This window comes from Lycium barbarum, chromosome 4 (genome assembly GCF_019175385.1).
Source record: "Lycium barbarum isolate Lr01 chromosome 4, ASM1917538v2, whole genome shotgun sequence".
NCBI lineage: Eukaryota > Viridiplantae > Streptophyta > Magnoliopsida > Solanales > Solanaceae > Lycium > Lycium barbarum.
Window position 1 is genome coordinate 2,733,700 of NC_083340.1, and position 71,857 is coordinate 2,805,556.

General features: G+C 35.9%; 5 protein-coding genes and 1 non-coding gene across 9 annotated transcripts; 4 read left to right on the plus strand and 2 right to left on the minus strand.

The window, feature by feature from the left end:
* The first annotated feature begins 6,817 nt into the window (after positions 1–6,817).
* LOC132634835 (uncharacterized) lies at positions 6,818–13,270 on the plus strand. Of its 3 annotated transcripts, none has more exons than XM_060350939.1 (3): positions 6,818–6,984; positions 8,688–8,823; positions 10,716–13,270. In XM_060350939.1, the coding sequence occupies exon 3, from the start codon at positions 10,988–10,990 to the stop codon at positions 13,004–13,006; it is 2,019 nt and encodes a 672-aa protein (XP_060206922.1). In that variant the 5' UTR covers positions 6,818–6,984; positions 8,688–8,823; positions 10,716–10,987; the 3' UTR covers positions 13,007–13,270. The 3 variants fall into 3 exon arrangements, with proteins under 3 accessions (XP_060206922.1, XP_060206923.1, XP_060206921.1); XM_060350940.1 differs by having other exon boundaries at positions 8,731–8,823; positions 10,711–13,270; XM_060350938.1 differs by having other exon boundaries at positions 8,731–8,823.
* Positions 13,271–21,933: 8,663 nt separating this feature from the next.
* Positions 21,934–30,717, plus strand: LOC132634836 (uncharacterized). The gene is made up of 4 exons (XM_060350942.1): positions 21,934–22,489; positions 26,719–26,871; positions 29,125–29,196; positions 29,991–30,717. Exons 1-4 carry the CDS (start codon positions 22,256–22,258, stop codon positions 30,657–30,659), a joined length of 1,128 nt encoding a protein of 375 aa, XP_060206925.1. The 5' UTR covers positions 21,934–22,255; the 3' UTR covers positions 30,660–30,717.
* A 1,686-nt stretch (positions 30,718–32,403) lies between these two features.
* TRNAL-CAA (transfer RNA leucine (anticodon CAA)) lies at positions 32,404–32,487 on the minus strand. The gene has a single exon. It is a non-coding gene; the product is annotated as a tRNA-Leu (tRNA).
* A 2,986-nt stretch (positions 32,488–35,473) lies between these two features.
* On the plus strand, positions 35,474–43,810 carry LOC132634837 (uncharacterized). Of its 2 annotated transcripts, XM_060350944.1 has the most exons (17): positions 35,474–35,712; positions 36,130–36,388; positions 37,916–38,037; positions 38,127–38,215; positions 38,290–38,325; positions 38,481–38,565; positions 39,103–39,145; positions 39,248–39,342; positions 39,883–39,947; positions 40,097–40,593; positions 40,678–40,765; positions 40,897–41,037; positions 41,448–42,016; positions 42,265–42,403; positions 42,480–42,548; positions 42,656–42,784; positions 43,235–43,810. In XM_060350944.1, exons 2-17 carry the CDS (start codon positions 36,174–36,176, stop codon positions 43,346–43,348), a joined length of 2,496 nt encoding a protein of 831 aa, XP_060206927.1. In that variant the 5' UTR covers positions 35,474–35,712; positions 36,130–36,173; the 3' UTR covers positions 43,349–43,810. The 2 variants fall into 2 exon arrangements, with proteins under 2 accessions (XP_060206927.1, XP_060206926.1); XM_060350943.1 differs by having other exon boundaries at positions 35,474–36,388.
* Positions 43,811–44,889: 1,079 nt separating this feature from the next.
* Positions 44,890–47,547, minus strand: LOC132634838 (reticulon-like protein B4). Its single transcript, XM_060350945.1, has 5 exons — positions 47,147–47,547; positions 46,017–46,197; positions 45,552–45,693; positions 45,339–45,408; positions 44,890–45,247 (listed from the first exon to the last, which is right to left on the minus strand). Exons 1-5 carry the CDS (start codon positions 47,445–47,447, stop codon positions 45,078–45,080), a joined length of 864 nt encoding a protein of 287 aa, XP_060206928.1. The 5' UTR covers positions 47,448–47,547; the 3' UTR covers positions 44,890–45,077.
* Positions 47,548–63,476: 15,929 nt separating this feature from the next.
* LOC132638063 (glycosyl hydrolase 5 family protein-like) lies at positions 63,477–66,534 on the plus strand. The gene is made up of 3 exons (XM_060355050.1): positions 63,477–64,077; positions 64,687–65,284; positions 65,991–66,534. Exons 1-3 carry the CDS (start codon positions 63,511–63,513, stop codon positions 66,404–66,406), a joined length of 1,581 nt encoding a protein of 526 aa, XP_060211033.1. The 5' UTR covers positions 63,477–63,510; the 3' UTR covers positions 66,407–66,534.
* Positions 66,535–71,857: the final 5,323 nt, after the last annotated feature.

The following is a 71,857-nucleotide window of genomic DNA, read 5'->3' on the forward strand; positions in this document are numbered from 1 at the left end:
TATACATATAACTTAAACATATATATATATAAGTTATATAACCTAAGTATATTGATATATATAAGTATATTCTTACTATATTTTAGGTATATGTAGTATAACTTAAGCATATAACTTAATATATATATATATATATATATATGTTGTATTGCTGCCTTGCTGTTAACCTGTTAGTCAGTAAATATATAAACTTTACTTATAAACTTATATAACATATGTAAATATACTTACAATATACTAATAAATACTATAATATATATACTATACAAAAAACAAAAAAAAAGGTTTGGACGTGTTTGAACCGGACCGGTTCCGATTTCGGGTTTTTAACCGGTAAATCGGAACCGATGGCCGGTTCCGATTTTTTTAATCGGAAATCGGCCAGTTTGTTAATTGGCTACCGATCCGGTCCGGTTCAAACCGGTTAACACGTTTAGTTTCGGACTATTAGCAAACAATGTTTGTTTTAGTATAGCCACATGGTAGCTATGTCTTCAAACGCTATAAATGTCAGCAATGATGTGTGAATTGGGCCCAAAAAGTACATTAGCTAATAGGCTATAAAATGCCATTAATTTTTGCAGTGAATTACAATAATGTCCTTGGTCGACGATCCTACGTCTAAACTCACCTTTCTATATAGTAAAGTACAAAAAATTCTCGATTGACAGAACATTTCGCTACCGATATTAAAAAAAAAAAAACCTTTCACGATGGAGATTTTTCAAATGATAATAAAGTTTATCATTTTATTTATTTCCAGAATCGAGCTTTGATTTGTCCTTACCTCAGATTAATAGTGGAAGAATCATACACATTATGCCCCAACTTTCGACAGTAATTATTCTTTGTTCAATTTAATTTAAATAATTTCTAAATGCTTACTTACTATCTAGAAGAATTAGTCCCTAACAGAAGCGACCCCATACCCGGCAGGACTCGAGCCATAGACCTCTAGTTAAGGGTCCCACATCATAGGCGAAGCCAGCATTTGAAGCTTACAACAATAACACATAGTAGGTCTTGGGAAGGTAGAGAGTATTATGGGTTCAAATTTCTACTCCTTTTAAGTTACTGGTTTGAACATGTTCAATGAATTCCTTAAGACATATACAAGTTTGAACCAAAGTTACTGGTTTTGGCGAACCCTTAACCTATATGAAAAAGATTAATTCCGTGATTATTCTCATTGATTGAGTTGGTAAATATACCATAGTTTCAATGTCCTATTAGGATACAAACTATACTAACCTAAAATAGAAGATTTACAAAATATTCTTTTACTACATATTTACACTATTTATCACACCCCCGCAGTCGAAACGGGAGGTTTACGAATGCTGAGACTGTCCCGAAAATCTTCAAATAAGACCTGTGGCAGTCCTTTAGTGAAAATATCGGCGAGCTGATATCGGGACGGAACATGAAGGACACGGACATGGCCGCGCGCCACCTTTTCACGAACAAAATGTATATCCATCTCAATGTGCTTGGTGCGCTGATGTTGGACTGGATTTCCTGACAGGTAAATGGCACTGACATTATCACAATAAACTAAAGTAGCCTTAGGGATTGGACAATGTAGTTCCAAGAGGAGGTTACGTATCCAGCATGATTCAGAGACAACATTAGCAACCCCCCTATATTCTGCTTCCGCACTAGAGCGGGAAAGAGTAGGTTGGCGCTTAGATGACCAGGATATCAAATTATCTCCCAAAAACACTCAATAACCCGACGTCGAGCGTCTGGTGTCTGGACATCCCCCCCAATCAGCATCAGTGTATGAAACCAAATCAGTAACTGAAGATGAGTAGAGATGCAAACCATGATCAAGAGTACCCTGAATATACCGAATAATCCGCTTAAGAGCAAGCATATGCGTATCTCGTGGAGCATGCATATGAAGACAAATCTGTTGTACGACATAAGAAATATCCGGTCTGGTGAAGGTAAGATACTGAAGAGCACCTGCAAGGCTCCGGAAATGAGTGGGATCGTCACACAGATCGCCAGAAGAGGCACTGACCTTCGGTTTAGTGTCAACCAGAGTGGAAGAAGGCTTACACGAGGACATTCCTGCACGTTCAATAATGTCCGTAGCATAACTTCGTTGTGATAGAAACATACCACCTTTGTGACGGGTCACCGCAATGCCAAGAAAATAATTCAAAGAACCTAAGTCCTTCATAGCAAATTCTGAGTCAAGAAGGCCCATAATAGAACAACGGAGAGCATCTGAAGAAGAAGTAAGAATAATATCATCCACATATAGTAAAATGTAAGCCAAGTGGTGCCCTTTGCGATAGATGAACAAGGAGTGGTCAGACCTGCTATTAGCAAAACCAATGGAAGAAACAAAGTCAGCAAATCTTTTATACCAAGCTCTCGGTGCCTGTTTAAGCCCATATATGGACTTGCGCAACAAACACACATAATCGGGACGAGATGGGTCTCTAAAACCCATAGGCTGATGCATATAAACCGTCTCCTTGAGCTCGCCATGAAGAAATGCATTTTTGACATCCAACTGATGAATGGGCCAATGTTTAGATAGAGCTAGACTTAAGACAGTGCGGATCGTTGCTGGCTACACGACCGGACTGAAAGTCTCACCACAATCAATGCCAACCTGCTGTGTTTTGCCATCACCTACAAGACGGGCTTTATGCCTCTCAAAATCACCAATAGACTTTTCTTTATGAGTAAAAATCCACATAGACCGAATAACATTCACATTAGGTGGACGGGGTACCAAATCCCATGTCTTATTTTTAATAAGAGCATCATATTCATCATCCATAGCCAATTTCCAATTCGGGTCACGTAGCGCATCTAACGGTTTACGAGGTATGGGGGACTTGGTAACCGCCGCATGTAGATTAAATGGGTGCTTGGGTTTGAAAATCCCACGCTGACTACGAGTGACCATGCGTGTGTGGGTATTGGGCTGGACAGGTAGAGAAATGGTCGAGTTTTGCGGGGTGGTGGGAAGCTGGTGGGGGAGAGGGGCGGACTGGTCCTGTGTAGAGGACGATGGAGGCTGCTGCCCAGGTGGGGAGGGGTCGGCGTGGTCCTGAGTCACGGGCAGCGACGGAGTGGGACAGGGCAGCGGTGGAGTGCTGGCGGCTATATGATGGATCAAGTAAGGAGAGAGGCCATCATCAAGGAAGTCATAAGAGGTGGGAGCCGGAGTATGGATTTTGGAAAACAGAAATTGAGTCTCATCAAATAAAACGTGACGACAAATAATGATTTTATTTGAGGATAAATCAAAACATTTGTAGCCACGATGGTTTGGTGGATATCCCAAAAAGACACATGGAGTTGACCGAGGGTGCAACTTGTGAATAGTAGTAGACGGAAAAAGGGGATAACATAAACACCCAAAGACTCGGAGATGAGAATAAGATGGTTTCCGTTGGTAAAGGACCTCTAAAGGTGATTTGTGACCCAATAGCTTACTTGGTAAAATATTAATGAGATACGTCGCCATTTGCAATGCATGATGCCAAAAAAACGGAGGAATGGAGGCATGAGCAAGAAGAGTCCGGATGACATTATTTAGTGAACGAATTTTTCTTCCTGCTTTCCCATTTTGAGAGGATGTATGAGGACACGAAAGACGGAAAGACATCCTATTGGATGCACAAAATTTTTCGAATTGACTATTAGTATATTCCCTCCCATTATCACATTGGACATTCTTGATAGGACGTTCAAATTGAGTAAGAATATGGGTCTTAAAATCCATGAATTTTGAGTAAACATCAGATTTTCTAGCCAAAGGGAAAGTCCACAAATAGTTGGTAAAATCATCCAAAAACATAACATAATAACGATGGCCCATAGAACTCAAAATTGGAGAAGTCCACAAATCACTATGAATAATGTCAAATGGAAACAAAGTTTCGGAAATAGAACTAGCAAATGACAACTTAACATGTTTACCAAGAACGCAAGAATGACAAATACTAGATGAACTAGAACTATTACATTCAATGCTTTTATTACGCCTAAGAAAATCCAAAATAGAAGCTCCCGGGTGGCCCAAACGATCATGCCAACGGGTAGAAGACAAGGCAACAAAAGTCGACGGTGAATTGGTGGAAAATTTGAAGGTGGACAATGGATAGAGAGCACCCCTACTATTACATCTCATGAGAGTCATCCCCGTCCGGAAATCCTTCACAGAAAACCCATAAGGATCAAATTCAACACTCACATAGTTATCAGTAGTAAATTTACGAACCGATATCAAATTCTTTATGAGTTTTGGCGCATGAAGGACATTGTTTAACAACAAAGGAGGGTTCGGGGGAGGCAATTTAGCATGACCACAACCTCGAATTGGAATTGAATTACCATTACCAACAACAATGCCAGTATTACGATTGCTCAAATTAAAATAAGACGAGAGAGTACCTTTTGTGGATGTCATATGGGACGTGGCGCCGGTATCCATATACCAATTCGAATCAGGTTGGTTCAACGTCATCGTGTGCATAGCCGATTCAATATCCATCGGAGTCCATTGCGTCGGGGGGCCCGCGGCTGCATATGCCTGCTGCTGTGGTCGCGAGCCCAAAATGCCAGGCTGGGCCAGCGACCTCGGGCCAGACGAAGAAGATGGCGGCTGCCACTGCTGCTGTGGCCGAGCCCACTGCGTGGTAGGATACGGGCAAGGGGGAGCCCACTGAGGCATCCAACCCCACTGCCACGGTGAGGAGGGTTGTTGCCACTGCTGCTGGTCACCTGAGGGGCGTCCTCCACGGCGTCGGCTGCCACTGCCGCCGCCCGAACCACGACCACCGCCGTTATTATTCCCGCCGCTAGAGCCGCTGTTTTTGTTGTTATTTTTGCCCCGATGATGGTGAGAACGACCAGAATTTTCCAGATGAGAAGAGTCATCAAAATCACGTTTGGAATTAGCCACCATAGCCGCGGGCGAGTCATCGTGCATTTCAGCCAACGCCTTTTCCTCAAAGCACAAACTTGACCGAGCTTCAGAGAATGGTGGAAGAGGCTTACTTTGGCGGATGTAGGTACCCAAATTCTTGTATGCCTCTGGGAGTCCAGCCACCAGTTGGAGAACGAGGCGGTTGTCGGTCACCGGAGCCCCCACACTCTTAAGTTGATCGGCCAAGGTCTTGAGACGTTGGCAATACGCCGAAGCGTTTGGAAAATCCCGCATCTTGACATGAGAGAAATCATGTTCCAAAGCAACGGCACGAGAGTTTTTGTTGTCTTGAAAAAGATTACGGAGGCGATCCCAGGCCTCCTTTGCCGATAGGTCTTCTTCGATGATTGTATGCAATAAGTCCGTGGAGATGGTTGCATATACCCATTGAAGTACCGTGGCATCCAAAGTGGACCACAACTCCTTTTCGTCGTCGGTGGCAGGAGCCTTCTCCTTTCCGGTTGGCAGAATGTGGGAAAGGACACGGTGAGACCGGGCATGAAGTTTGAATAATTCGGCCCAAGCCGAATAATGATCCGTTTCCATCTCAAAAATGATTGGGATGTGATTCTTGATGTTGGAGACAGCCAAAGCAGGATGGAACTTGGTGTCTGCCATTGATGGAAGGCAAGAAAAATGGACAGAAATCGAAGAAGAAGAAGAAGAAGAAGAAGAAGAAGAAGAAGACGTCGGAAAAGTGGGTAGAGGACGTCGGAGAATTAGGGCAGCGGAAGAGAAGGAAAAGAAACCCTAGTATCTGATACCATGAAAGAGATTAATTCCGTGATTATTCTCATTGATTGAGTTGGTAAATATACCATAGTTCCAATGTCCTATTAGGATACAAACTATACTAACCTAAAATAGAAGATTTACAAAATACTCTTTTACTACATATTTACACTATTTATCACTATATCAGTCCTATATTTGAAAGTAAAACACTCATAATAAAGACGTTTTCATATCCAATAAGGCTGGAACGCGAAACTTCTAACTAAGAATAAATAAGTACTTACCGATCTACAAAAATTCTTATCGGCAAATATTACTCTCTCCGTTCTAATTTATGTGGCACCTTTCGAATTACGAGATTCAAACAAGTGTTTCTTTTAGCATAATTTTTTTTATAATCTTTGAAATATTTTGAAATGTCAATTATTATGACTTTCAGTACTTTTTATCTAGTCTTCAAGTATGTAATTTTTATTTCAAGAAACTTAAAGATTCATGATCGAATTCACGATCAAAATCAAACTGGTTGACTCTTGAAATTCGAACTGTGCCGCATTGGAAACATTTATGATTAACCAAGCTTATATCCTGTTTAGCCAAGCTTCTAAAAACAACTTATTTTAAAAAAAAAATACTTTTTTCAAAAGTTTTGGCTAAAAGTAGTTTGTGTTTGGCCAATTAATTTAAAAAGTATTTTTGAGTAGCAATTAGTGTTTGACCAAACTTTTAAAAAGTGTTTCTATGTGTATTTTTCTCAAAAGTGCTTTTGGGCAAAAACTATTTTTTTAGCTTCTGAAAAACTGCTTCTGCTACTCCCCAAAAATACTTATTTTCTCCCAAAAGCTTGACCAAACACCTCATTTTTTTAAAAAATAAACACTTATTGAAAAAATAAGTATTTTTGAGGGAAAAATAAACTTAACCAAACAGGCTAAACCATGAATGGTTGTCAATTGTTTTTAATTTTCATTTCCTACAAGCAGTTTCCTTTCCCCGCAAAAAAACACACACACAAACACCAACACCAACACACCAACACACGTACGTGTACAGAGTTAGCAGCCACGTACATAATCACTACTATGTCCCTACACACATATATAATATTCACACATGTTCCCATTTCTCTCTCTTTTTCCTCACAACAATAATCTCCTCATTTCTCTTGCTTACTCTCTCCCTACCCTTCATTGTTGGCGGCACACAATCAAGAAAATAAAAAGCCCTAGAAAAAAAAACCCCTTTCTCTCTGCAAAAAAAGATTTTAAGCACAAAATCCAATCTTTTTAAAGGTATTTTCTTGGATCTATCACCTCTTTTTCAATTTGGGTCTCTCTGATTTTATCTTCTTGCAGCTTTTTTTGTGTCAAGATTCATTTTTTTTTTATGTGGGTGTTCTTGATTTCTTATATCTTTTCTCAATTGAGTGTCTCTTTTTACAAACTGGGTGTCTCTGATTTTATTGCTTTGCAGCTTTTTTTTTTGTGTCAAGTTTTTTTTTTTTTGGTGGGTGTTCTTGATTTTTTATATGTTTTCTGAATTGAGGCTTTGTAATTACTAGTTTTACGAAAATTCTGTGTTGGGGTGTTTTTTTTTAAATGTTTTTTGTTGTTGTTATGTTGTCTCCTGTGATTGCTTTACTTAATTCAATGGTTTGTTGATTGAGGGCTTATAATCACCAATCCTTTTTAGAGAGAAAAAAAGATTGTTTGGCCCTAATTTACTTTTTTATCTCTCTAGAATTGTTCTGTATTTTAAACAAAATTGAATCTTGTAAGGTAATTTTCAGATCTATCTTTTCTGTTTCTAACTGGGTCTATTAATAAAGATTTGTTTTTTTTATTAATAGACTGCTTTACTTAATAGAAAGTGTTTTATTAATTGAGCCCTGTTATTCACCATCTGTTGTAAAAGAAATTAAGAGTTCAGCCCTACTTCCCTTTCTCTCACTCTCTCTAAAAATAGATTTTAAGTTTTGCTCAAAATCCAATATTGGAAGGTGTTTTATTGATGTTTAAGGTTTTGCAAAACTTTTTCCTGTAAGATTTGGTATTTCTGTATGCTCATGATTTGCTTGACTTAATACTTTACTTTTGTTAATTGAGCTCTGCAAGCACCAGTTGTTGTAAAAGAAGAAGACGGAAATTGTAGCTGAAACTGAATAACTGGATTGAATTCTTGATGATGCAGTTTAAGAGCCAGTTTGGATTAGCTGAAAAAAGTGGCTTTTAAGCACAACTGCTTAAATTACTTTTTAAATAGTAAAAGTTATTTTATAAATAAGCCGTTACGTGTCTGGATAAAAGTGCTTAAAGGGTTTTTAGAAGTAAGGGTAGTATTGAAATTAACAGAAAATATAAGGGATAAAAGGGTAAAGTTGTTGGTCAAACCAAAATGGCTTTTAAGCCAAAAAAAAAATAAGTTGGGTTGAGGAACTTCTTGGTTTTGGCTTGTTTTAAGCACTTTTTAACTTGATTTAAGCCGTTTTCTATTTTTGCCAAAACACTCAAATAAATTAAAAATGGCTTATAAGCTGGTTTGACCAACTTATAAGCCAATCCAAACGAGCTCTAAAGCTGGTTTCTATGTGAAGATTTACTCCTGATTTTTCTGTTTTTAGTTGGATGTGGTCATCTTTCGGACTTTCACAATTTGGGTCTTGAAAGATTTTATTATGTCGTAAATCAATACCATGATCTCTCGGAACACCCTGTGATCACCAGCTTTATTTCTGAACAATAGAGGTCGATATTGTGGTTGAATCTGTAATCATCGAATTGAGTTCTTGATGTATAGTTAAAAGCTGGTATAAGTGTGAGATTTACTACTAGATTTTTTATTTTTTTTAATAGCTGGATTAGATATGTTCTTAAAGTTGGATATTGCGAAGTTGATGTTTTTATGCTGCAAATTTTTCCTTCTGATATTTGTTATAGTTACATCTGATCTGTATATCAGTTATATGATTTATTGCTCCTTTTTTGCCTCCTCATAGGCCTTTATCAAGTATCTTTATGCTGTCTTGTTTAATGGGATAGGAACGGAGCACGAAAAGGAATTGGGCATCAAGTATTCTGGTCAGGTCTATGAACTCGGAGAAAACGGGATTCACATAATGGATTAACAAAAAGGTACATTTAGCTACATTATTCAGCTGTATTTAGAGGATGATTGATCTGATGAAAAACTATCAATCTTTATATGCTCTGAACATTTATATGATTAAAGATGACATTTGGACGTTTTTAATTATAATATATAATAAGGATAAAAGATACAAGTGATTTCAATGGAAATTAGTGAATGGTGAAGAGTTAAAAAAAATATCTGCAGTCTCTCCAAGAAGAAAACTCAGCTACATTTGGAACAATCTAAAAAGAAAAGTGAGACAATTTCTTGGACTAAATATCTGTTAGAACTCATTTGTTTTCTATTTAAAAAAGAATATTTGTGAGGACTAACCCCCTGTTTGGATGGTTGTTTCCCGTGGTTCATTAATGTATGGTTTTCTATGAAACCATGTTTATTTCCATTGTTCTCAAAATTATGTGGTATGGTGTTGTAAACCCGTGGTTCATTCCATGATCATATAAACATGAAAAGTCTTAACTTTTGTAACCACGAATTTGGTGGTTTTTTCGTGATTACGTATTTTATTTCCCCATTATTCCCCCACCCTCCACCACCCCACCCTACCCTACCACTCACCCCCACCCTACCCCCACCTTTCAACCCTCTACCACCCACCCCAGCCTACCACCCACCACCCACTACCCCCACCTAATCCCATCCCACAACCACTCACCCCCACCCTACCACCCACTACCCCCACCCTCATTCCACAAACACGCACCTCACACCCACCATCCCCACCCACTACCCACCCTCATCCCATAAGCACCCACCTCACACCACTCACCCCTCCATCACCCTATCCACTACCCCACCCTCAACCCACTACCACCCACCTCACATCACTTACCTCTCCACCACCTCCACCCACTACCCCACCTTCGTCCCACAACCACCCACCTCACACCACTCACCCCTCCACCACTCCCACCACCCACCCAATGACCACTCCCACCCACCACCTACTTATTCTTTAAAGTTTCTATTTTATCCTTTACCTGAGTTTTATCGATAAATATAAACTAATTTTATAATTAAGAGTTAATGGTATTTTAGTAAATTTACAAGTTATTATACAATACAATACAGTCAAACCAAACAATACAAATGTTATTAAACCATAACAAACAATACAGTGATCATTAATATAGTACAATACAATACCATACTGTACCATACCATACTGTATATTAATGAGCCGTGTGAAACAACCATCCAAACAGGGGTTAAAGAAATTATTCAGCCTTAATATAAGAGACCCCTTCTAATGAAACGAATCATTGTTGAGTAACCTACCTCCTCTCTCTCTCTCTCTCTCTGTTAATTTTTTTTCCTTTGACATCTGACTTAGTACAGGATACCATACTTCAAGCAAGAATTTCCATGGCTATGTGTGGCTCAAAGAAGCAAAGAACTAGCTAAAAAAAGAATATTACATTTATACCAACTTCATTTTATCATTTGATTTTTGCCTTGCTTCCTCGTTGAATTATGGACTTGTATATTATAAGTTCTAATTAAACATAGGTTCTAAAGTGCAGCTGCTTAGTCGCAAAGAAGAAAAAGGTTTAGCTCCAACGATGTTGCTAAAAGAAGCATTTGTTTGGAACTGCTCAGAGCTTTTTGCTAAATGTATGGAAACCATGTAGACCATATAGATAGAAAGCTACAAAATAGAAGAGGGGGGTTTTTAAAATTTTCAGAGTTGGAGCACAGAATCTTGCATTTACAGAGGGAAAAGTTAATTTAAAAATGTCTACTATTTCCAAATAGCTTATTTCTGCCCAATAAATTATTTTGATCTCTTTGGTTCTATTCTGCTCTTGATGTGATATCCTTTTTTTTTTTGGGACCTAAAGTTTGCTTATTATTGTAACTCGATCTAGTGCAGGATGTTGGCTTGTCATGATTTTGCATCAGAGATTTTGATTTTGCACAAAGTTTTACTTCCTTGCTGCTGATCATAAGTTGGAGTAAAATTTGCTTGCTAATGGATCGAAAGGATACTTCAGGATTCGTAAGCGGGGGTCCGATGTGCTCTTGTAGACACATCTAACCCTAGTTTTAACACTAACTTTTCTTAAGCCCGGAAGTCAGGCTGACTGTTCTTTTTCAATTGAGATTTGGTTCAAATAGGAGTTTTTTTACCAGCTATATTAGCTTATGGATCCCAGATTCCGCTATGTGGGGTTTACTGTGAACCCTCAGTTAAATGCATTCAAGAATCTCGGCAAATCCATCGCAGGTGGTTATTGTGCTGATACCACCTTACGGCTTGATTCAATTGGCTCTTCAGTTCCTTCCATCCCTGCCCCAAAAGGAATCAAACGGAAATGGAGCTCAGTTGGTGGATCTAATGATCAGCAAATCGGTTCATCTTTGTGTCTACGGTTAGGCCATTCGTCAAGTTCCTCGGATAGCAAGGGGAGCTCAGGCGCTGCGTGCACTTCAATGTCTTCAGCAAGAGATCAAAATGATGAAGGGTCCTCGATGGACCTTGACTTGGACTTTAGTCTCCATCTTGGTAACGAGAAGATTCCAAGCTCTAGAAAGTCTGCTCACCCTGATTCAAAGAAACTCGCCAAAGGGCTTGCAGTTGATCTGGAACTAAGTCTCTCTAGTGGTGCGGCTGAATCTGATGTTACTACTGTTCATTTGCTCTCCACTTCACCACAAAGTATCATGAAGGCGCCACAGGCGATAGCTGGAGCTTTTCACACTGAAGAAGCATCAACAGCGATACAATGGAAGACTAGCAACATTTTCCATCCATTGCAAACTCCACAGGAAAATGAGTCTAGTTACTTATTGAACCAGGCTGCAACAGAAATCAAGCAAGTTCCAGTCTCAGTCTCACCCGATTTGTCATCAAGTATAATCACAAATTCAAAAAGCTCAGTCACCTGTACTTCCGGGTTAACACAACAGCAGCAGCAGCAGCAGCAGCGTATCTGTAGTACTAAACAATGTCAGTTCAAGGGATGTGTAAAAGGAGCAAGAGGTGCTTCTGGCCTTTGCATTGCCCACGGTGGTGGCCGCAGGTGTCAGAAACTAGGCTGTCACAAGGGAGCCGAGGGTAGGACTGCATTTTGCAAAGCCCACGGGGGTGGTCGTCGGTGTGAATCTCTAGGCTGTACGAAGAGTGCGGAAGGACGCACCGACTTTTGCATTGCTCATGGAGGCGGACGGCGTTGCAGTCAAGAAGGATGCAGCCGTGCTGCCAGAGGGAAATCTGGATTATGCATTCGACATGGTGGGGGGAAAAGATGCCAGAAAGAGGGATGCACCAAAAGTGCAGAAGGACTTTCTGGTCTCTGCATTTCACATGGTGGGGGCCGCCGCTGTCAGTACCCCGAGTGCACTAAAGGAGCTCAAGGAAGTACTATGTTTTGTAAGGCACATGGTGGTGGTAAGCGTTGCACCTTTGAGGGTTGCAATAAGGGGGCAGAAGGGAGCACACCTTTCTGTAAGGGTCATGGTGGTGGGAAAAGATGTTCATTCCAAGGAGGTGGGCTCTGCCCGAAGAGTGTTCATGGGGGGACTCTCTTCTGTGTGGCCCATGGCGGCGGGAAAAGATGTGCTGTGCCAGAGTGTACCAAGAGTGCAAGGGGAAGAACTGATTTTTGTGTACGTCATGGTGGTGGAAAAAGATGTAAAATCGAAGGCTGTGGGAAAAGTGCTCAGGGAAGCACTGATTTCTGCAAAGCCCATGGCGGAGGGAAGAGATGCTTGTGGGGTCAGCCTGATTCTGAATTTGGCCAAGGTGAAGACGGTCCTTGTAACTCATTCGCTAGAGGGAAGACTGGACTTTGTGCATGTCATGGTGCTCTCGTGCAAGACAAACGCGTTCATGGCGGTGCCACTCTTGGGTCTATGGTCATGGATGTACCACCAACCCAGCCCGAGAAGATGAAGGGGATTGTCAACGTGGAAGACATCTGTTTTGATGTCATGAAAATGCAGAGTAGTGGTATGACATCTGACATGAAATGTCTTGGATTTAACCAACCGAATATTCCAGTCGGAGACAGCTCATCATCAGTTTCTGAAGGAAGGGTGCATGGAGGAAGTATAATGGCATTGCTGGCAGGCGGATCTGGCCGTACCTCAAATAGCACCATGGGAGCAGTTACTGGAACCGAGCCCGGGAGTTCTTTCGCAGTTTCTAAGAACTGGATTTAAGATGTATAGCCTTGCACCGCTATGTCTGTGTCTTTTTCATTTTAGTTTCCCGACTCTTTTCTTATCTTAAGTGGGTTTGAAATGGAACTTCGTACAGTTAAATTGTATGTGTCAATAAGGGGAAACCCACAAAATTAGCCTTGTGAAGGCTGGGTCATTGGTCTTTGTACATAGCTTTTTTCATGTAACATTTGGTCATGTGAATATCTCATGGAGTATGTGAACTTGTGATGGTGCACCTTTTAGTAGCTTCTCATTCTGGAATTTGGTATTTGGTATTTTGGAATTGGGTATTTGGTACTCCCTCTGTTTCAATATGTTTAAACTTATTTCCTTTTTAGTTCGTGTCAAAATGAATGGCCTCTTTTCTAATTTAGAAACAAATTTATTTTATGAATGATTTACAGCCACATAAATTTTCAAGGCTTATATTGAACCACAAGTTTTAAAAGTTTTCCTTCTTTCTTAAATGTCGTGTCCAGTCAAATGGGTTCATATAAATTGATACGGAGGGAGTATTTGGTATTTCCTATTGATTGTCCTTATAAAGTTTCTAATAGCCATCAATGTGTAGAGTTTGTGCTTCAAATTTTGTTTGTTGGAAACTATTGCGACAATATTTTGTTCTCCGATTTGATATCCTCAACAAACTTTTGCTTGCTAGCATCTTCAGCAATATATTTAGCATTCAACGAGTCCCAAATTTCCGTCGCCTCCTTATGAGTATAATACACATCGAATAACTCGTTAGAAAGAGTACTTAATATAGCTTGCATGTATACCTTATTTGCATAAATCTCAGTTGATCCCTTTGGAGAGTCCGAGCAACATCGCTTTCTGTAAGTTTGTAATCTTGTAAAAATGGAAAAGGGGATGAAAATATAAAAACAAGGTCAACTCAAGCAGTAGTTCTAATTAGAGGTGTACATGGATTGAGTTCATTTGAATTTTTTAAACACCAAACCAAACTAATTACGTCGGGTTTTAAAATTTATACACCAAACCAAACCAATAAAATTCAGATTTTTCAACCTCGGGTTTTTTCAGGGTTTTCGTGTTTTTTTTCTTTTTCTGGAAGAGTCTTGATACAAAACATATACACTTTTACTTCAAATATTTCTTTGGTCCTAGTAAGATACAACTATATAATTAAGATGTTTCTTAAGAAAACAACACAAAATGTGAGAAGAGTAACGACATTGTATTAAAATATTCAACAAAAATAATAAAATCGGTTAAAATAAATATTGCTAATTAATAAGCCATAAAGAAAATGACCATAATCTAAAAATACCAAGTCATGCTAAAATAAGTACGGCTAACAAGTATTAGTTACATGACAAAAAAAAAACTTAAGTTATATATTTTCACTCTCTAAACCAATTATGCAAAACTAAAGAATAAATATCCAACAATATTATGATTCTTAGTGGTAAAATTGAATTTCTTTTGTTAGCATTAGTGTTGCGTTGGTTTTGATTTGGACTTTATGTCACGATCCGACTAGGGGGCCATGATGGATATCCGGAGCTGACTACCGAGCACCACTCGTTATGCTAATCATCATACTCATCCTGAACACATATAAACTCCAAGGTAATATATAGATATACATAGGCCCTCTCGGCTTGCAAAAAATGATATACAAGAATGTACAATGAAGTCATCATGGAACATCTACTACCCACATATACGTATCTACGAGCCTCTACTAGATTACAAGGCGTAAGGACGGGACAAGACCCCATCGTGCCCAAATATATACACAAAATAATATCTCAAAAATGGCACCTCCGGAATAATGGAGTGCTCCTGTAAATCTGCTGAGTAGCTCCTAGGAATCTGGGCCACCTCTCTGTCTACTTGTGGGCATGAGCACAGTGTCCAAAAAGAAAAGGACGTCAGTACGAATATTGTACTGAGTATGTAAGGCATGAACAATAATAATACGTCGAAGAGACAAAGAAGCATCAAGTAAGAAAACAACCCGTAGTTGAATGTCACTTAGACTGAATAATGCATGCTAACTTACATCATAAGCATCATCATATCATGTATGCATATATATATATATATATATATAGCTACCCGATCATATAGGTACGGTGTGATCATTATTAACCCGCGTCCAGGCCTCCCGCGTCCGGGGTAAACATCTTATGCCGCCCACTAGTGGTGTCTGCCCATGCCCTCTAGACATGGTGTATATGCCGCCTGCCTTAGAGGTGTCTGCCCGGCCATATAGGCACGGTGTAATCTCATCATCATATACTTATCATAATGCATGCATAAAAACTCAAGGATAAGCTATAACTCTATCAGGGTGACGTAAGGTCGAGAACCCCTGATTTCATTATGGAGTAGTCATAATCATCCTGCCTCACCTTGAATGAACTAGCATTATAAGGTGAGTGTAACAACAATGAGTAGCATTAAATAATCGTGTAAGGATCATTAGCTTCGTAGAAACATCATGCGATGAGCTTTAGAATCTCTAGACTTAAACTCATCATCATCATTATCATATTCGTAACATATCTCTTATCTTTATCTCATGAGAAGCTCTTTAAAAACATAGACTCATAGTTTCCGGAATGTAAGAATGTCATGGAAAGACAAAGGAATTCATGTCATAGGAATCATGCCTTAGAAAAATAAGGGACTAGCCTCACATACCTTTTCGCCTTTCTAACTTGCCGACTAAATGCTTCCTTCCAAGTCTGCGATTCTACATTTAAGAGAATTCGTACTAAAATTAGATAACCGGAACATGCTTAAGCTTGGCTAAAGCTAACGAAAATTGGGCAGCATTTCCTTTGTATCTACAACTTCCTCCATATGATATAACAATTCCCAAACATCAATAACAATATTCATAATATTGTCACGCCCCGAACCATGGCCTGGGCGTAACACGGCACTCGGGTCTTGCTTGCATGTGTCCGAGCGAACCTCATGGATTGCTTGTCAACATGGGCATCAAAACAATATAATCTATATGATGCAATTTAAATAAATCATGAAAATTTAATTTGCGGAATAAAGTCTTGAAATTATCTCATAGCATGAAATACCATGAAAACACAATAGTTTGCAAACATAAAAGCATAACTGACTCTGTGAACTAACATATGTCTATGAAACCTCTAAAACATGTCTGAATACTAACTACCAGGACATGGCCCTGGACTACCATAAACTGAATACTAATGCAGACTCCATGTTGAACCCCGAGAGAAGTGGGGCTCACCAATAAGCTGATATCTGAAGTGATCCTACTGCGCAGATGTATGCTCCTGAAAACTGGTATCTGCACCGTGAAGTGCAGGCTCCGGGCAAAAGGGACGTTAGTACATGGTGAATAGTACTAGTATGTAAAACCTGCTGAAATGAAGAACATGGCACAACATAGATATAGGATATGAACTGAAACTGAATGTAACTTGAACATGAACATGAAACGTGAGTGAAGTCTTAAAACAGTAATCAATAGAAATACTTGTATGTAAAACTACTTGTAACATGGGGAATGCTATAGTATAACCGACAACATGGTCTGGTACTTGCGTCCTACCAGCAGAACACTCACAACCTTGCCAGGGATATGAGATTTAAGTAATAATAAGCATGTAAGGATCCAAACTGCATAATGAAGGTGTTGCCTCCTTGCTGACAACCCTTATCCTACGGTGGCTACGTAGTTTCAGGCTATCTGAGCCTTCTCGGTTAACTAAGCAATTCCCAAAACATGAACATAATATAGTTGGCTAAGAAGCTCATGATTTTCGTGAAATAACTTGTAAATAACTTGTAATCATGATTTCACGAAATAACTTGTAACTTGGTTTCATGAAATATCTTGTAATATGGTTTCATGAGATAACTTGTCATAGTCTTGCAAACATGTTCTTGATTCATGAGTAATAACAATATTTCATAATTATATATATATAATTGACTTGAAAACATGCTTGTAACTTGCTACATAAAATCATAAAGTTTCATATAAACATAATGAGAACACATGAGGAAGAATTCATGATTCATGGATTAAGCTAGGGTTCCTAATAACCGTAATGGAAGATTAGGAATACAATAACGAATATAGATACAAAATTCATGTACATAAATACATAAATACGGGCTACCAATATGTTGGGTTTAATGCCCTAGGGTTTGAACTTCATGGATATCAAGAAACGGAGCATGGGGAAGAACGTAGAGATTCCCACATGTGGATGGAAGTTCTACATACCTTAATTGCTCCAAAATTTGAATTAAAGACTTGAGCTTTGAAGAAGATTTCCAAAATCTTGAATTCTTGAACCTTGAGATGGGTTTTCTTGAAAACCCTAGTTTTAGAATGATAATTTCTTGTTTAGATTACAAGGATAGGTGTTAGAATTGAGTTGGAATAATTAGAGTAGGCTTACCTTGGTGTTCTTGATGATGGGAGAGGGTAGGAAGTCGTTCTAGGGCTTGAAGGAATGAAAAATAATGATTTGAACTGGTATGGACGAATATATACTGTCCTAGGAAAATGCAGTTTACGTCCAGCACTGTGCTGGCCGTATTTTCAGTTTACGGGTCGTAAACTGCAATACGGGTCGTATTTTGCAATATGGACTGCACTGCGTCTCTTCAGTAAAATGGCCATAACTCTTTGCACAGATGTCCGTTTGACGCCCATAATATACCGTTGGAAAGGTATTTCAAAGCTATACAATTTTCATCAAGGAAGTTTTCCCAAATTCCAAATACGTTTTGAAATATGGGCCGTAAACTGAAATACGGTCCGTATTTAACCATGTGACATCAAAATGCCAAATTCCAGAATGTTCAGAAATTCTTGGTTTCAGTTTACGACTTGGTTTACGGCCCGTAAACTTAAATACGTCCACTGTTCATGGGCGTAAACCACTATCTCACAACTGAACAGGAAAATTTCAATTCCCACATTCTTTATCTGATTTTTCAAGTCTAGGATCATGGTTAAAGCTTACGTTAAAGGTACGAGGTGTTACAAATATCATAATCAATAACTTGACAAGTTCGACATTATCCAATTCCCTCTCAAAGTCATTCATAACCATAGCTATAATACAACATCACATTCATTCTCATATAATGTTTCTCCCATATTCTCAATATCATTTGCGACAGAATTATACTCGTAACATGAGAAGGATCATGATTCATGTGAAGCTACTACTCAAAATTACTACTATTCTCATATTATAACCAATCTCCTACTCCCTTCCATAATCCAAGTCTTTCAACCCCTCAATATTCTAAATGACATAAAATAATCATAAAACTCACCTTTGATTGTGTAGAAATGGATTTTGGATAGAAATTCTCTACTTGAAGAAAACCCTAGCTTCAACTTCCAAGAGATTCTTGACTTCAAGCAACCCGAGAGAACTCCTCACATTTGATTTCCTTGGTTTGATGAAATATGTAGAAACCTCTAGAAGTCTTGCGAGAAGTGGAGAAGTGGAAAGAATGAGAAAATAAAAGTGGAACACATTTATATACTTGAAAATTACTCAGCCCGACGGGTGTTATACAGACACTTATACGGTCCTTATAACATTATACGGTCCATGTAAGTGATCGTAGTTCACCATCATGGAAAACATCCTTCCTATTGGGTTATACGGACCCTTATACGGACCGTATAAAGTTATACAGACCGTATAAGTGGTCGTATAACTCTACTTTTCTGAAATTATTTCCGTCGTTTCGTTTGATCTCCTATCCTTATAGAACCTTTTTAGCACTTGTTTAACACTTCATTAGCAATATAAGGAGCGTTATAACTTTTCCTCAGACATCATTAGATCAACATTAGCTCGGTACTTGCAACCCCTTTTCAAAGCACAACTTAGACTTGGCGTTCTTCAACGAACTTTCTTGTCTTGCTTCAAACGTCTTTGGAATCTTAATGAGAACCGTTAAGTACTACTTCTTACTTGTAGAAACATCGTATTCATCTCACCCTACGTTAGTCTACCTATCGTACGACGACATGAAATTTTCCAAGGTGTAACACTTTATTTGAATTGCTAACATCCATAGGATATAAAACTTATTGACATTCAAAATTCTAAGTTCAAGCTTGAATAATATGATAATAGATAAAAAAAAAACTACGAAAAAATTTAAAAAATGTTTATAAATTACATTACAAATAAATTTACGTATAAAATATTTTAAAAATCGAATACATGTAATATCGGGTTGGTTTGGTTCGGTTTGACTTTTTTTAGCTAAAACCAAACTAAACCAATTATTGTCGAGTTTTTTTTTCAATATCAAACCAAGTCAAACCAAATCACTAGTCGAGTTTTTTTCTCGATTTGACTCGGTTGATCGGTTTGGTGCGGTTTGTCGACTTACTTTATAAATCCCTAGTTCTAATCCCACTTAAGTATTTTCTTCTCTTCAATTTCATGGAGAGGAGAGCAGACAATAAAGTACATAAATTAGTCATGTATACTCCAGTTTTTTGCCATGCAAAACGAGATAATAAAAAGGCATACTTGGACCTGACACACACCCAACAAAACATTTCAAAAGTCCGAGCAACATAGAATCTATATAGTAGTAACTTAAATAGACGAGACTAATTGGGACCGAACCTTTTTATCTTCTTCTATCTCTTTTTGTTCGTGCTCGTCAAAGACCTATGTTTCAATTAAGATGAAAGGCTACTGGAAGAGAAAGGGCTTCAGGAGTGACGGTTAGGTTTGATGAGAGTAGTTGATCTATCAAACTACGATGATTGGAATGAAGACAAACAACTCCATGATCAAGGCTAGCAACAAACTCAATCAGCAAAGGAGGTGAAAGTAGCAAGTGAAAATGCAGCAGTGCTATCATCTGTGACAGTGTTTGAGAATACTGGATGATTAAATCCTTATGTAGTTGCTTTCCAGTCTTCACTATGTTGCTCGCGACTCCTAAAAAATGCAGATTGGTGTATGTCAGAGCATCCAAAATTAAGCATTTACGGAGGATCCGACATAGGTGCGACAACATGGTGGAGAGCCAGTCTCTAGAGCTTCCCTTTGTCCCATTCATTTTCCAATTCAATATACTCTGAAATCCTCTCAAAAACTTAGCTCCTGCCTTTGAAGTTGTTGTAACCTTCTAAAGGTTTTCAAAATGTTTTCTTACATGAAATTTTTTTATAGTTTTTGAATATCTAAATTTTAATTTTAAAAAATTGAGTTGATCTGATACAATTAAAATTTTGAAATTAGTCATGTTGACTCTTAAAAAAGAGAAAAACAACACTCATTTTAGGACGGAAGGAGTATAAAAGCTTACGTATACAAGCAATTTCATTTCAAGATTACTGCATTCAAGAATTTGGTCGAGGATCACTTTCTTGACTTTTAGCCAGCAAACAAAAGCCCAACAATTGCGACAAAATGAGTACCTGTTTTATAATTCAATATTGGAACACTGAATTTTAGAAGATAAAAATCAATTCCTCTAATGAGTACATTTTCTTTTATTCAAGTACGAAGATACATTATTTTTGAACTAATAAACCTTCTTAAAACATGATAAGATCTCTTGACCTTTTACAATTTGAGTAGAAGAAAATATCATTATCAGATCTCTTATGCGTTTTTTTTCATATTTTTTATGTGTAAAAAATGAAGATCTCTTGTAAAAAGACCATAAAATTAAAAAAAAAATTGTAAAAGACCAAAATCCATTTCTCCCTCACCAATATATGTACTCGAACTATTTCCTTCCATTCCAAATATTAGTAATTTCTAAATTGAATTCTTATTCAAAATATTTAATAGTTTTAATAATAAGCCAACATTTTTTTCTTCAAAATTACACTTATTATTTCAGTTGGTCAACTATTCATTTAATGATCACTTTATATAATTCCGCCGTCCTAATTTATGTGATGGTGTTTATTAGACACGAAGTTTAAGAAAGACAATTTTTGTTTAAATGTCTAGACTAAAACAAGTCATAGAAAATCATTTGATGATAGATCATTTAGTTTAGGGTAAAATTAGAAGCTTAAAGTTAAAATGTTACCAACTATATATAAAAATGTGTCATTCGTCCTTTAAAAAAATTTTATCATTCTTCGGACTAACTAATAAGGAAAAAAAGTCAAATAATTTGGGAAGGATGGAGTATTTAAGATCACATGTCATGTTTAAGATCTAACGATTCACATGTCATGTTTAAGATTATAAGATTCAAGAACACTTTGGTGCATATACACATCTTTTTTTGGAGACCACGAGAAAATTCTTACTTTATTTAAATTTCGTGTCTGTCAAACTAATACAAATAAAATAAAATAGAAAAAAAAATATTAAATTTAAACAAGTACTTTTATGATAAGATAATCAAATATATCTTTTAATAGAATACAAAAAGTACAAATAGTATAGGTCGGAATAGTACATACGAATGAATTAATAAAGAGAAATAAGAAACAATGAACTCTAGAAGCAGCAACGACAACATATCCCGTGTAATCTCATAAAGTGGGGTGTAGGGAGGGTAGAGCGTAATCATACCTTATCCCTTCCTTGGAGGTAGAGAGTTTACTTTTGATAAACACTCAGCTTGAGGAAAAAAGATCAAAGCAGTTCGGAAAAGAAAATAATGCTAAAGAAGAAGCCATCACAAAATACGATAGAAAGCGTGACAAAGTATTCTAGACAGTAACTATAACACAAAACTATGATAATCGAAGTACAAGAACCAACGATAGTCACAAAAATCTAAAGACAAGGTATTACAAGGATAATACTACGACTACTAGCGTGGCACAAGGATCTTCTCTCATCAACCTCCACTATATAGAAATCGACAATAAGTTCACAAAGGCTCCGAGTAGTGCAGAATAGGCTAATCACCAAACTGCTCTGCAATAGGTTAAGCGCCGCAGACAAGAACGAGTAAATCTTGTTTCGAGAGCATAGCAAGATATAATTAAAAAAAAAAAGAAAAAAAAAGGGATAATATTCCCTACTGTCCCCAGCGTTATAGAATCCAATAGATTCACTTCCTCATATCAACCGTCACAAAACATCAACTTGCATGCCATATGGATGATTAAAAAATAGAAACAAAAAAAAAAAAAAAAAAAGGAAAAACATTTACAAAATTGAAATTAATTGGAAGCCACTAGGGTTTGGTGCTTCGAGGAAGAAGGTAGAAAGAAAGAGAAAAAAAAATAAAAAATGCACAAATCCAATGTATTCAATCCCTCCATTTTTTGGTCACAAAATTAGAGCATATTCTCATCATCAACATAATAATCAAATTGGTCTCATGATAAGCTCCAATTGTACTCACTCTTTTCCTCAACGCCCTCTTCTTTCTACTTCATCTCCTAAATTTAGGGTTTCCACATTTCCCCCCAAATATTTACCATCACTTTCACAAAGAATCAGAATCTCTGAACCCCATCACAGGATTTCTACCAAGGTAATCTTTTTTTCAGTAAATTTCATGTTTTTAAAGTTCCAATCTTTATGATCTTTAGAGCTAAATTTATCAATTGTTGTGTTTATGTTCTTAATATAGGTTGTGGGATTGTGTTTTTTCTGTAAATTTGATGTTTACTAGCCATAAAGTTCCAATCTTTGTGTTTATGTTCTTAATATGGGTAGTGGGGTTATGTTTTTTTTTCTGTTAGTTTGATATTTACCAGCCATAAAGTTCCAATCTTTGTGTTTATGTTGTTAATATAGGTAGTGGGGTTATGCTTTTTTCTGTTAGTTTGATATTTACCAGCCATAAAGTTCCAATCTTTGTGTTTATGTTGTTAATATAGGTAGTGGGGTTATGTTTTTTTCTGTTAGTTTGATATTTACCAGCCATAAAGTTCCAATCTTTGTGTTTATGTTGTTAATATAGGTAGTGGGGGTTATGTTTTCTTCTGTTAGTATGATGTTTACGAGCCATAAAGTTCCAATCTTTGTGTTTATGTTCTGACTATATGAAACTTAAATCTTTGTGTTTCGTGTTGTGGGGTTTGCTAGTATATGTGGTGGGTTTATGTTAAATTTGATCTAGGTAGCTGTAAAATCTCAATCTTTACTAGCCATAAAGTTCCAATCTTTATGATTATTATGTATCTTTAGAGTTTAATTTATTGAATCTTTGTGTTTATAGTTGTGGGGTCTGCTAGTATATGTGGTGGGTTTATGTTAAATTTGATCTAGGTAGCTGTAAAATCTATCTTTACTAGCCATAAAGTTCCAATCTTTATGATTATTATGTATCTTTAGAGTTTAATTTATTATATCTTTGTGCTTATAGTTGTGGGCTTGGTAGTAAATGCAGTGGGCTTATATTAAATTTAATCTAGTTAGTTGTAATCTTCCAATCTTTGTGTTTGTGTTGTTAATATAGATAGTGTGGTTGTGTTTTTTCTGTTAATTTGATATTTACCAGCCATAAAGTTCCAATCTTTAAGATTATTATGTATCTTTAGGGTTGAATTTATTAAGCTGTTGTGTTTATAGTTGTGGGTTTGGTAGTATATGTAGTGGGTTTATGTTAAAATTGATCTAAGTAGGTGTAAAATCTCATTTTTTACTAGCCATAAAGTTCCAATCTTTATGATTATTATGCATCTTTAGAGTTTTATTTTGTTAAGTCTTTGTGTTTATGTTCTTAATATGGGTAGTGGATTTATTTTTTTCCTCTAAGTTTCATATTCACTAGCTGTAAAGTTTCAATCTTTATGATTTTTATGTATCTTTAGAGTTTAATTTATTAAATCTGTGTGTTTATAGTTGTGGGATTTGGTAGTATATGACTGTATGTAGTGGGCTTATGTTAAATTTAATCTAGGTAGCTGTAAAATCTCTATCATCACTAGCCATGAAGTTCCTATGAATATTATGTATCTTTAGAGTTTAATTTGCCATTTTTGTGTTTAAGTTGTGGGCTTTGGTAGTATGCAATGAACCAACTATAGAATTACCAAATTAACAATCCAATTTTGATAAAACTCAGCCCAACTCAGTCGAATTACAAATTGAAATAACTAAAACAGTGCAACAGCTAACCCAACAATGATAATATGAATTACTCAAACTAATAACTATTCGACTACTACAAATATATGGAATCAAATCACCCCAGCATCCCTCCAGCTCAGCTCAGCAAACTCACCTGAAATGGGAGTGGAATTGGAGCTTAAAATGCGATCTACAACTCGAGAATCATAGATAATCCATTTAGGAAACAGAGTAATTAGCAAGTTCAGAAAGTGAAGGAGATTTGGAGTAGAAGAGAGAGAAGTTGAGATTAGAGAGGAGGAGAACACGAGGAGAGATGAGAATGACACCAAATTTCACATGCTCCTTCATCTGTAAATTGGGGATTATATAGTTGGCCCTTGGTGCAATCGTCACCCTTCATCCTCTTTTAATCTGGGCCGTCCGATTGATTAACCACTTTTTGAAGATGTTCTTAATTCCATTAATGAGCTGTTAAGTAATGGCTAAACACTGTCGTTCCCTTCATTGCATGAACTCGATTATTCCTAATTAACTCGTAGCTCATTACATAGTATATGTAGTGGGTTTATGCTAAATTTAATCTAGCAGCTGTAGCATCTCAATCTTTACTACCCATAAAGTTCCAATCTTTATGATTATTATGTATCTGTAGAGTTAAATTTATATTATCTTTGTGCTTATAGTTGTGGGCTTGGTAGTATATGCAGTGGGCTTATATTAAATTTAATCTAGTTAGTTGTAATCTTCCAATCTTTGCTCATTGTTCTGTATTTCTAGAGTTCAGTTTGTTGATTCTTTGCGTTTAGAGTTGTGGGCTTAGGTAATATGGGTAATGGGTTTGTGTTTTTTGCTTCTTTTTGTACAATTTAATCTTTATTGGCCATAAAGCTCCAGTCTTTGCTCGTTTTTCTATATTTCTAGAGTTCAATATGTTAACTTTCTGTATTTGTAGTAATGGGCTTAGCTAATATAGGTACTGGGCTTACGTTTTTTTATCCGGGTAGTTATAATTCTTTCAATCTTTACTCGCGATCTTTGCTCATTGTTCTGTATTTCTAGAGTTTAGTGTGTTGATTCTTTGTGTTTATAGTTGTGGGTGTAGGCAATATAGATAGTAAGTAGTGTTGTTTCTTGGTAAATCTGTTTCTGTAACATTTGATCTTGACTCATCTTAAAGTTCCAATCTTTACTCTTTTTTGGGTATTTCTAGAGTTTGGTTTATTTGTTCTTTGTGTTTATAGTGTGGCGTTAGGTAATATAAGTAGTGGATTTATGTTTTCTGGGTCACCCAAATTCCAAAGTAACCAACCATGCAGTTTAAAACTTTACATATTAATTCTGTATATGAACTCAAATAGTGATATTTTTGTAACATTTCAGTCTATACTCTTCATAAGGTTTCAATCTGTATTCACTTTTCTTTATTTGTAGAGGTTAGTTAATTAATGCTTTCTTTTTATAGATCTCTGGTAAAGGTAATATAGGTCATGAGTTTACATTTTATAGGATATCCTATGATACCTGCCACAAAGTTTACACGTTTGAGTGTCTGTATCTGAACCCAAGTAGTTAGCTTGTGTTTCATTTGAATCTTTACTCGCCATAAAGTTTAAATGTTAATGCAGTACCGTGTATTTTTGTAGTATAGTTTGTTAACTTATTTGTTTTATTGTAACCTCAAGTAATGTAGTTGGTTTATGTTTTCTGGGAGATCCAAGGTTACCCTCCCTAAGTTTCAACCTTAAGATCTGTTATCTGAACCCAAATAGTTGTAACATTTGAATCTTTTCTTGCCGTCAAGTTTCAATCTTTACTCATTATTGTGTATTGCTAGAGTTTAGCTTATTAACTTGTGTTATACTTGTGGAGTTGTGGGCTTCGTCACTTTGGTAATATAGGTAATGGGTTTACGTTTTGTGGGTCACCTAAGGTTACCTACCACAAAGATTCCACCTTTACTAGTGATTCTTCATCTGAACTCATCAAGTAGGTGTGGCATTTCACTTCTTACACGCCAAGTTTCAATTTCTGCGCATTTAGTGCATTTATGGAATTCAGTTCGCTAACTCTTTGGGTTTATGGTCGTGGGGATTAAGTAATGTAGTAGTGGGGTTTATAGTACAAGTGATTTCTGTATCTGAACTCAGAAAATAATCTTTTTGAACATTCTTTACTCCCCTAAAGTTTTCTAACTTTTATTCATTATTCTGTATTTCAGAACTGAAGTTCGTTAGCTCATTGTTTATAGTTGATGTGTTGGTAACTTGGTTTATGTTTACTAGGACGCCCTAGGTTGCCTACCACAAAAATTTCGTCCTTGACAAGTGATTCTGTTTATCTGTATGCATTTGGGTGTTTCATGGACGGAGAGTTCATTTTCATTGGGCAGTGTGTTTTTTGGATGCTAATAGAGTTGTCTTTTGGTTTTCTTGTTCTTATACGGTGATGGTACTTTGCTGTAAGCAAGTTAGGTTGGTATTTTATGGCTTGTGACGTGGTGTACATCAGCCATTTAAGTTATGTCATTAGCTTTAGTACTGTTTTGAAGTAATGGGGCACTATCAGTAAATTGAATGTAAATTTTTTGAAGTATTTATCCAGTCCATTGAATGTCTTGTAATGATTTCTTAGGCTACTTGATTATGTACATTTCTAGACTTTAGATACTTGACAATTTTGCAGAGATGGAAAATTTCATGCTTTAGGAATGAAGAATCATCTCCAGGTTCCTCCAACCCTGAGTTTATTGATGAAGTTTTACATAAGGAATTGGAGAAGCCGGAAATTGAAAAACCAAACGTTGAGAAAAGAGGCTGGATTTCGCGACTTAGAGAGGTAATCTGCTTTCATTTATAGGCTGGTGTTTCTTGCATGTGTTACATCAGTGGATATATGAATCCCTTACCTTAACTGCCATGATTTTCTTTGTTTTGTTTGAGTGATGGGGTGATGGAGGGGAGTTCGGTGTTTTCTCACCGTTGCTTTATTTTTCGTGCTAACCTTCTATATTAACTAGTATTGCTTGTATCGTGTATTTCTTAAGAGACCCCGCCATCATTTCTGCTGAACGAGAATTAGCTTTTCCCAAGGATATTATTGAATTTAGAAGGCAATTATTATTTGAGAGTTTGAATTTAGCTTTTCCAGAAGATGAGTGTAGCGGAGATGAGGATGCTCAGGTGGATGTGTGGGTGTACTAGGATGGATATGGTTAGGAATGAGTTATATGGGGCAAGGTGGAAGTGGCTCCTATGGTGGACAAGATGAGGGAAGTGAGATTGAGATGGTTCGGGCATGTGAAGAGGAGGTGTTGGATGCGCCAGTAAGGAGGTGTGAGAAGTTGGCTATAACAGAAATTAAGGAAAGGTAGAGGTAAACCGAAGAAGAACTAGGGGGAGGTGATTAGGCAAGACATGACACAGCTCTAGCTTATTAAGGACATGACCCTAGATAGGAAAGTGTGGAGGTCAAGGATTAGGATAGTAGGTTAGTAAGTAGCCGAGTATTCTCCTCGTGTAGATTCTTTTTCTCAAGGTTTACTACCATATGTCTCTTATTTTGCTTTCGGAAAAGGGCCAAATATACCCCTATACTATGGGAAAAGGTTCAAATATACCCCTCGTTAGACTTTCGGTCCAAATATACCCCTGCCGTTATGCTATTGGTTCAAATATACCCCTATACTATGAGAAAAGGTTCAAATATACCCCTTCTCCATTAAGATTGTCCAAGGTGGACATCTAATCCTACGTGGATGTCATGTGGCATGCCACCTCAATGCCCCTAAACCATTTTCCCCCTCCCCTCCACCAATGAATTTACTTACTACTACTTATTTTAGGATACTGAACACCCTAGGCTTCCCCTCGGCTATCAACCCTGACCAGAACATCAGGTACTACTATGTTCCCAACAAAATTTTAATCAACGAGAACTCTTCAAAGTGATAGTTTAGGGAAAATGCATACACTGGGTTGTCGTACCTACTTTTTCATTGGAAAGCAATAGGGTACTCCGCCGTTAGAAGTTATAGAAGAAGATTTATCAAGATTTGTGAAAGTTGAAAAAAGAAAAGAAAAAGATAATTGTAGCATCCACATTAGATATAATTAAAACCCTCCACCTAAAACTGAGTAATTTGAGTTAGTGAATTTGGTGGCAATGGTGGTGAACGGGAGGGGTAAAATGGTTTAGGGGCGTTGAGGTGGCATGCCACGTGGCATCCACCTCATCAAATGTCAGTGCCACGTAGGATTAGATGTCCACCTTGGACAATCTTAACGGAGAAGGGGTATATTTGAACCTTTTCTCATAGTATAGGGTATATTTGAACGAATAGCATAACGGCAGGGGTATATTTGGACCGAAAGTATAACGAGGTTGATATCATGCTTCTTTTATCTTGCTTTGTTCTCTCGAGCCGAGGGTCTACAGGAAACAGCCTCCCTACCCCATAAAGGTAGGGGTAAGGTCTGCGTACATCCTACCCTCCCCAGCCCCCACTTGTGGAAATACATTGGGTATGTTGTTGTAGTTTGAAACTTCAAACTAGTTGCTTCTGTTTCACTATTTAAACATTGCTTATAATGACATTCTTCCACAACTTAGAAACCACTTTCTAAGTCCCTTGAAATTTTTGTATACTAAAAAAGGGAAAATCTCAAAGTCCCTTGAAGTTTTGTGCTAGTAACAAACGCGTCATCTTCTATTTGCTAGTTTAAAACTTCGTTTTTGTCTGCAGAAAAAGGAAAGAGAGCATATTTTTTGCAGTCCATCTTTTGAAAAATATGCCATCCAAATATCCCTTCTGCCCAATGAATACATTTATGTCAAAAGTCCACTGTCCGTTGTGTCTTGCTCACGTTCACTAGTGTTGAGTCTGTGTGGTGTGCATTAGTTAATTCAGACACAAGGGCTTTCAAGAAGACGAGAGTTTTTTTTTTTTTTTTTTGATAGGTTTTAGGCTCATTGTTCCACATATTTGCAGGAGGGCTTTTCTTTGATGATTATTTGTTAGTTATCAACTCAGATGATTAAGTACTAAAAACAAACATTGCTCAAGTTTAATGAGAGCTTCATGCTTTTCAGGCTGCAGATGTAGTATTTAAGGTGATTGGAAAACCATGGACCGTCCCATGGACAGCTGAGACCATCCTTCAGGTAACGGGTCTTCCTCCATAACGATGAGACCTAACTAAAACTCAGTATACAGTTTTTTCTGATCATGTCTGAGTTGCCAGTGGAGAATGCAGGAGTGTAGTCTGTTCATTTGTCAAGTTACTTTGTATCAACATATCTCTCCCAAAAAAAAAAAAAAAAAAGAAGAAGAAAAGAAATAGGTTACCTTATTCAATTACATTGTCAGGAGATTACCACAGTGGCAGTCATATTCATGATACTTGCACGTATATACAAGGAAAAGAAAAAAAAGAAATCATAAATATCTATGTTTAAGAAGGGCAGTTTCGAGTAGTTGTCCAATTTCTACACAGGATTTGGTGTATAGGTCTTAAGAAGTCTACTCATGAAACTTGAGTTGAATGTCTAAATGGGCACTCACTTAATAGGAGCAATAAATTTGTTTTGATTGTTAACTTATAGTAATTGGCCACCAAAGTCACTTATCTTTGCCTTGTTAGTCTCCGTGGTCATTTTAGGCGGAAATACAATCTCTGGTACCTATTTAATGATGTGGCAGCTGTAAATTTTTGGGAAAAAATATTTAAAAAATTAAAATCAATATTTGGTTTTATTTAGGACCCAATCCATACTCGACCCAATTCCTGACCCAGCCTGCTTAATGGGTTGACCATATAAGAGATGCCCTTATTAACTTCTAACTAAAACAAACATATCCATGTCGTTATAACATACGCCTGTTGTAATTCTTCGATTTATCTATGTTATGTGTGTCACGTGGTAACCACTTATCAATCAGAGCTGTGATTGTGCAGGTTATGCTTCTTTGGATTGTCTCGTTTTGGTTTATTGGTTCTTGGATGATTCCTTTTGGAGCCTATATGGTAGGTATTAGCAAAGAATCACTCACGTTCAGAGGGCAGGCTTTGTTCAGCCTCTTGACTGATGTTACCGAGGGTCTTGCTGGAATTCTAATTCTTAAACGCTGCCTATCCCATTTTCGACCCCTTCCAGAAGATTGGTTCAAGTTTAGCCTAAAAGGGAACTGGCTATTTGACGTTCTTCTCGGATGCCTCATGTTCCCATTAGTGAACCGGCTATCACAGTTTAACCTGGACCTATTGCCTGTTCTCCCTTCAACTCCTGTAACACTCTCTAGTGTCGAGCAGTCTATATTGGCGCGAGACCCGGTGGCAATGGCGTTGTACGCATTGGTACTTGTTGTGTGTGCCCCGCTTTGGGAGGAGATTGTATTTAGGGGATTCCTTCTCCCTTCATTGACAAAATATATGCCTGTATGGTGTTCAATTCTTGTGAGTTCAATTGCCTTTGCTTTAGCACATTTTAATGTACAAAGGATGTTACCACTAATTTTTCTAGGGGTTGTAATGGGTGTAATATATGGACGTTCAAGGAATTTATTGCCATCCATCCTTTTGCATAGTCTGTGGAATGGCTTTGTATTCTTAGATCTAATGAAATAAATAGAACTTATTTCGATTCATGTGATTTAATGAATAATATTCATTGTTTTATGCTTTATTGGAATCTCTATGTCATTGTTGGCGTACTGGCTATACTGTAAATTTTCATCACTTTGTGGATGAAAGTGTTTTCTAGTTGTACCTCCTTTTATGGTCATAGGAATTAGTCGGGCCAGCGAATTTCGATACGAATGTTAAAACGAATTCGATACGTTTCTTTCTCTGTTCGGGAACAGAGAAAGAGTGAAGGTGGCATATGCAGTTTTTCTCAGTGCATCTTCCCTTCTATTTATCTTTAATTGAATTATGGAACTTTCCTCATGACTTGTAAAAGTAAGGAGTCTGAATTAGCAAGTTGAATTAGCAATTTTTACACTAATTTTCAAATAGATAAGATTGGCTGAGTGGTATCAGTCGCAGATAGGCACGTGTATGAATTTAATGAGATTCAAGCTAGGAAACTGGTTGAATTTGCTAGTAGTGTGAAATTAATAATCTTGATTCTCGTAGAATGTAGGTAATGTCTTGGAATAGTGGTAACTATAGGAGACTAGAGATTAAAATTGAGCATACACAAAATATTAGTTCTCATCACCTGACACCAGTGACCATTTGAATATTTTTTTTAGAATCGTCCAGTTCTATATAACCTATCATTGAAATGCCCCAGAGTGGGTAAGGCTAAGCGGAGTGAAAAAGTTTTTCATTAGATGGAAAAAAGAAAACTATTTTTCCTACACAAAATTTGTGAATACTGTCAGGAATATCCATTTTTAATTTGTCATTTGACCTGGAATTCATGTCCTCCAATACCAGAAACTCAGAAAAGTTATTGATATTGATGCCGCTATTTGATTGCATGACTAATAATAGAGTAGGCTGTGAGAAGTCTGCATATGTTTTGGATATGGTTGACAAGTTAATTCTAGTTTACCATAGAAAAACAGACAAATGTAAATGGTACTAAAATCAAGAAAAGGTGGTGCAATCATGGAGATAGCAAAATGGTACTTTAATGTTGTGAAAAGTATAGGTGACACGTTGAACCTTAGGTGCAAATTATATACAGGACATAGGACTAAGTGAAGCTACTTGGTCACAGCCAACTCTGGTCCCTGTCAACTTACTGTCAAGTGGCAAATACTGTGAAAGTGAAAACAAAAACTATGGGTGCGAATAAAGTAGTATTTGAGGTGTCCCTATAGTTGTCAACCACATCGTGAATTGGGAATTCAATTAAATGCTACAACTAGGACTTCATCTTTCATCTAATAGGCAGTAGGCCAGTAGTATGAAAAATTAAGATGAAAATATTGAGACAAAAATTCTCACATTCAAAGTTTATTAAAGGTGGTTAGATGTAGTATTTGAGTGTTATGTCATAACTAGTGTAGTTTCAATAGTGTGATCCGGATAGGAAAGGATAGACGCAGACCTTATCCCTATCTTTGTGGGGTAAGAACGTTGTTCGGATAGATCCTTGGCTCAAAAGAGAAGTTTTCGAAGCAAAAGCAGGGAAAACTATCATAAATTATTCTTAAAGCATATGTAATAGTATATGTATATAAATTATTTTAAATATGCATACATTAAAGCGTGTGATGCTCCTAGTGTGTAATGATAATGAGTGGGAGTTTGTAATGGTCTTTCCAAAAAGTAATCTATTGCTTGATAGTAACAAAATGAAAAATAAAATGAGCATCAGATAATTAATCGGCACAAAAGAAATGGTCAAAACACAGGTTGTCAGAAGTGGGATTTGAACCCACGCCCTCTCACGAGGACCAGAACTTGAGTCTGGCGCCTTAGACCACTCGGCCATCCTGACTTGATTATTGGTCTTCGTCCCTGCTTTAACTATCTAGTAAGTTTTACGAATTAAAAAAAAAATGATACTCCCCGGTCCAAAATAATTGAGGATTTAGCCTATTAAAGTTGGTCCAAAATAATTGAGGTTTTACTCTGTCAAAAAGTTATTTTATTCGTTTTTCAAATTTACCCTTGACACATTCTTAATTCAATGAACAAATTTAATGCTTGTTATAGTTTCAAAGCCCTTCTTAATTAAGGATATTTTAGTCACTACACCTTTTTATTTTTAGGAGTAAGTGAATTTTTTAATTTATGTGCTCAAATCGAAAACCTCAATTATTTTGAACCAGAGGTAATGGAAGTTTTTGAGCTGAAAATAAAAGAGTAGGAGAGTATAGTTCAAGTGCTGCACCAATTATCCCCATCACGTTAATTCTATACTGTGAACTTAAGTTAAAAAGAATAATCAAGTAATTAGCTCTGGAAAGTTAAGTAGAAGAATAGAGTTGCAAAGACTAAAGTCATGAAATTGCTGTGGAAGTCGTACAAAATGTAATAGCTATTGTCTCCTGTGAAATTGACACAATGTTAATTCTGTCCAAATTGAATATTCTCTTGAATTGCTATGTTTCAAGGTCGACTTTCTTAAACCTCCATGATTGAAGTTGATCCCAATGTTTGTTAAACCAAAAATTATCTTGTCACGAAACCAATTGTCTCTTCCTGTATATTGTAGTGATATTAGTTGGTGCCTTAAGAGAAAACACATAACCGTTATGCAATGCTCGATTTCTCATCATTAAGCGAAGAAGAAGCGGAGAAAGCAACAACGCATACCTGAAGTTTGCCAACACGATCTATAAATTAAATACTTCAAGAGAACTGAGAATAACTCAAATAATACATGCAAAATTAACGCGCGAGTGCAAATCTTATTATATAACGCTGCTATTCATATTTCTAAAATTGTTGTAAATTATTAGGCAATGTACCTTTTACATTTGTAAACTATTAAACTCACTAATAGTTGGTCTCCATTCCCTTCTTGGATTTTAAAGACGAATTATATTAAATTTTGAAGTGAAAAAGGAACCAAAATAGGTGTAACACATAAATGATTAGTCTATGCAGGTTATATATGTTGTTTGCTTTGTGACTTGAGCAAGTTTGTTGTCAGCAATCCCTACAACTTTTGCAATATCAATTGTGATTTATTGGAAGTCATGTCTTATTTTGACATACATACTAATGCTTACTACTTGCATGCAACTTAGCTTGAGTCCTGCCTTTCTCTGCGAGTCCCAATGCTTCCATCTCTTTGTGTTCCCCAACCCCCAAACCCCTTAGGCAATTATTATATATCAATTCTCAAAGAATCTTTTGTAGTTTAATAATTCGGTTTCGAAACTTATTGATTCAATTAACTCGGGCCTAGTAAATTCACTAAAGAGGTAAAGTATTCCTAACTTATTTTCCATTCTTAGAGCTCAAATCTGAAATTTTTGGAGTGAACATTTGAACGTGAAGTTGAGGATTGCCTAATAAGAAGAAGCGTTAAATAATTTAAACAGTTATCACGCTGATGGAGCGGGGAGCCTACGAGAAAGGTTGGATCAACGAGGAACTAGACGAGTATCTGTAAACCCTCTACCCCATCAATTATATTTATTGTTAAACTAACTAAACATCCACTTGAAATAACATAATTATCAAAATGAACTAGAGAGAACCTCATTTTATATGAAATAAAATGGGAAAAGAAAACGAATCAATCTTTCTCCAAAGGCAAAAAGTTCTACAAGATTTAATAAATATAATACTTAAAATCTTTTAACTTACTCATCGATAAAGCAGACTACCTGATTGCATACTTGCCAAAAATAGGAGATATTTCTATGATTCTATCCACTTGCTTCGCTACATATAAAAAAGATAAGGGGTAATCTAGTAATTTTAACTAAATCCAAGGCCTCTTTCTGTAAAACTACACTTGATTAATCTTTCCTAACTGAAATCTTACTGGCTAGCAATTTCAGCATCATCAGGCCCAACTAGTACCAAGTACTGCGTTCTGATGAATCTACAAGGCCCAGAATAATCTTAAATGATTCTCTGCATAGAATCCCTACCATAATCACCTGTGACCCAATGCAACCATCGAGATACAGGAGATCAAATTTCAAATTTTTGTGAAAGTTAATAAATAAATTTACTTCTTTTTAAAAAATGGTTCTAATGTGATGCACAAGAATACAAAAGCAAAAGAGTGTAAGGAATTCAGGACTTAAAGTTATGGACTCTTCTATTAATCTCAAGTTAATATTGCAATAATAAATAAATTTAATATTAAATATTTGTAGAAATTTACATTGGTCTCAATCGTAGATTAACCTTTGTTGTGCATGAGAGAAGCCAAAAAAGTTTTATTAACGCGGAATTCGTGTCGAGTAGACCTTGTTGTTGTGAGAATTCAAAAAAAAGTAATTTTTTTTAAACTTGGTCGAAATTATTTTTTCACTAGTGAAGATCTCTGTTAACTTCTTTCATTTTCCAGTTCGCAACCCTCCTCTCCCATTTTTATTTACTAGCTTTTTGACATGTGCATTGCACGTCAATCGAGTGTTGTGATTTTCAAAATTATAGTAAATTTTTATCCTCTTTCTCACACTTATTCTTAAAACGTAAATCACAATGAAAAATAGAACGTAGAAAAAAAAAAGAATATCTTTTAACGACTTACCATCTTTCTCCCGTTCTACCTCTATCATTTTTTCCTTTCTTAAAAATTCTACAAAAATTGAGATTAACATTTTACAAAGTGTTTCAACCACTCCTTAAATGTATTTCTATTTTTGTAAAAAACGCCATGAAATACGGTTATATCCTTTTTATTTTAGAAGGGTGTGAATCGTAGAGGATCCCTACCTTAAATTCATCTACAAATACTCACACGTCAGCAAACCCATACAGTTGGTTTTCCTTAATAAAAACCTCGTCATTACACGAAGCCTGAAAAAGCGGGAACTGAAAACCACCACCTTTATCCTTTTTTCTCATTTCTTCTCTCCCGTATCTTCCATATTATATACACATATATACTCTCTGTCTTACGTAGAAACGATCAGTTTTATTTTTATTTTGGAAAAAAACAGAAAGCAAAGGCTGTAGATAAATATGGGATGTGTTTATGAAGGCAGATACTTTATATGCAGTGTGAAGAAACTGCACCAACGTAAATAAGGTGATTGTGAATGATCTTCCAGGAGAATAATGATTTTTTTTTTTTTTTTACCAAAGGTTACGGTAAAGTTTTAAGCACTTTCGGCTCCAAATCTGAGTTTAATACAAATCCTCTGTTTCTTATCCATTGAAAAATCGTGATTTTTTATTTAGTTTGAGAGAGGAAAGAAAAAAGTGTTTCTGAGTTTAATACGAAAGTTTTTGAAATATTTGAATTTGTGAGTGTTTTTACCAAAGCCTACGGTAAAGTTTTAACCGTTTTTAAGCACGTTCGTCTCCAAATCCGAGTTTAATATAAATCCTCTGCTTTTTATCAATTGAAAAATTGCGTTTTTCTTCAGTTTGTGAGAGAAAAAAAAAACGTGCTTGACGTACTCTGTTTTGCAATATCCGAGTTATATTTATATTGATTGCTAAGGTAACCAAGTACCATCAATATCGGAGTTATTTGAGGTATAAGAGATGGAGCAAAAGAATATGTTGTTATCAGCTTTGGGTGTGGGAATAGGTGTTGGAGTTGGAATTGGTTTGGCTTCAGGGCAGACAGTTAGCAGATGGGCTGGTGGATCTGCTGCTAATGTTATTACACCCATTATTATGGAGCAAGAGATGCTTAATCTCATAGCTAATGGAAAAGATAGTAAAGTCACCTTTGATGAGTTCCCATACTACCTAAGGTAACCACAAGAGATGCTCAATATCAGTGCATAATAAAAGCTTTCTCCTACGCCCTGTTTCATTTCATTTTATATCTGTTTTGCTCTTTATGTGGGAGAGGCAGGGGCCTAGCCTCATCTACTCTCCTCCTTATTACTAGTAGTATTCACTCCGTCACAATTTATGTTGCACGATTTCATTGGGCGCGAAGTTTAAGGGGAAAAAAATGACTTTTGAAATTTGTGGTCCAAGACCAAAACAATAAAATTATTTTTAAATATAGAAATGTAACATTCTTCTTAGACATGATAAAAAGAAAAGCGTGCCATATGAATGGGGACAGAGGGAGTAATATTGTGTGGGATTATCCATGTTGTTTCATTTGCTTTGTATCTTGCTATTTTATTGTCATATTTTTCCTGCTTCGGAAACTTCTCTTTTTGAGCCGAGGGTAAACAGCCTCACTACCCTACAAAGGTAGGTAAGGTCTGCGTACATCTTATCCTCCCTAAACGCCACTTGTGAGATTACACTGGGTATGTTGTTGTTCCTGCTCTTTAATGTTCAATATTTGAAAAATAGAAGTAATATGTAGCACTTCTATTTTATTTGGAAATGTATTGTTGAAGACTCTGTTCTGATTTTGAGTGAGTTCATTGTGTGGAATTGTTGGAAGGTTAGCCAATATAGTATATGTAGCACTTCTATTGGGCTCAAGAGACTGACATAGTTCTTGGATTTGGAGGTACTGGCCTTACTTGTTGGTATCTTCAGGCTAACAGAATTCATATCCTATGTTCACCTTAGGATTTTTTACGCTGCATTAAAGCTGGCTTTCTTCTTAATATGTTATCACCATGATCAAAGCAATGAAATTTGAAGATTGTTTCTTGGTATTGTATATACTCCAATGATTTGAATGAAGGACCTGGATTTGCTTGTGAGTGAGAAAGAGGTCGATTGTTTGGTCAGATTAATGACCTGTCTTTAGATAAAAAGCTTGATTATATCAGAATTTGCACTTTTTAAGCTTTTGATCAGCTTTTGACCCCCCAACTTCTTCTTTGTCTTGATTGAGAATAAGCTGAATTGTGTAGCTTTTCGCATGTCATGCACCTTCTTTATGTACAAGAGCTGCATGTCCCAGGAACTTATGAACTCTGTTTCTTTTGAAAATTTGTGTGCTAACGTCAAGTTAGGAAATGGAAAGTTTGTGTACTTGCTGCTTAAAAAATGAGAAGCGTTTGCATTTGAAATTAGGCTCACTTCTTGTTTGGTCGACAAATCAAGTGCTTTGTACTATCAGCTCTGTGGTAACTTAAGGCCTTCTTTTTGAGTGGTCTCCGTTTGCATTATCAGGCTGGACTTTATGTTTCATTGTTGAATTTTATCATTATAAAGACCTCTTTTCTTCAGTCCCCTCTCTTAAGAAGCTTTGCTTCTTTGCTTGATCTATCAACAATATCTGCCACTTTGGCAATTTCTGAGTGACTTGACTTAGTAGAGAGCTGCAACTTACTGATTTTGAAAAACATATCATATGACAGCGAGCAAACAAGGGTGTTGTTGACAAGTGCTGCTTTTGTTCATTTGACAAATGCCGACTTTGCTAAGCATACTCGCAACCTCTCCCCCGCTAGTCGAACAATTTTGCTGTCAGGGCCTGCTGGTTAGTTTTTGCATATCATACATTGGATTTGGCTTGAGTTTCCGATTTGCTACCCATTCATTTTCTATTTATGTTTTTGCATTTTCCAGAACTTTATCAACAAATGCTTGCCAAGGCATTGGCTCATTACTTTAATGCCAAGCTGTTGCTACTGGATGTAACTGATTTTTCACTGAAGGTATGTTAATAAAGAGCTTAGATTCACCTTTTCTTCTCCATCTGCTGAATATTCTGATGGCCAGCCTTCTACAGATGCAAAGCAAATATGGAGGAACATGCAAAGAATATGTAAGTCAAAAGTCTACGTCTTCTCACTTGTCCTATGCCCAACTTTCCTCTAGAGAACATGTCAATCTGTTCGCAGAAATTCATTTTTCAGATACAAAGATATTGATGCATTAAGTAAAATCTGTATTGATTGTTGATAACTTCGATTATTGCAGTCTTTTAAAAGGTCTGTATCGGAGACAACTTTGGGGCGAATGTTTGGATCCTTTTCCATGCTTCAGCCTAAGGAGGAAAACAAAGGTATGAACTAGATCACTTTACAGAGAAATATACCAAGTTCCTAGGAAGCTGGCAGTTCTATGCAGTAAAGATACAGAAAAAATAGATTATAAGTTCTCCTTTTTTTCCCACAAAGCAACCAAGTCTGCTGAAAAGCTAAGATTCTGTGCAATGTTGACACAAAATAAACTAGATTATAAGTTTTTGTTACCGAATTTTGAGCACCTTTTTGGTTTCACTGAGTAAAGCTTCTTTCTTTAAACAAGTCTTGAGTACGGTTATGCAAATTGTAGAACAGCATAGGGTGTTTGAAGCAGAATATGAAGCATTGGATGCTCTTTGTGCTGCAAGTACAAGTGGGTTGAGAATAAGTTTTGACTATTGTTAACTTTGTAGGCATTGAAGCTTTTAGTTTTTGGGTTGGCCCTGGCAATTATTATTGTTGTGGATTGTTTTGGCTAACCTGCTGAGATTTTGCAACTTGATGCTCCAAAATCTATGCTTCATTTTTATTTTTATTTTTTTTGGTTACAAATGCATGCGATTCTGTTGCTGCAGGCTCATTGCGTAGACAAAGCAGTGGAGTTGATATCGCATCAAAGTATGACATCAGTCTTCTTTTATCCTATGAATATGTTACTCACTTTTTTTCCTTCTTTTTTTCTTGGTCATGTCTGATTGTTGTTTCCTGATATGCTTGCAGAGATGGGTCTTTAAAAGCTACAAATTTGCGTAGGAATGCATCTGCCTCGGCGAATTTGAATAATTTTACTTCATATGGCTCATCAGGAAATCCAGGTTTTGACTTGCATCAACCATGAGATTGCTTTTCTTGAAGCTTACTGAATTAGTTTAATTGCCTTGGTCCCTTCGAATTGCTTAAGAAGCAGTTCGACTGTAACTCTCTTCTCCAAGCTTTGACTGAAATTCTTCTACTTTTTTGTTTAAATGGTGAGATCCCAGGGTTGAGTTTTGTTAGGTTCTAAGAACCTTCTGTCTGGCTAATTATAATTCTTAAAAACAAGTGTAAGCCAATGAACAATTCTGTATTTTTCTCTTCATTTACACAGGGAGATTCTTTTAGAGAACTATGGAGTGTTAATGTCTTACCTTGTAAGTAGGCAGAGATGCTACCCAGCTTGTCAGCTGTGACTCAACTTGTAGATCAGTGACTGAATGTGCTTCATTATTTTCCTTTGAGGGTCTGCCTAGAGACTGGGTCTTTCATGGAAGAGTTTGTAGGATTCTTTTCTGAAATAGAATTTATAGATCTGCTTAAGCTTCAAATTGTGCACCAATAAATTGATGCAAATGTTTTCCTACTCTACCCTTTCACAGCTCCACTTACGCGCAACAGTAGCTGGTCTTTTGATGAGAAGCTTCTTATACAGACCTTGTACAAGGTACTCATTTTGGGTTCAATGCATCCCAAAACCCAAATTTTTTGTTTATAATCGACTTTGAATAATCAAGTATAATTTGTCCTTTATAGCCATCACCTGATCTTTCTCTATTATATTTGTCGGTCTAAGATTGCTGACTCCATTTACAGGTTCTTGTCAAAGTATCAAAAACCAGTCCCATAGTTCTCTATCTCAGGGATGTTGAGAAGGTCCTTTGTAGATCTGAAAAGATGTATGTGTTGTTCCAGAAAATGCTGAAGAGATTGTCTGGAGCTGTTTTGATCCTTGGTTCAAGAATTGTGGACCCTGGAAATGATTATAGGGAAATCGATGAAAGGCTATCTTCAATATTTCCGTATAACCTTGAAATCAAACCCCCAGAAGAGGAAACCCATCTTGTTAGTTGGAAGTCTCAACTAGAAGAGGATATGAAGATGATCCAGTTTCAAGATAACAGAAATCACATAATGGAAGTACTTTCTGCAAATGATATTGAATGTGAAGATCTAGGCTCAATTTGTATGGCGGACACCATGGTCCTCAGTAACTATATAGAAGAAATTGTGGTATCAGCAATCTCGTACCATCTGATGAATACAAAAGACCCTGAATACAGAAATGGGAAGCTTGTTATTTCATCTTCAAGGTCGTTCTTATGTTCTATTTTTTCTCCCTTTGTATGATGGTAAGTGTAAAATCTTGCTGAATTCTTGACTTTGAAAACCAACAGCTTGTCCCATGGATTGGACGTATTTCAGGAAGGAAAATCTGCTGGGAAGGATACCTTAAAGCTCGAAGCACGAGCTGAAACATCCAAGGTAGGATAATTTGGTTTATGTTTGAGAAGGTCAATGTAATTTTGAAATAGTAGACTTCAGAGTTTTAAGTTATATTTTTTTTTTTTTGAAACAGATAACATAGAGTTTTAAGTTATTTTCATTTATTGTAGGACGCTCAGGGTCCAGAAGCCAGTATTACAAAACCGGAAGACAAAACTGAAGGTATCCCACCAGAAAAAAAAGGTGAAGCTGAAGCTCCTGTCCCACCGGTGAAGGATGGAAACGTTTCAACTCCAGCGCCAAAAACTCCTGTGAGTTGGCATTCTGATTGTTCAGCTCTGTCTGAAAATAAGAGAAGATGTGATATATTGAATAATTAATGATTTGATGAATACATGGTATACGTATTTATATGTGTGAACCACGACACATCTGATATTTGTCAATGCAGGGGAACATGCTGATTAAAACTTTACTCTTCTAATATGCTAATGTTCTAACCATGATTCTCACGAGCTCAGATTTATGTTTCTGGGACCTCTGTATCTTGAGTTTCGATCCTTTAGCTGAGCAGATTATCAATCATACTCCTAAGCACTGAACCTTACCGTGATTTACTTTTCCTCTTCATTTTACAAAATTTACTGTAATATGGGGGCACAATCCCTTGTTTTCCTTATTACCACTTCAACTGAAGATTGCTTTATGTTGATTGTATCAGGAAGTCCCCCCTGACAATGAATTTGAGAAGCGCATAAGGCCTGAAGTCATACCAGCAAATGAAATTGGTGTGACATTTGCTGATATTGGTGCCCTGGACGAACTCAAAGAATCTCTTCAGGAATTGGTGATGTTGCCCCTGAGGAGACCGGACCTATTCAAAGGTGGCCTTTTGAAGCCATGCAGAGGAATACTGCTATTTGGGCCCCCTGGCACAGGGAAGACTATGTTGGCAAAGGCCATAGCGAGAGAAGCTGGAGCAAGTTTCATCAATGTGTCAATGTCTACAATTACTTCAAAATGGTTTGGAGAAGATGAGAAAAATGTGCGTGCCTTGTTCACTCTTGCAGCTAAGGTCTCTCCCACTATTATCTTTGTGGATGAGGTTGATAGCATGCTTGGCCAGAGATCTAGAGCGGGGGAGCATGAAGCTATGCGGAAAATAAAGAATGAGTTCATGACTCATTGGGATGGGTTACTGACAAAAGCAGGTGAAAGAATTCTTGTTCTTGCTGCTACCAATAGGCCATTTGACCTTGATGAAGCAATTATTAGGCGTTTTGAGAGAAGGTACTATCTGATCTGCCAATGATGAATAGTAATTTCTTTTCTAGACATGAAGTATGATAAATATCAGCCTATGATATATAAAAGAATTGAGCTTTGTTAAGAACAGGAATCACATTCCAGGAGATTATGAATTCGGTGTTTCCTAGATTATTATTAACGTTGGGAGCATATTTCTAGTGTTAGGTACCACTACGTTCTTTTTCTGTTTTTTGATGTCGAATAGTAATGATCTCCCCTCTCAAATACAGAATTATGGTTGGTTTACCATCAGCAGAGAACAGGGAAATGATCATGAAAACTCTATTGGCCAAGGAGAGAGTTGATGAAGGATTGGACTTCAAGGAGCTGGCGACTATGACTGAAGGTTACTCTGGAAGTGATCTCAAGGTTGTATAACTTGTTTCTGGTTTCCATATTCTTTAAATCTCACCAACTAAGAAATATGTGGCAATTCTTGGGACAGAATCTGTGCACCACTGCTGCATATCGGCCAGTTAGAGAGTTGATACAGCAAGAAAGACTCAAGGACATAGTATGTGAAATATCTTCCTTGACCAATTTATATTGCTAATTGATTTTTGCTTGTTCATCCCTTTACTGTTCTATTGGCCTCCTATTAATGACCTTCAACTTCTGCAGGAGAAGAAGCGCAGAGCTGAGGAAGCTAAGAATGCTGGAGTTGCTCCACCTACAGATGAAGATAAGGAGGATAAGGTGATCACTATCCGGCCTTTGAATATGGCAGACTTCAAAGAAGCCAAAAATCAGGTTGGAGGAATCTCTCTGTATCTCTATTGTCCGTGGTTTGCTAAACATATTAAGAACTTACTTTTTCTTCGAGAGAGGTTTCTTCGGAAAATTATGTTCTTGATGTGGGCTGCGAATGATCAAGAGTTCACGGAATAAGTTGCACACCAAATGGGAGGAATAAGTTTCACACCAAATGGCACTTTTTTTTATTTGGCCCGACATCACGTATCAAGTCCTATGGACTTCTTTAGGCAACGTAACACCTAAATAATGCACCCTTTTTGGTTGACTGGATCCCATTAAGAAAGATTTAACAACTGCAGTTATTCACAGCAGTCAGTTTGACCTCTTTAAGCTTGGGTGAACTCATTCAATCAGTTTCACGGTGTGCTTGTGACTGCAGCATGCGGGGATATTATCTCAGTACCACATTTTGATCACGTCGTGTCTCTTGTTTTTGTGTAACAGGTTGCGGCTAGCTTTGCAGCCGGTGGATCGATAATGAGCGAGCTAAAACAATGGAATGAGTTATATGGGGAAGGAGGATCAAGGAAAAAAGAGCAGTTATCTTATTTTCTGTAGGATAGCTATATTTCATCTTCCTGCACCCTTCTCGACCCCTCATACAGTATGCATCTTTGGGAATTCAAGATGCTGACAAAAGAAAGAAGTTGTTAAAGAGGTGATAAGAGTATTTTCTCAGATGATTAGAGAATAGTCGTAGAGATCAAGAGACTTACTTTGCTGGTCGTAACTGAGTCTTGCTGACCTGTTCGCTTTGCATTTCAGTGTAGTTTTATGTTGTAGGCTTGAATGAAATCGTTGTGTTGTTGGTTCTGTAATATTTACACTGTACACTTACTGAAGGTGCAGGTTGTTTCCTGTTTAACACCAAAGGAAAAGGAGGAAGAGATTTCAGAGTTGCTTTTTCCTTCCTCTTCTTTGCAAGTGCTAAAGAGGAAGCCAACCGCTTGTACTTTCTCTCAACAATTTAGTGATGTATCAGTTGAAGAAATTCTTTATAGATACTTTCTTGCAATGCCATGTATTTCTGCAATTATTTGGTTGATGGGAGCATGTAAAATCCACATTTCCCGTCTAATCTCTATTATAACAATCAGATTCAGCCTTCTATATATCAACATCGACTAACTTGTCAAAGTAAAACTTGAACATGGCGACGAAGAACCATTACGATACCCGTTTTTCAAGAACCATTAAGAATTTGCCATTGTTTAAAGTTTAAACCTCGTCCATTGAATTGAAGAGCCTAAAGCTTTTCAACACTAATATATCTCTCAGATTACTATTTCGTGCAAAACCTAGGAATAGATGTATCACCAACTCTGATAACCCGATACAAATGCCAGAAAAATACATTAACACAACAATAACATATATTTCCTCCGGATCAAAAAGAGTCCACTTAGTCTTTTTTTTTTTTTTATCAAAATGATAAAAAAAATTCGCTTAGCAAATCAAGAAAAAATTAACCTTATTTTTTCATATTTGCTCCTATTAAGTGTTATATAATCAAATCTCAATGTCTATTTAATTAAGAATAATTTAATCAAATTACTTATTTTTACCTAGAGGTTAATATTTTCTTAAAGAGTATCTAAATAACTAAATGGACTCTTTTGTGATCCGAAGGGAGTATCTTTTTAAAGGTAACAAATATAGCACATTTTATAACGTATCGCGTTTTGAAAAGAGAAAAAAAGTAACAACTAACACCCTTCATTGGTCCAAAATAAAAATCAATTTCAGGAGAAACGAAACAATTATTGCCGGCAAAAAGACCAAAAGTCGAGTCCTTATCAACTTAAAATTTCTATACTGCCATATTAGTTTCCATTCAGTCCCTCTCAATACTGCCATATTAGCTCAGTTAGGACACACCATCATTTCAGCATGTGGACCATAGTGGACAACTGCCGACCTACTAAAGAACATGCCACAAACATCTTTTACCCTAGTCCCACCTCTCACGTTAATAGAATTCTGACGTGAATTTGATAAATCGTCTTCAATCAGTTTGTCTGTCACACGTCTAAGGATTTTGCCGATCAAAGAAAATAACTTAAAAAATACTTCACAAAAATAAAAACAGAACACCCAAATAAACAACAGACACATAAAGAGTATTCCATGTCATTATTATACATTAACATAAATTCCACGATCTTGAACACAGACTAAATTCGACCACCTTCTCTTCGAACCTAAAAGACACTTCCACCATCTTGTATCAAAATTCACAAGGACAATCACAAGATGCATCTATAATACCACAACAGATAGTGAATGTCTAAGCTTTCTTCTTATCTCTCAATGGTCCTCGAGGAATTTTACTCAATACTTTTGCATCAAAGACGGCATACTGTTTCTTGAGTTCATGCAAGGCTTTCTCAGCAAATGAATCCACTTGATCCTCATATTTCTCATAGAGAACAGGTACAGTGTGAAGCACCACCACAACTGTTCCAAAAAATTACACAAAATCAATCTCAAATCCCAGAAGTAGCATATAAATCTAAGACAGGAGTTGATCAGGGGTGACGTTACTTACTTATGTAGAACAGGGTCAAGAAATCACAGCAACCGCCCAAGATTGACGCGATAAACAAGCCACCAATGACCTGGTAAAGTTACAGGATCATAACATGAAATTTCACACCCAAACTCCCAAATATAATGTGACTAGACATGAGATTTTGAAACCAAACTAATCATTCTGATGAAAGTATCATTGATTATTAGCATGAAAATTTAAGAGACGCACCAAAAGGAACATCTTCAGATCTCTTCCAGATGCAATTTCCCTCAGAACTGTAAAGGCGCGATTCATCTCATTCCTAAGAGCAGAGGCAAACTCCAATACGGGTTTCTCAGGGATGTGAACTTCCGGAATGTGTGGTGTAGATCTACACAGGGTAAAGAAAACATATATCAATCCAGGAATCAATAAACCACACCCCAATCCCAAACTAGTTAATGTCTGACATACCAATCCTCTAATTTATATTCCCACGTCTACTATACCAATCCTCTAATATATATATATATATATATATATATATATATATATATATTACCCTTAAAAGTTAACAAGTTATAACTGCTATACCAATCTTCTTAAAAGTTAAACAAGTTATGTCCGCTGTACCAATCTTCTTAAAAGTTGTAACATTTAAGCATATTCCTTGTAAAAGTGGTAGCATTTGTGTATAAGAGCAATAGAACTTACTTGGTGATGAAGGTGCTAGCATTGCTCCACAAAAACAATCCAGCAAGAGCAATCATCAAACCATGACAGAGAAGGGTAAGCAAATGGTATTCTACTACCTCAAAGAGAACCCAGATAGCTGTAGCCCCGCCGAGAAATGATGCAGATATCTTCTTGTTCCTCCACAAGAACACATCAGCAGCTGCACCACCAAACCAATACCAAAAAAATTATTATATGAATAAATCAGTCGAGTTGTATCGGATATATGAATCCTCAATATCCATTCCCCCCCTTTTTTTTTGATTGGTATTAACCTTAAACCCTTGACCCGAGAAATAAATTAATACTTTCTCCACTCAAACTAACCCTTCTTAAAACTTGCACCATCCACAGCCTAAAATATATACAAATTCCAAAACCCCAAAAAGGAATTAAAAAAATTTGTGCTAAAAAATCGAAACTTTAATAAAAAAAAAAACAGCAAATCATCTCAAAGGTGACACTCAATGCCAAACTATTTAACGAAGTACTCCACTAAAACTAGTTAAAGGCGATTGAGTAACTTATTCAGACCAAGTACACAAACAAAAAGTCAAAAGCTTTTAACTTTTTACAGTCCCTTTAAGCTTACTATAGGACTACAATATACAGATCCAGATCTAAAAACAATGAACTATGAAACCTTAATCAAATGAAAGATCCACTATCTTATCTAACATCAAGCTATATCAATCTTAGTCAACCACCAAAAATACACACACACGAAAATAGTACAAAATGAAAATAAAAGATTGATAAATCTAACTCAAGCTTCTTTCTTTTGTTTATTGATTAATTAATAAAAAAGTATATCGAGATTTAAAAAAAAAAAAACTAAAAACCAAAATATTCATTCACAGATTTTCCACAGTAAAACTAGAAGAAAAAAAAAACTATACCAACAAGATATTTACTAAAAATAGAAAGATTCATAAACCTCAACCCAACTATTTCAGTTGTTTAGTGATTAATCAAAAAGTATATCCATATAAAAATTTAAAAAAAAAAATCAAAATCCGAATATTCATTCATAGATTTTGCACAGTAAAAAAGAAAAAGTTAACTGTAGTAACAAGAATATTTTAATTTAAGTGAAAAAGTGAACTTACGTTTACCACCACCGAAGACTTTATGAACAGGGCGTTCCCGACCAAATAGCCGACCAACCTTTGACTTAAACGATGACGTCACCGGTGACGTAGGCTGAGGAAACGACGATTTATGGGGCGGGGACGACACCATTTTGGGTTGTTTCTTATCGTCATCTGAATCAGAAGAAGAGGAAGACGATGTCGTTTTCTTATTATCGTGATGATGATTATTATTGGAGAGATGAAGTGTATCAGCAATTTTCTCCATCATTGACTCCTCTTTATGCTCCACTTTATTATGTTCTTCGAGTTCCGTCATAGTGGTAGTGTTGAAACCCTAATTACCCTACAAAATCGGAGATTTATTTTATGTTGCAGAGATACTGAGAGAGAAAAAAGATTTGAGAGGTTTTTCAGTATCTGGATGAATCTGTAGGTGCCTTTATAATTGCTGTTATTTGCTTTTAGTCCTTCACTTATTGGTGAACGTTACTTTCCATCTTATAGTATTTGATTATCAAAATGTAACCTTTTTTTTTTTAAAAAAAAAATACTCCCTCCTTTCCAAATTAGTGCTTATGTTTTGTTTCTCTAGATTCAAATTATGTTAACTTTGATCAATATTTTAAAATATATTGTAACGTCGTTATGGGGGTGACTTAGAAAACTAGATCTCCGTTGGCAATTTCGAGGCTGCGGGTGAGTCCGTAGCACATTTTTATGTATGCGTGCATGTTTTGTTTGCGTCTGTAGGGCCTTGGATTGGTGTTGGGATTTTTGGGTGAAAGCTGGTGGAAAACCCCAAGCTACTACTCAAAATGGACGGCTGCAGCGGGTGTGGGACCGGTGCAGCGGGTCCGTCGTAGCGGGTAGAAGGTCGCTACGACGCTGCAGCGAGAGGTTTCCCGCTGCAACGAGACATTGACCGCTGCAGAGATCGACGGGAGGCAGAACTCATGTTTTATATGATTTATTCCGAACCCATTCCCCACACAATTGCAAAACAGTTTCCAAGAACTCTTGTGTCCAAATTCTTAGGCTAGGGCTATAACTCTCTTGAAAGGTAAGTCTCAACCTTTCACTTTGTTCATTTCATCATAGTTTTAGATTCTATGATTAGTTAAAGGGTCTGTAATGGTGATTGAAAGGATAGAACCCTAGAAACTGCAAACCCTCAAATAAATAAATGGGTTACTGATTTTATTGTTGTTTAATCATCTAGGAGCATAGATTATCACTTCCTAGGATGAGAGTTTGATTATTACATGATGGGAGTGATGTATTGAGACTTAGGGTTTCATAAAGATGATAACTTTAGCATAAATATTGCTTGTAAAAGGGTTGAAACGATCAGAAAACCCATGAACGGATATAATATGATTATTGGGATCAATATTAGTATGAATTCACGCTTAAGTGATAGTTCACCCATTCGAATACTCATATAGCGCTGTATTTCTATACTTTGAACGTTCGAAAGCTTGCGAAAGGGGAAAGCTATCGCGGGGTGATTGCATTGTCCCAGTTCTGCTTTGAGGTAGGTTACGGTCTACTTGAGTTAGACTTTGATTGATTGATTGTATATGTTATGAAATTGATAGGAAAAGCATGATTAGGACTTCGGACATAAAGTGTGGTGGAAACTCCTTTATTTGATATTGGTTGATTGATTATGTGATCGACTATTATGATATGATAAAGAAGGAGTTAATGAATACTCTTCTTATTGATTTGGAGTAATCCCTTGTTCATGCCTTTGATAAATTGATTCTTGCGTCTTAATATGACTTGTGGCATGGTGACTTATGTTCTTGATATTGATGCACTGATTGTTCACATTTCTTAATTGATTGTGGAACGGAAATACATTGTGATGAGAAAGATAATATAAATATGAAAAGGCATATTTAACAGGGTGTGAGGATGTGGCCTAGTTATGGGCTCGTGATCCCAGGTCAGTTCCGGAGTGAGTGGTACATGGACACCATGGGTCCCCTGCAGGTCATGGCTATTTGGACAAACATTACCATTTAGCATGTGTGTACAGATATGTGACAGAGATGAGATAATTCGTGAGATACAGCTGTGTTAGTGATTATATGATTTGGGTTACTTTTATTAGTTGATGGTTGTGTGAGCTTATCTTAATTCAGTGGGATGATTCTTGTTGATAATTTCTTGTGGTTATGTGTTGTTGTGCCTGTATATTATTTTATTGGTTTTGTGATGTTATGCATAATACTAATCTTAGTCGGCCTATGATATCTACCGGTACATAGTGTTTGTACTGATACTACCTTGCTGCATTCTTTTGAGTGCAGATTGTGATCCAGAGACGTCTACCAAACCTCATTTTTGGTGTGAGGCCAGTTTCCAACAGATTTGAGGGTGAGCTCCTATTCATGCCAGGCCGCCTGAAGATCTTTCTTATTTTGGATGTCTATTCAATTTCAGACATTTATGTTTACTTCAGACAGTTGTTCTGTTACACCTCGAAAAATTTTCCGTTGATGCACAGTGAATAGACTAACGAAGGGCATGAAGTATACGATGTTTCAATAAGTAAGAAATAGCATTTGATGATCCTAATTGAGATTTCAAAGACATTAGAGGTAAGAGAAGAAAGTTTGCCAAGATAGGCAAGGTATACGTTATGTATCGGAAGATATTTACGAGTAACAAGTTAATGATGACTTAATGATGTTTTGCAGAAGAGTTATAACGTCTCTTAGATTGTTAATGAGGTGCTAAACAAGTGCTAAGAAGGTTCCATAAGGATTGGAGATCAAACGAGTCGACGGGAACGAGTTCGGAAAGGCTGGGCATTATACGGCCCAACATACTAGCCGTATGTTAGGCCGTATATTCTGCCCAGAAGGGCAGCCTCACTGGACCAAATCTACGGCCAGACATACGGTCCATATGAATTATACGGACCGTATGTTGGTTCATAGAACCGAGACGGGACAGATTGAGAGTTATTAATAAGGGGACCAAGTTCATTTCATTTCATTTCATCTTCACTCCCCTTCTCTCAAGAACTCTCTAGAACATTTATCCACACCTCTCCCACAAGAATTCAAGAGATACTAATGATCAACTTCATCAAACCAAGAGAATCAAGTGTAAGAAACTCATTAAAGCTCATCCAAGACAAGAAATCGAAGTGGAAGTGGAACTAGGGTTTTGCTCAAGTGAAGTGTTTCCACCCAAAGTACATTCCTACACCATCTAAGGTAATTTTTATGGTCTTTCCATGTTGTTTAAGGTATTGAGAGGTTGAAAGACTTGGATTGTGGAAGGAGATAGAAAATGGGTCATGAATGTGAGAATAGTATCATTTTGGGTAGTAGCTTGGAATGAGTCATGATTCTTGATATGTTATTATTATAATCATGTTATAAATGACATTAAGAACATGGGATAGACATTGTATATGAGTGAATGTAATAGTGTGCCATGACCATGGATATGGATGATGTGAAGTGAATTGAGAAATATGGATAATGTAGGTGAATAAAGACTATTGATATGAGGTTGCGAATGTTATTATAGATGTTTGGGAGTTGATATATGATATGGAGGAAGTTGTATAAATAAAGGAGATGCTGCCCAATTTTCTCTAGTTTTAGTCAAGTATGCTAAGCTATCGATTTTCTAATGTTAGTATAAACTCTAATTAAGGTAGAAACGTGAGCATTGAAGGAGAACGTTCAAGCGATAGAATAATTGAACGAAAAGGTATGTAAGGCTAACCCTTCTTTTAATAAGGCATGGTTCTTTGGATATATACCCATCATTTTATGAGTCTATAATGTCTTCCAAATGATTTCATACTTAAAGCTACCTAAAGCTCATGATTCTCGTTATGATTCGAGCCTACTGAATTCCTTATATGATGAGTTATCCTCTAAGGATAGATGTAATGTAACGATGATAGTAATGATGCCAAAGACGCTTATGAGCTCTTATGTATATGTGTCTATGTACGACTATTATGTAACACCGAGCTTATATGACCGGGTATGATATGTATTGCGCGCACACCACTGCAGTTGGGTACAGATAACCCTGAGCCTTGGTAGGGCCAGGTATGTATAATCACCGAGCTTTGCCATGGCCGGGTATGTGAATCACCGAACCTTCGCGATCGGGTATGCTATGAATACGAATACAAATATGAATACGAATACAAATATGAAAATGTAAATAAATAAGGATACGAATACGGATACGGCTATGGATGTATGTACACGATCACGCGTTAGAAATGGAAGGTCCCTATGAAAAGCAAGTAAATGTTTATGACGATGGTTCTACTATCTCCCATCTTACACTATTTCTTATGTTGTCTATTATGCTTCTATAATGATGTTGATTATGCTTTACATACTCAGTACATTCTTCGTACTGACGTCCTATTGTTTGTGGACGCTGCGTCATGCCCGCAGGTGGCCAGGGAGATAGGCTTGATCCATAGCTTTATTACCCAGGGACTATGTAGTGGAGCTCCATTTCATTCGGAGCTACAACTTTTGGTATCTATTTTTTTGTGTACATACTTATGGGCATGGCGGGGTCCTGTCCCGCCTATATGATGTGACATATTCTTCTTAGAGGCTCGTAGACATGTGTATATGGTTAGATGCATTTAGCCTTGTCGGCTTATATTTTGTATGTCATTTTGTTAGCCTCGTCGACTTATGTACATTGATATGGGCATAGTTGTTGATGGTGATATAAATGTATTGTTGCCTAATGAGATTAGCATGAATGATTGATCGAAATTATGATTAAGCTATATGGCTCACCCAGATGTAAATGTGAATGTATGATAAGAGGTGTCCGGGCGGGTTAGCACCGGGTACCCGTCATGGCCCTCCGGTTGGATCGCGACTTGTTCATTCTTTAGACATTCATGTTTTAGAGTCCTTATACTATGACTTTTGAATTTTAGGGTTGTAACAGTTAGGATTTCCGCACTTTTATTTGTTTATGGCATGACTAGGCGTTTGGATGATTATTACTTGTTTGTATCCTTGAACGTTTAAAATTTGGTTAAGTAATTGGTAATCGCTGGATGGTTGGTTAAGGGGATTGGTTCGCCCACTAGGTGAATTAGTGTGGGTGCCACTCACGGCTATTTGGATCGTGACATACACACACATATATACATATTTGTTTTTCATCATATTGATTTGTGAAAAGTTACTACTTATAGTATCTATCGTATAATTCTCAAGTATATAAGTTTTAATTTTAAAATATTATTGTTGTTATAATTCAATTTAACTCGAAAATTAGTTAAACTCTAAAAAAACAAAACATGTCAACTAATCTGGCCTAAGGGAGTAATCTTTTTTTAACATAACAACTTGTGTGTATCTCAATAAATTTATCGAATATATTTTAAATTCAATCAACACATATCCAACTCTGTCCAATAAGATTTAAAACAAATCTCATTTTCGACTTGTTCTATTTAAGAATAAGTACATTTCACCAAAAAGGCACCATTGTTAGGTGCAAATATCCTAATTCTAACTTGTAATTTGCCCTCCTGGGGTACTTTATTTTAAGGATTATTTTAATAATATCATTTTTATGTTATCTAATTTTTCCAACTTTCTACTATTAAAAGTTAGTGTGATGCCTTTTATATTTAAGTATAAGTAATTCTTAATCATTACTTTAATTTGCTTTCACTAGCATAAACACAATATTCAATCAATCATGTCATGATGAAGTACCAATTAACTTTTTCTAAACGTTAAAGATGAATAGTCACATTTTAATAATTAAAAAATTGTTAAATTTATTTGAATCTTTTATTGCGGGATTATAGAAGCATACAATTTTACAAAATGAAAATCCACTAATTAGTCAATAATATAGGGATCAATATTGATATATTTCAATAATTGAGGGGCTAAAGACAATTTCCCTATTTTACTTGGTGGAGAAAGGGAGAGAGATTCTAGTATGTGAAAGAAAGAATTTGGACCGTTTGATTTATCGGCGTTGCAGCTGATGCTTTGAACCAAATTGAATATGGAAGGTACTAGAAGGACGAAAATGTAAAGACAAATGGGAGCGCGTGATCATACTGTACAAATTGATAGCTTCGAGGTAATAATATTAGTAGGTGGTAATTTTAATTGTGTTCGCTAAACGGCTCAAAGATATTATCCGCTTTAGGGCTGCACGATATTCCTCAAAAGAGCTCCTCGAATTAAGTTTCATATGGCTTATTATAATAACTCACGGGTCAGAGATTCAACATATCTGTGTGCCACCCAACATCATCAGAGTATTTACGGTCACCGAAGCCCAAAGATTGTGTATACGTCTTCAAAACTACGGATAAAAGTTGTAAACCGGCCCATAGACGGGCAAAGGCACTAAGTCAGGCCCCACGTCACACTCAGCCTTCTTCATACTCATTCTTCCAAACCATTAGCTCTAATACCAATTATTGGGCTAAACGTCCCCAAAATACTCTTAACATGTTGTGATATTATCAGTTTTGGGTCAAGTCCGCACGATTTTCCTCAAAAGACTTTAAACCATTAAGAATATTCAATTCTTTATAAATAACTCATTTTTCTTTCCAGTTACTAATGTGATATTTTATTCATACACCCAACCCATTCAATTTGCATCTAAAACTTCTACTATCTACTTTTAATTTTAATTTTTCATTCAAGTCCCAAATACGACAAACAAATCAAGAAATTTGATGGTACTACTCTTCATCATGTTTCTAGATAAATAATTTTAAAAAATGATCTACTATGAAATATATGAATTTAAATACACAAAGATCGAGACCAAAAACATGTGTGCCAAATTTGACCACGTAGAAAGATTTGTTTGAGGATGTAAATTGTTAAAATTGAAATTTACTTAACCAACTAATGTAGATTCATCAAATTTACGACATGAATAAGAAACATGTACTCTCAACGTTTGAAGGTGCTTCACACGTAGAGCTCGAATTAGTAACTCTTTATTGCTATTTAATATTCTTTTAGTTATTTTGATACGTAATTAATTTAGTTTCGGATTGGGTGCGCTCAATGAGAGAATAAAATGATCTTTACCAATAGATTCTATATTTTTGGACTCGAATTAGAAATTTTAATTAAGGATAGAGAAATTTCAACCATCTTCACAATACTGCTAGTGAGTATTCCATTTTTATCTCCAAAAGTATTTAAAAACGGTAACTTCAGTTGCTTCCTTTTATTTAGTTGATGTAAATTACAGATCATAAATAAAGAAAATTCATCAAATTGTTCTGCTGAACAATATCACACACACAAAAAAAATCCCACTTCTATTTTGTGGATACTAGATAGACATGCAGAAAGACATTACCATCAAGAACTAAATATAGTACTTTCTAGAAATTATTTGTTTTTCTTAACGGAGGAGGTCAAGCCATGCACTTGTAGCCATCTAATTCGAACTTTATATTATAAGCAATTTACGTGCAGATCAACTAAGGCACTTAACAATAATTAATATGGAATAAGACGTGGACTTCCGATATAGTAATTTAGAGAAGATTCAAGTTTATATATTTCAAATTTTAAATTCTCACGCGTGTTTCTTTTTTAGAAAATGAATAAGACAAGTTGAATTGAATTATGTATTGTATTTAATGTAAATATTTATTATATTTAAGCATTAAAAAAAAAAGAGAGATTTAAAGCTCCATTGGAAACTAGATCCCAAAATAAGGAGGATCTAGGGTATCGGTTGTGGGTTCCCGAAAACCCACACCCGATAACCAACCCTGTATTTATATTGAGAGCCCGTTAGTTATACAAGAAATTGCTAGTTGGGAATCCATTACTAAAAAGAGCTTTTGAGAACCATGTTCCAATGCCCGCGTTCTTGATGTGGAATCGATTTCCCTTGAAGTCTTTTTTGTTCAATTATTATTGTATATTAGTTTATTTTACTGAGAACTCACAAGCTTAAAATTCAAGATTTGTCTCTACCAAAATTCCTCTTTCCTTGCTTAGTTTGAGGGAGAAAACAAAATTGGCAGCCTTCATAGTTCGGAGTAAAAATATATTCACAGAGAAATAAAACTTGTATTAGATAATAAGATGTAATGGTTATTTCCAATTAAGCTAATTTAAAATATTTGAAAATATCGTGCTACATGACTTCCAAATGATGGTACTAATTTTTTCTATTATCGATAATTTTGAACCCCATAATTCTCTATGCAGCTTTTCGTATTTGGATTTTTCTTTCATTACTTTAGCATACTGTATTAATTAGAAATAAATGGCACCAAATCTCTCCGTGCAAACCGACAATAGGAAGATGATAAAGTCGCAGCAGCAACTTCACAATTAAGAAAAAGAGAGAAACTTCTTAAGCTAGTTATTGGTCAAACCACTAATATTTCGAAATTAATTAGAAACTTACATTCTCATCGAATTTAGTTGTCTATGACTATAAGTTATGGCATGCCTTCTTTGAACAATATTAAGTTGTCTATTTTCAAACTAATCGTAAAAAACTGAATTAGTACAATATTTAAATTTAGCATATAAAGTGCCCATCAAGTCTTCTATAAGTGAATTTCTGTCACTCAATTCTAATAATTTAGTTATATTAACTTCACTCAACTGTTTTCCTTAATGAAGAAGTTACTCGATTTTATCCAAGCAGCACGAAAGTTACCAAAATATTTTTATAACGAAAAAGGTACTTAAAATTACACAACGACCACAATAGTCACCATGAAGAAATAACATAGACATCTTATATACAAGCTAAACAAAGTCGAGTGAGTTCTTAATTATTATTTTTTTTAAAAAGGATCTCTGATATTTTCACCAAATTGAATAATTTTTTGGTTATGAAAAACAGTTTGATAATTTTACCGTAATAAAAACGGAAGTGAATACATTTCAAACATTGTTTTATATAGGCTGATACCCTCAGGTTGAAATGTAATATCCACACAAGTGAACTTAGCTTGTGGCAAGAAGCTTCAATTGAAGCCTTTTTGCCAAAACATTATAAGTACTGTGTAGATAGACTCATAGCCCCAATATATATAGGAGATAAATAAACAATAAAAACCATTATAGTTGTTATAAAATGAAGCTAAAAGAGTAATAATATTAAAGGATGAAAACTATAAACATAGAGTGACAAAGAGGAGAGATTTTATTATTCTTCCAAAATGTGTTTTAAGTACATTACATATGAAAACTTATGTCTCTATTTATAGTGCTACTACATATGCATTCAATATATGAGATAATGGAAGAACCATTAATATGGTGGAAGATAATGGAAGAACCATTAATATTGTGGAAGATAATGGAAGAGGCATTATATTTGTGTAGTGGACATCCATTCTATATTTCATAACACTCCCCCTTGGATGTCCATAGATGATGTGTATCGTTAAAAACCTTATTAGGAAAAACCCTCAATGAAGGAAAAATAGTACACATATCTAGTAATACGCTTTGAGAGCTGCCTCATTAAAAACTTTACCAAGAAAACCCAATGGGACAAAACTTGGTTAAGGAAAAAAGAGTACAACGCGTATTTCACTCCCCCTGACGAAGACCAATATTCAGATGTCGGAGTCTTCGCATTCCAATCTTGAATATCATCTTCTCAAGAGTTGAAGTTGACAAAGATTTGGTGAACAAATCTGCAGGATTGTCACTTGAACAAATTTGATACACATCAACATCACCTTTCTTCTGGAGATCATGTGTGAAAAATAACTTTGGTGAAATGTGCTTCGTTCTATCTCCTTTTATAAATCCTCCTTTTAATTGAGCTATGCATGCAACATTATCTTCATATAATACTGTAGGTAATTTTGTATCACACTTCAAGCCACATCTTTCTCTGATGAAATGTATCACTGATCTCAACCACACACATTCTCTACTTGCTTCATGAATAGCTATTATCTCAGCATGATTCGAAGAAGTAGCAACAATGGACTGCTTTGTGGATCGCCATGATATAGCAGTACCTCCGCATGTAAACAGATAGCCTGTTTGAGATCGAGCTTTATGTGGATCAGATAAATAACCTGCATCTGCATAACCAACAAGATCTGTACTACCTTTGTTAGTATAAAACAGACCCATATCGCTAGTTCCCTTCAGATATCGCAATATATGCTTAACTCCGTTCCAATGTCTTCGTGTAGGAGAAGAGCTATATCTTGCTAGCAAATTAACAGAGAACGCTATGTCAGGTCTTGTAACGTTAGCAAGATACATAAGTGCACCAATTGCACTAAGATATGGTACTTCAGGACCAAGAAGCTCTTCATTTTCTTCTTGAGGTCGGAACGGATCTTTACTCATTTCAAGTGAGCGAACAATCATTGGAGTACTTAAAGGATGCGCATTGTCCATGTAAAATCGTTTTAAAACCTTTTCGGTATAAGCAGATTGATGGATAAAGATCCCATCTATCAAATGTTCAATCTGCAAACCAAGACAAAGTTTTGCTTTTCCCAGATCTTTCATCTCAAATTCTTTCTTTAAATATTCAATCGCCTTTTGGAGCTCTTCTGGAGTTCCAATTAGGTTTATGTCATCAACATAAACAACGATTATAACGAACTCTAATTTTGTTTTCTTAATAAAAACACATGGACAAATGACATCATTTATATAACCTTCTTTTACCAAGTATTCACTGAGACGATTGTACCACATGCGCCCTGATTGTTTTAGACCATACAACGATCTTTGTAATCTGATTGAATACATCTCCCGAGACTTTGAGTTAATTGCTTCAGGCATTTTAAATCCTTCAGGAATTTTCATATAGACTTCATTATCAAGTGAGCCATAAAGGTAAGCTGTAACCACATCCATCAGATGTATTTCAAGGTTTTCATGTACGGCTAAACTGATGAGTTATCGAAATGTTATGACATCTATAACGGGTGAATATGTTTCTTCATAGTCGATACCGGATCGTTGAGAGAATCCTTGTGTAACAAGGCGTGCCTTGTATCTCACAATTTCATTTCTCTCATTCCTTTTTCGCACAAAAACCCATTTATGGCCAATTGGTTTTACACCATTAGGCGTTTGGACTATAGGTCCAAAAACCTCACGTTTGGCAAGTGAATTCAATTCTGATTGAACTGCCTCTTGCCATTTTGGCCAATCATATCTTCGTCAACATTCTTCGACAGATTGGGGTTCCTGATCGTCAATGTCTTTCATAATATTTAGTGCAACATTATATGAAAAAACATTATCCACCATAATCTTTGATCGATTCAAATTTATCACATCACCAGAAGAACTCAATGATAGTTCTTTATTTACTTGAGTCTCGGGTTCCCTAATATCTTTAGGAGTATCAGGATTAGTCAGATCTTGAATATCTTCATGATATTTTTTCATAGTGTCATTTTGATCATTTTCGTGTTTCTTTTTCTAGGATTTTTATCCTTAGAACCCAATGGCCTACCACGCTTCAGGCATGCATGAGATTCAGAGGCTATGACACTAGTAGATTTTCCCTTTGGGACATCAATTCGGATAGGCACATTCTCTGCAGGGATATGTGACTTAGTTATCCTTTTCAAATCAGTAAATGCGTCTGGCATTTGATTTGCTATTTTTTGCAAGTGAATGATCTTCTGGATCTCCTGTTCACATATGGGGGCACGTGGATCAAAATGAGATAGTGATGGAACTTTCCACACAATTTTTCTTTTGATTTATTTTCTATCTCCCCCTAATTGTGGAAAATTTGTTTCATCAAATCGACAATCTGCAAATCGGGCAGTGAATAAATCTCCCGTCAATGGCTCAAGATAGCGAATAATAGAGGGTGATTCAAACCCAACATATATACCTAACCTTCTTTGGGGGCCCATCTTAGAACGCTGTGGTGGTGCTACAGGCACATATACAGCACATCCAAAGATTCGGAGATGAGCAATATTTGGTTCATGACCAAATACTAATTGTGACGGGGAGTATTTATTATAATGAGTCGGTCTAAGACGAATAAGAGATGCTGCATGTAAGATAGCATGTCCCCAGACGGTAGTGGGCAACCGTGTTTTCATAAGTAGTGGTCTTGCTATCAATTGTAGTCGTTTAATAAATGACTCAGCAAGGCCATTTTGGGTATGAACATGTGCTACAGGATGTTCAACTTTTATCCCAACTGATAAACAATAATCATCAAAAGATTGAGACGTAAATTCTCCGGCATTATCGAGGCGTATAGCCTTAATGGGATAATCCGGACACTGTGCCCTTAAGCGTATTATTTGTGCCAATAATTTCGCAAACGCCAGGTTTCGAGACGATAGGAGGCACACATGAGACCATCTTAAAGATGCGTCTATTAGGACCATAAAATATCTGAATGACCCACAAGGTGGATGAATAGGTCCACATATATCCCCATGTATACGTTCTAGAAAAGCAGGGGATTCAATGTCAACTTTCATTGGTGATGGCTTAGCTATCAACTTACCCTGATAACAAACAGCACATGAAAATTCACCACTTTCAAGAATCTTCGGGTTCTTAAGTGGATGCCCATTTGAATTTTCAATAATTCGTCTCATCATTATTGATCTAGGGTGACCTATTCGGTCATGCCAAAGCACAAAAGTACTTGAATCTTTAAACTTCTGGTTTACGATCGAGTGTGCTTCAATTGTACTAATTTTTGCATAATACAGACCAGAAGACAAAGTTAGCAATTTCTCCAAAACATATTTCTGGCCGGAGACATTCTTTGTAATGGCAAGATATTCATCATTTATTTCGTTTAATGTCTCAGCGTGATATCCATTACGGCGGATATCTTTGAAACTTAACAAGTTTCTTGGGGATTTAGAAGAGAATAATGCATCTTCTATAACAAGTTTCGTCCCATTAGTCAGAAATATAGTAGCTCTTCCGGAGCCTTCAATCAATTTCGAATTGCCAGAAATTGTATTAATATTTTCCCTTTTTCTACGCAAGTGAGAAAAGTATTTCTCATCTTTGAATATGGCATGTGTTGTTCCACTATCAATCACACAAATATCTTCATGATTGGTCATTGATCCAAATAAAATTTGAGGAATTTCCATAGATTCTTCAAAATGAAATAATAGATAAAGTGAATATCGAAGTAGATATTATGATTAGGCAAAGCATTACACACATTTTATTACATATATTACTATTTAAACAAAGCATTACACACACTTCATTTACATAAACATGGAAACATAACCACATACAAACGACACATATGAAATATCTAAGTTTTTACAGATCCATCACCGATCAAATGATCTATTTTTCCTTCAGGGAGTTCAAAGAAATCTGCCACATCTAGATGCATGGGCTCAACATTATCTTCAGAAATAAAATTTGCTTCGGCATCCTTTTCTGCCCTTTTGAGAGAGGCTTGATACAACACAATTAGGTGCTTTGGCGTACGACAGGTACGTGACCAGTGCCCCTTTCCTCCACATCGGAAGCATTTATTTTCTGAATTTTTCTTTTGCCCAGTTTCATACTTTTCATCCTTCCTTTTACACTGCTGGTGGTGAAGGGTATTATTTGGTGCAAGACGAGAATCATGATTAAAATTTCTTCCTTGACCACGGCCATGACCACGACTGGGGCCACGACCTCTTCCACGCCTAGAATGGCGAAAATTTGCCTCATTCACTTCAGGGAATGGGGCAGTACCAGTGGGTCGGCTTTCATGATTTTTCATTAATAATTCATTATGTTGTTCAGCCACTAGAAGATGTGCGATTAGATTAGAATATTTCTTGAACTTCATTTCTCGGTATTGCTGCTGCAGGAGCATACTCGAGGCAGGAAAAGTGGAGAATGTTTTCTCCAGCATATCATGATCAGTGATATTTTCACCGCATAATTTCAACTGAGAAATAATTTTAAACATGGCAGAATTATATGCTTTAATAGATTTAAAATCTTGTAGCCTTAAGTGGAGCCAATCAAAACGTGCTTGTGGAAGTATGACCACCTCAGGTGGTCATATCTATCTTTTAAATTATTTCACAGAGTAAGAGGATCTTTAACAGTGAGATATTTCATTTTCAAGTCCTCATCAAGGTGATGGCGAAGGAAAATCATTGTCTTGGCACGGTCTTGGTTTGATGCCTCATTTTTATCTTTGATGGTGTCTGCCAGACCCATCGCATTAAGGTGAATTTCGGCATTAAGAATCCAAGACATATAGCTATTGCCGGATATATCTAAGGCTACAAATTCACGTTTAGTAAGATTTGTCATTAGTAAAGGGCAATAGAAAGTCAATACCTTCGAGGCTTTTAAAGTATTTGCTCGGAACGACAGAGTCTCGTGCTGATAACGTGTTATAAAATGAAGCTAAAAGAGTAATAATATTAAAGGATGAAAACTATAAACATAGAGTGACAAAGAGGAGAGATTTTATTATTCTTCCAAAATGTGTTTTAAGTACATTACATATGAAAACTTATGCTTCTATTTATAGTGCTACATATGCATTCAATATATGAGATAATGGAAGAACCATTAATATGGTGGAAGATAATGGAAGAACCATTAATATGGTGAAAGATAATGGAAGAGGTATTATATTTATGTAGTGGACATCCATTCTATATTTCATAACAATAGCCATTTATTTACCATTATTAAAGGCTGCCAAGCAGAACATATACAGAGAAGGTCCGTGGTGGACCCAAGTTCAGTGGGATTATTTTGCTAATTATACTAGCCCAAGCGTTCATATTGTGCAAGAATATACAGGCCTATTTCAATAAATTTGACCCAATGTTTAGAATGGACTCTTTCATTGCAATAGCACTCTTAGTGATACTTTTTTTTGTACCATTTGGGGTGGTCTTTAATTTTAGTCCTTCAAATTGGTGGTCTTTTAAGTTTTGGCCTTAGCTTAATACCCCGAGGTTGTGGGTTAGAACCCCAACTCAGTAAAAAAATAAATCACAAGGTACAATTTCGCAAGGCAGAATTCTGCCCATGTACGGCAGAATTTGGGCCTTAAGGCTAAAAGTTAAAGACCACCAATTTGAGGGTCAAAAATTAAAGACCACCCCAGCGAAAGCTAATCCTCCAAATTGCCCTCAGTGATACATTATAGCTGGTTCAAAATTTGGCAAGTCGGGCATGATATAAAATTGGAGTTAAGGGTTATAATATATAAAATCGTAAAGGCAAAATAGACATTGCGTATGGTAGGGAGGGAATGATGTATATTGTTTAAAAGTTGACATAAAGTTTGATTTCTAAATCTATTTTGCGTATGGTAGGGAGGGAATGATGTATATTGTTTAAAAGTTGACATAAAGTTTGATTTCTAAATCAAAGGTATAGAAATTATTTTCACCCGATAAACAACTAATGGTTTTTGACACCAAATATTTTTAATAAACAAAAGTGAATAAATTTTAGAGCTTTCTGCGTGTAATAACTATTAAATACAAACGAATTCCTATGTATAGTTTACAAGATTTCAATGATCTACATGATACACAAATGGACATTCTATTCTTATCTACTACAGAATCTAAGCTAGTTGGTTAACTTTTAAAACACAGATGATGTATATTTGAACCAAAACATATTACAATTAAAATAAAAATATCAAATAGCGCTTATTGGATGAAAATCCATTATATAAGAGGCTTCCAAAGAGCAGTGAGTAACTTCAAAAATCAAAGATTTTAAAACTTATCAGCACACAAATGTTAAAATCGTAAAGAAAACTTACTCTTCTGAAATCAAAATTCTACACGTTAACAATTAGTTTTACATTATAAGTCTAATTTAACACGATATTACAGATAATTTATTTTTATTTAGCCGGTAACAAGTTTTACTTATTATAGTCAATATATTCCTACTAGTCTAATTTATCACGTTATTGCAGGTTGTATTCTATATTTTTTTTGTTGTAACTAATTAGTTTACTTAATCACAAACTACCTATAATTATCTTGAGTGACCTAATAGACTAAAAATTCTATTTACCCCATTAGTATATAGACTTTTAACTACTGGTCTAATTTAACACGTTATTGCAGGTTGTATATTAGTTTTTGTTGTAACTAATTAGTTTACTTGATGACAAACTACCTATAATTATCTTTTAAGTGACCTAATAGACTAAAAATTCTATTTACCCCATTAGTATATAGACTTTTAACAGAATTCTAAATAAGATTAGATAAGGAGCCTTTTTTTGAATCAGATTTTGTTTTATCCAATCAAATCATCATTAATTACGCCTATAAATATAGGAACTCAAACAATTCCTCTTCGTTCTCTCAATTCTCTTTGATACTACTCAACTAAAAGACCATGGCAAAATTAGCCGCAATTTTTATTTTTCTTTGCTCTTTTGCAACTTTTATTCATTGTTTACCTCTATCAACAAGTTCTAGATGGATAGTAGATGATGAAAATGGTGAAAGAGTGAAATTAGTTTGTGGAAATTGGGCTGCCCATTTACAAACAATGTTACCAGAAGGACTTGATCAACAGCCTGTTAGCCACATTGCTAGGCACATATCATTAATGGGCTTCAATTGTGTTCGTTTAACATGGGCTACTTACATGTTCACTCGACATTCAAATCTAACTGTGGCCCAATCTTTTATTAATAATGGGCTACATGATGCAATGTCAGGAATAGCTAAGAAAAATCCGCAACTTTTGGGCCTTACTGTTGTTGAGGCCCAAAAGGCTGTGATTGAAGAATTGGGCCGTCATGGTGTTATGTCGGTTCTTGATAATCAAGTTGGTGAGCCCATGTGGTGTTGTGCAGTTGATGATGGGAATGGTTTTTGGGGAGACAAGTATTTTCAACCTAAAGAATGGTTAAAAGGTTTGGATATTGTTGCTAAACGATACAAGGATTTACCAATGGTATGTATTACTCATACTTTGTTTATATTGTTGTTAATTTTAAATTCAAATTTATTAAAACTAAATAGAAAAATACAAATAGTAAAGGGGACCAGACTAGTAGATCAAAGTTGAGAAAAAAAGACATATCTGCAATTCGTTTACATTTTCGGTTCTCCAAACTTACTTACTTGTGGCAACCTTCTGGCCGCCCAACAACCAACATATTAGATTTCACAAGTAGACACGTGAGATTTTCGTCTAGAAAAAAGGTGGGGCTTTTTAGCGTTATAAGTATTGATCGTTAACGTGTGATTTTCTCTCTTATTTTTACACAATATTGGAGCATATTTTGATATCTCTGTGTTGTACTTAGGTGTAGATAACTAGTATAGATTCTTTAGAGTTTAACGTCAAGGTTTAAACGATCTCACACTTCTGAGAATTATCTTTCAATTTCTTTTTTTTTTTTTTTGCCACGCCTCTTCTTCTAAATTTTCACGATAATATTCCTCAAATGTACTTCCATTATTTTTTCGAAAGTAATTTCCTTACTTGGCCCTTCATGATTAGTTTGTTTGCATTATTCCATATTATTGTTATTAATTTTCATTCACTATTTGTTTCTAGGTTATCGGCATAAGTCTACGAAACGAGCTACGTGGTCCTCTTACAAATCAAAGTGTATGGTATGAAAATGTAGCGAAGGGTGCAAAAACAATTCACAGGGCTAACCCTAATCTTCTAATAATCATATCAGGATTGGATTATGATATTGATTTTACCTTCCTAAAGGAAAAGCCCTTGAACTTAAACATGAGAAACAAAATAGTATACGAGACTCATCGTTACGCATTTACTGAGGGACAAGCTAATTGGTTCTTAACTCAGCCACTAAACAAGGTTTGTGATACAATTAAGGAAGAGATTATGAATAAATCAGGGTTTTTGCTTAAGGGAAAAAATGCAGCACCTTTATTTGTTAGTGAATTTGGAGGTGACCAAAGGTTGACTAACCCTTCAGACAATTATTTTATGGGCTGCTTTCTCTCATTTTTAGCTGAGTTAGATTTGGATTGGGCCGTTTGGGCTTTGCAAGGTAACTATTATACCCGAGAAGGTGTACAGGGTACAGAGGAGATGTATGGGATGTTTAATTACACGTGGAACTCTCTTAGAAGTCCTGAATATCATGCAAAGCTACAACTTGTTCAACAAAAATTACAAGGTAAAAGTTTTCTTTCACTCTTTTTTTGTCCATTTTATTGGTATGAGAAAATTGATTGGAATTTGAATCTCACAAGGTAAAAGTTTTCTTTCACTCTTTTTTTGTCCATTTTATTGGTATTAGATGCTTTGGAGTTTAACTTATATACACACACATTATAGTCTAACTTATATACACACACATGATATAAATGCTTTATAAACTATCATTAGTCGCTATTTTTTGAGTAATTATGTAATATAGAATTCTTTTAAGTTTTTACGCTTTCTGTATGCATATAAAAGTTTAACTTTTCTGCGTATTTAGCCAAACACATGTGACTAATAGCCTGTTTTCACCAAGCTTACAAATCTATTTATTTTGAAAATATTTTTGTAATGAGAAGTGCTTTCCAAAAAAAGTACTTTTAGAAAGTAGCAAATCAATTTTAAAAATATTGTTGTCAATATTAGAACATCAATTTGTGCTTGGTCAAGGTTTTGAAAGTGTTTTTGGAGAAAAATATTTTTTTCACCTTTTGTAAGTATCTCTTGCTACTGATTAAGAACACTCCCCCCCCCCCCCCCTCCCCCCGAAAAACTTGATGAAATACCTCAGTAAATTAAGCACTTGTGACTTTGTAGAAGCTTTGCCAAACATGCTATAACTATCATTATTACCTTCATTATGTTAACTAACTCCTTGTGTACTTTTGTCATGCTTTTAGATCCAAAATCAAAGAAACCAACCTACCACTTATTGTTCCATCCACAAAGTGGCAAGTGCTTGAATGTTGCATCAAACAATGTTGTACATGCAAGTGATTGTGTTGGAGCTAGCCGGTGGAGCCACGACGGAGACGGCACGCCGATCCGATTAACCGGAACTTCTTTGTGTCTAACAGCATCAAGAGAGGGTTTGCCTGTTACACTTTCAAAACATTGCAGTGAACAAAGTACATGGAAACTTGCTTCAAATTATCAACTTTCAAATGTTGATGAGAATGGGAAAGAGTTGTGTTTGGATTTTGACACTTATTATTCTTCTTCTAAAGTTTTGGTTAGGAAGTGTGTTGGCTTAGATGGAAAGAGTGTTGATAATCCTCAAAGTCAATGGTTCAAGTTAGTCTCAGCCAATGTTTAGTAGAGTCATTAATTAGTCTCTTAAATATGTCTTTGTTTAGTTGACTCTTTATTTCAATTCTCTTGTTGAAATAATACTGGAATAAGTGATAGACATGAAATTTGAAAGAAGAGATTTTGTTTAATTTATCCTGTTGTCGCACTATAATATTTTACATTCTTGAATGACTTCAGCATTAAAAGCTTACAAGTGATGTGTCTTATTTTTATTCAACGTATGAATTTTCCTTGAGCTCAATTAAGAGATTGTTGAATTTTTGCTTTGAACTTTGGGCTAAATGGAAGAAAAGAGCAATTCTGATCCTATTGAGTATTACTAGTATTTTTTTTCCTATTCATACGTTGTTACATGTCTATTTAACATGGCTTCTTATGTTGTTACATGTCTATTTAACATGGCCCGCTAGCCCGAGTCTTTTGATTATGCAAAAGACTTACAAAGCATGACAAGAAGAGTGACAACATGGTAGATCTAAAGACTAACTAGAAAAAGAGAAAAAGAAGACAAATAATTATAAGGGAATAAGTTGGCAAAAGCAACAAAGTGTAAATATTCATAGCTATTTTCTTCGGGTGGAGCCCTTATAACTTTTCAAAGAGGCTCTTTTTTTCCCCCCTTCTTTTTTGGGTTTTGTTAATATATGCAAAATTGAATTATTTCTTTTTAATAAGTCGATGAGGAGTAAACAATTAAGTGAATGCTAAATATGGGTCGTAGAAGTCCTCCCCTTGTTTTCAGGGTCAAATCCTAGATCTAGTTAAGTTTGTTGTTTATACAACTACATTTAAACTAAGCTTTGTGTCAATTGCATTAGAATCCGACTTAATTCATACTTGTTCTGGAAAATTTCATATTGGAGGTAAAACACTCTATTACAAAGTTGACTTCATATTCCGAGCTTGATTAACCCTGACGTCTAATTAAAGATGAAACATTAGTTATCACTCTACCACAATTTTTGTTGATTTTATCATTATATTGTATTTAAAGTAAAACTTATACTAATATGAAATTCAGATATTTTATTATAGAAGAGACAAAAGAAAGAATTTAGCGTCCCCATTATGGGGCTTTGCAGAATGAGACAATAATTAAAGCTACTTTAGTACCAAAATGGTGTCTTATCCATAATCAGGAACGAGGAATGAACCATAAAGAAGTAGCAGAACAAACATATAGTTGGGAGCTAGTACTCCTATTACAATATTATATTAGCCGAAAGATAACTACAAATAATTGTTCGTGAAACATGAGATTAATATTGCGAAAATGAGACATATTACATATTATAACAGGTTAAACTATTCTAATAACAAAATTTTATTATATTATTGTTGCATATAAATTAAATCGAAAATGAAATTGCAAGCTTGGTTATTAGGTTCAACTTTAGTAAATGTAATGTGAAGACCTTTTTGACTATTCTTTTGACAAAGGCTCCTAAAGCTCTGCCCACGTTTAGTTGCAAATCCTGACTTACACAATATTCTTGCCTAAAGATGTTCTTCTTTCCAAAAAGTTAAAACTCTCTAAATCCAAATATATGTGAAATTTGCACTTCAAATTAAATTCTACCAGGGCGGAAAATTCAATTCCAATACTGTTTTAAACATTCTGTTTAATTATTAAAAACATTAAAAAATGACTTAGTGGCAAGTGGCAACCTCTTTAGTTTCAATTTATCAGGTGAGAAGTTTTAATCAGATAGATACGAGAAAAACACTGTCCAAAAAGAGTGGAACGTAGATAGTAACTAATTCAATACGTAATAACTTACCTCAAATGTTAAAGTTCAAATTTGTAATGTTGTGATTCAAATTGTGACATCTTAAATATGGATAGTAAGTAATTACTCAAGAGCATTTAGTTGGAGTTTTGATCAATAAATCACTTTAGAGACTATACTCCCTCGGCCTCAATTTATGTAGTACATTTTTTTTAGTTTTGTCCCAAAAGTATAGTTGGCCCTTTTAAGTGGTGTGGTTAAGATGTCATGCAAAAACCATACGAAATAAAGGCACTCCAGAATAGTACATAATTTATCATAAATAGTGAATGTGGGTTTCATTCACGAGCATACCCCACAATATTGTCAGCACTGATGCCACAAAAGTTCCTCAGTTTCAACTCTATGGGATCAAACTTCCCAAACTTGAGAGCTAAATATCAGCAAAATTTGTAACTGAAGGTCAAAAACTTTATCTGCAAGTGAGTAACTTACTCTTCATATTGGAAATGCCAGCGGTAAAAATGTGTACCAAATGAAATAATGAAAGTGAGTTACTAGTAAAACAGTAGGAAAAGGCCCCCCAGCTGGTAATGCCGTGCATGTCTGCCACGTGACTTTTCTTACCCAAAATTATGCCGAGAAAAGAACAGTCTACGGACGTTGCAGAAGTCCCCTAGCGCACCCCATTATCATTCACTGTGGCAGCCCTAGCTATATTGTGTTCCCTTCACTCTCATTTACCTATTCCCTTTGCATACCTACACTAGCATACAACGACAGCAATAAATTCAGTAAAATATTATAGGTGAAGTTTGGGGATTGCAGAGTTTACAAAAACTTTATTCATATCTTTGAAAAGGGGATCCCCTTTGAAAAAGTAGGAAATCATCTCCGATAGACCATTGATTCAAAAATGATGAAAAAGAGGTAGTAGGAACAAGCAGAAATTATAACAAGTAATAAGATAATCGAGAATAAAAAAATAACAGATAATAATAGAAATCTTAAATTAAGAAAAACAAGATTAATATGAACACTGAGAAATTTAAGGAAACGAAATATGTCCGACTATCAACTAATTACTCTCTAGCTAATTCTCTATCTTCACACTCTCCTATTAATGGTCACTAGCATAGATGAATTAAAAGGGCATACATCTCACCACGAGGCTTTTATATGAAAATCAAGCGTGTTTTGTTCAAAACAGATAACATTACACCATGTTAAGAATATCGTTGAGTTGTAACTAATATTAAAGCCAATGAATTCACCAAGACGAGTATAAGGGTGATGGAGGGATGAAGTAACGTATGACTTAGTACCTTTGCCGGATGAAGTAATGTATGACTTAGTACCTTTGCCTATCTATGAGACGATTTACTACATTTACTTGTAGCTATGGTTAAGCCCGTCAACCAGTTCTGGTTAACCGGTTCAAATCGGTAATCGGACCGGTAAAATCGAAATCGGTGGAACCGGTTTACCGGATTCGATCAACCGTTTAATATATACCGGTCCGGTTTTGATTTTTTTGGGACCAGAATCGGTTAAACCGGAAGCGGACCGGTTAAACCGGTCAGAATTAATTTTTTTTTTAAATGTAGCCGTTGGACTGTGGGCTGGACCGTTGGCCAACGGTCCATTTGCAAAAAATGGCCATTGCCAAACGGTTCCAAATCCCCATTTTGGCCCCCCCAACCCCCCAAACTTTTTTTTAACACTTTAACCCATCTCCCACCCCTATATAAACCCCTCTCCATTTCCATTTTAATCCACACCAATTCACTCTTCTCTTTCTCTCAATCTCTCAATTATAGTTACTTTGTAACAACTAGCCACTTTAAATTTCTCTCAATTAAATATTATAAAGTCTTATTATAGTTTCAATTATTAATTTTGCAATTATAATATTGTTGGTGGAGTTGGTGATTTTGCAACAATCCGAAGTAGCTTTGGTGGATTTGCAATTCTAGCCGCCTTCACTTTGTTGGAAATTAGTCCGGCAATTTGGTACCTTCGTTCCAACTCTATCTTTATTTTTCGCAATTTAATTTACGAAATTTAATTCTAGCAATTTAATTTGTTGCAAGTTATTTTCTTGTGATTTAAATTAATTCTATTTAATAATGGCGAAGAGATTTAGACGTGGTGCCGGTAGTGGTGGTATTGTTAGGAGTGGGTTTAATGAGGAAACATTTGTGGAAGAAACACCTAAATGTAGGTATTTATGTTGGTGGAAATAATCCACTTTTAGATCATAAGGCAATGCAACATTATTATACCGACACTTTTAATGAAATTGATGATGATGATAATAATAATAATGATGATGATGATGATGATGATGAAGCCCCAAAAAATCCCATAGGAGATACATGTCCTGCACAATCACATACACAAGACAAACCGCCTAGAACTCGTAAGCCAACTGCTAAAATTTGGAAAATTATGACTAAGGATAAGGAAAGCCAAACAGCTAAATGTAACATATGCGGACAAGTATTTGCTTTTAGACAAGGAAATAGTAAGGATGGTGGAACGGGTACACTAAATGGTCATATGAGAAAGAAACATATGGATGTTTGGGGAGAGCAAACGGGTTCAAATGTGGGGGGCATTCAAATGACGATAGACCCACGAACCGATAAAAATTTTAAGTATGACAAGAAAAAAGAGCGTGTAGAAATAGCTAAAATGGTAGCTTATGATTGTTTACCTTTTTCCTTTTCTTCGAGTTTGGGGTTTGTTACTTACATTCAATGTTGTTATAATCCGTTATTTGAGGGTATTCCTAGAAGTACTTGTAGAGCGGATGTTATAGATTTGTATAAAAGATATAGATTTTATTTGCGTCATGTATTTAATTCTTTAAATTGTAATGTTTCTCTTACTGCTGATTTGGGTCTTAATCTTAACAATTTAGATTTTTTTGCTATTACATATCATTGGGTTATGCAAAAAAAAGAATTATAGTTTTTTTATATAATGAAGGGCAAGGTCGTCAAGATGGAATTTTTTTAACGGATTCAATGTCTACTATTATGAGAGTTTTTAACATTTATAGAAAAACACTTTGTATTGCTTTAGATAATGTTTCTAATAATATAGAGGCGGTTGGTCTTTTAAAAAAAGAATTAAACCCTCCGCTAAAAAATATTTTTCATGTGAGATGTAGTTGTCACATTTTAAACTTAATTGTTAAAGATGGTTTTGTGTGTTTTGAAGATTCTATTCAAAAAGTTAGAAATGCGGTTGCATTTCTTTTTTTGTAATGCAAATAGGGGAAGACTGAGAGATTTTAAGAATTCTTGTGTGAAAAATAGTCTTACACCTAGAAAAATTCAAGTAGAAATTGAGATTAGGTGGAACTACACTTATATTATGCTACAACAAGCATATGAGTATAGAATTTCCATACAACAAGTTCACAACAAATATAATATTAATAAGGATGATTGGTTAAATATTACGGATGAGGAAGATGTTAAGGAATGTGTTGAACTCTTACAAAAATTTTATAATGCAACTCTTGCTTTTACTAGACAATTCTATCCCACGGTAACTGAAATTTTAGCCTACTTAGCGGAAATAGCTAGAGTTTTACAAGAGTATAAAAATAAATTCGGTTATCAAGCGGCTATTTTTAATATGACAATAAAATTTAAGAAGTATTTTTTTCCCATCCCAACTTTATTTATATTGGGTTCTCTTTTAAATCCTTG

Bases quoted from the DNA above. Each gene is read 5' to 3' on its own strand.
- LOC132634835 (XM_060350939.1), top strand. From the start codon at position 10,988: ATGGATCCCAGATTCCGCTATGTGGGGTTTACTGTGAACCCTCAGTTA.
- LOC132634836 (XM_060350942.1), top strand. From the start codon at position 22,256: ATGTATTCAATCCCTCCATTTTTTGGTCACAAAATTAGAGCATATTCT. The intron at 26,872-29,124 runs GTAATCTGCTTT...CATGCTTTTCAG, and splicing joins GGATTTCGCGACTTAGAGAG to GCTGCAGATGTAGTATTTAA. The intron at 29,197-29,990 runs GTAACGGGTCTT...GTGATTGTGCAG, and splicing joins CAGCTGAGACCATCCTTCAG to GTTATGCTTCTTTGGATTGT.
- LOC132634837 (XM_060350943.1), top strand. From the start codon at position 36,174: ATGGAGCAAAAGAATATGTTGTTATCAGCTTTGGGTGTGGGAATAGGT. The intron at 36,389-37,915 runs GTAACCACAAGA...ATCATATGACAG, and splicing joins GAGTTCCCATACTACCTAAG to CGAGCAAACAAGGGTGTTGT. The intron at 39,948-40,096 runs GTACTCATTTTG...CTCCATTTACAG, and splicing joins TTATACAGACCTTGTACAAG to GTTCTTGTCAAAGTATCAAA.
- LOC132634838 (XM_060350945.1), bottom strand. From the start codon at position 47,447: ATGACGGAACTCGAAGAACATAATAAAGTGGAGCATAAAGAGGAGTCA. The intron at 46,198-47,146 runs GTAAGTTCACTT...TTGGTGGTGCAG, and splicing joins AGTCTTCGGTGGTGGTAAAC to CTGCTGATGTGTTCTTGTGG. The intron at 45,694-46,016 runs GTAAGTTCTATT...TACCCTGTGTAG, and splicing joins GCTAGCACCTTCATCACCAA to ATCTACACCACACATTCCGG.
- LOC132638063 (XM_060355050.1), top strand. From the start codon at position 63,511: ATGGCAAAATTAGCCGCAATTTTTATTTTTCTTTGCTCTTTTGCAACT. The intron at 64,078-64,686 runs GTATGTATTACT...ATTTGTTTCTAG, and splicing joins GATACAAGGATTTACCAATG to GTTATCGGCATAAGTCTACG. The intron at 65,285-65,990 runs GTAAAAGTTTTC...TCATGCTTTTAG, and splicing joins TGTTCAACAAAAATTACAAG to ATCCAAAATCAAAGAAACCA.